Genomic DNA, 56010 nt, shown 5'->3' with positions numbered 1-56010 from the left:
TTTATATAAAATGCCAGTTAAGATTGTAAAGAGCAACAAAACAAATTTTATTAAAAGCTGAATTAAAGTAGTTTAGTTTATATAGGTTCACATTAGGTTCATATCAGGTTGATATTTAATTTTATAAACTGTCAAATATATTTCACTTAAAAGAGATACTCAATTTGTAGATTACACTAAATCTCAAAATTCTTTTTATATTAAATGTAAGTTACAATTGTAAAAATCAGCAAGACAAATTTTATTTAAAACTGAATTAAGATAGTTCAGTTTATATAGGTTCACATTAGGTTACTTTTTGGTTTAATAGAATGTCAAATACATTTCACTTAAAAAATATATTCAATTATGCTAAATCTCAAAATTATCTCTATATAAAATGTCATTTAATATTATAAAGAGCAGCAAAATAGATTTTATTAAAAACTGAATTAAGATAGTTCAGTTTATATAGGTTCACATCAAGTTCACATTAAGTTGATTTTCGGTTTTATAAACTGTCAAGTACATTTTAATAAAAAGAGATATTCAAATTGTATCTTACGCTAAATCTTAAAATAGAATCACAAATACAAACATATAATCAGTAAATAAAATGGACATCACAAATAATTTATTTTTAATTTACAATTGTAAAAATCAGCAAGACAAATTTTATTAAAAACGGAATTAAGATAGTTCAGTTTATATAGATTCACATTAGGTTAATTTCTTAATAGAATGTCAAATACATTTCACTTAAAAAATATATTCAACTACGATAGATTTTAAAATTATCTCTATATAAAATGTCAGTTAATATTATAAAGAGCAGCAAAATATATTTTATTAAAAACTGAATTAAGGTAGTTCAGTTTATATAGGTTCACATCAGGTTCACATCAAGTTGATTTTCAATTTTATAAACTGTCAAGTACATTTTACTAAAAAGAGATATTCAAATTGTATCTTACGCTAAATCTTAAAATAGAATCACAAATACAAACATATAATCAGTAAATAAAATGGACATCACAAATAATTTATTTTAAATTTACAATTGTAAAAATCAGCAAGACAAATTTTATTAAAAACGGAATTAAGATAGTTCAGTTTATATAGGTTCACATTAGGTTAATTTTTGGTTTAATAGAATGTCAAATACATTTCACTTAAAAAATATATTCAACTACGCTAGATCTCAAAATTATCTCTATATAAAATGTCAGTTAATATTATAATGAGCAGCAAAATATATTTTATTAAAAACTAAATTAAGGTACTTCAGTTAATATAGGTTCACATCAGGTTCACATCAAGTTGATTTTCGGTTTTATAAACTGTCAAGTACATTCTACTAAAAAGAGATACTCAAATTGTATCTTACGCTAAATCTTAAAATAGAATCACAAAGACGAACATAGTCAATAAATAAAATAGACATCACAAATAATTTATTTTTAATTTACAATTGTATTATTTATCAATTTAATAACAATTTACTTTGAATTATTTTATTTTAAATTTACACCGTTCAACATAGTCGGACAACTGACCATCATAAAAGTCTTAGATAGTTTTAAGTTCTTATAATATGCATTTCACATTTAATATCACTAAACAAAGCAAATAGTCATTATCACAAGTTGTTGGACCAATGTCCTTTCAAACTCCTTTGTTTTGACTTTGACAATCAACTATGAGGGTTCTAATCTTGTTTATTAGTGTATAGGAACTCATAGAAACAATCGGAAGTCGATTCGGAGTCTTCTAGCGAGAATCGAGTTTTTGGAATTCAAGTTTCCAGTAGGTTTTTCGCGGGTGCTACACTTGTGAGTAGCGGGCGCTACTGGTGAGTCGCGGGCGCGACTATTGGATTTAGCGGGCGCGACTATAGGATTTAGCGGGCGCGACTGTCACGACCCAAATTCATGGATCGCGACCGGCGCTAGGGTATGGGTATGGTTGTACCAAAACCCGTAGCAAGCCTTGCGGATAAAAATCAAACATACAAAGTAATATAACAACTGAAATATAATTACTTACATTAAATAATAAATAACCAGAGTTAAACAAATAAGTATGCAAAAGCATAAAATAAAGCCAATCAGACCAATCTGACAAACATCTAATATAATATGGACTTCTAGTTTACTACTGCGGTCTAAGAATAAAAATCAGTTTGACAATTTATTTAAAATAAAATAAACCTCCGAAGAATAAAAGGATCGGAGTGGACCAGCTTTCAAATCATAAACCTGGAAAATTTGGGAAAACAACGGGGTCAGATATACTGAGATGAGTTCGCAATACTATTTACATTTATTAAGTTTAAAACCCTTAAATCAAAACATTTTTATACTAATATAATATGATTATGGAATAACAGTATTGAAATGATCCCAGCGTAAGTATGACATAGCATACTGAAAACCCAAAGTGGACAGGAACAAATCCTCGTCAAATTACCAGCGTAAGCAAGACCTTAGTCTGCCGATCCCAGAGTACTTACCGGTGCACACAGTCTCGATACAAGCCTATCGAGTAGCTCGTTTCAATCCAGATCCATAATCGCTTAAAACAATTCGAAAACATTTATAATACTAAAATAAATTGCGGTACTTAATAAAGCGGTAAATAGCACTACAAACTCACTGCTTGCTTATCCACGTGATTTTTGGCAACCAGCTAACCCTGCGTAGACTCCGAAACACGAGCAGTGGACGGGTCTAAAATAATATATAAGTTAAAATCCATTCAACCCCTAACTCTAAGAATACTAGACACCACATAAGACTAGCACAATACTCAGTTAAGCATAAACGTAACCAGAATAGAATGAACAATTAATCACGTAATGACCCGAGTCAAAAATGAACCACAACGAGTAACACAATACTCAAATAAATAAATAAGCCAAGTCTATTGGGTTTCCGCTTTAAAATCCGTTCCGAAAAGTATTACTTAAATAATAAATAATTAATAACTTAAATCAATTTCCTCAAATATTGGGTTAGCCGAGTTATCAATAACTACCAAGCTACCTCATATGTCGGGTGACCCAAGTCTAACCCGACCCAAAATATTTTATCAAAATATAAACCAGAGTTTATAATTCCCAAAATCACTTTGATAAAATAAGTATAATCATACCCAATTATAAACCATAGTTTATAATTATAAAATCAACTTGATAAAATAATAAATCAATATTTAAAACGGAAGCCAATAGCTTTAACCTCAAGTAACCCAAGTTACAATCGAAAATTTAATCAAATAAGTTTTAAAAACGTTCAAGGGCTAAATTATAATTTAGTCAAAATGACATACCAAAAAGATATTTAAAATCAAATATAATTACCCAAGTAATTATATTAATTTAGATTATAAAATAATCATCGTTTTCAATTTGCCAATTTATAATACGAAACGAAAACCAAAAGTTAAAAATACAAATTTAATCACATTGGCACGTTGAGCCAAAAACCCAAAATTATAATTAATAATAATATCCAATTTCCATTGAGTAAAGTTTAAATAAATAATTTAAATCAAAAATATTTAAATTATAATAAGATTAATATAAATTCTCAATTTAAAATAATAATGCCCAAAGTAATCTAAAATCATAAATAATATTATTAATAAACCGCTAATTAATAAGTCGGAATCAAAATCGTAGGTTAATGACAAAATCAATATAAACAGTTAATAAATAAGTTAAGGAATCAATAGGTTTTAAGTAAATAATTTCAGTGACCTAAAAAAACCTTTAGCCAAGAATAATTCAAAACAACCAACACACATTTGACACCTCGTTGTCTTTTTCGTAAGAAGAAGCTCAACCTTCAACAACTCATTCTCAACAATAATACTAACAGAGACAACGAAATGGGCTTTCACAAAATCATTAATTCCTTAACATTAATTCATTAAACAAAACAAAATTTATTAACAAACCTAACATATTGATCATCACTTTCAATAAACAAAACACCATCCTTGTTTTGAACAAAACAGAGCCCGCAATACAGAACCAAGCAAGAACTCATCTCCAATAATTCAAAAAAATTCCAAAGTTACAGTGACCAAAACTCAAGCTTATAACAACCCTTAAAAATATTATATGGTTATCAAACAATTCAAAAACTTAGCAAGGACCCAAACTCTAAGGAAGAAAAGGATCAAATTCAGCGATTGACTTGAACCGCAACGTAACCGAGTAATCATTGCAAACAAAAGAATATTTGACGTGAATATGAATATCAAAACTTCAGCAAAGAACATATATTATTAATCAAGGCATGAATTAAGCTTTAGAAACATCACAATATCATAATCAGACTTAAACAAAATTCGGCAGCAACCTTAACACTAACAGAGAAAACGAACACGCAAAAACGAAGAAACGGCGGCGACTATAACGAAATTAATTACGTACCGTTTGGCGAGAACGAAGATGGGAATTGTAGAGGTGAGAGTCTAGTACAACTAGAACGAAACGGATCCAAAAACGACGCTGAAACGTACGAGATATAATCAAGAACGATAATTACGATATCGAAACGAATAATGAAAAGGATGACGTATCACTTACCGGCTTGAGACGATTTGGAATGGAATGATAAAGAGTATTATCTCATAATGATTAGGAAGAATGGCGGCTAAGTTTAGTTTCAAAGATATGAGAAAAATTAGGTTTAGTTGATAGAAGCGTGAAACAGATGTTTATATACTTAGGTTGGAAGAAGATGATTGCAGAATTAGCATAATTAAGTAAACAAATTGTATGGACTTTCTTTATGGCCTTTCATGTTACTAATAAAAGAAACGGGCCTAGTTACATGGATAATAAAGCATAGGGTTTTATTTTGCATGCATATTTATTTATATATATGTTTTGTTTTTGTTTTTGTTTTTATTTTATTAATACACACCAAACACGAATCGAACCACGACCAAATCAACGAACGATTCAATAAAATTAAATAAAAATATTTAATTATAAACAATAAATTACTTAAAACTTGACGGAATGTAAAAATTAAATTTAAATTTTTTTTTAAGAAAAATACGGGATATTACATTCTCCCCAACTTATAAAAAAATTCGTCCTCGAATTTAACGCGATAGCACAGATAGCCTAAGTAAACAAATAACAGACATACGAATACAAATCATATAAGACAATCTATCGTACCTTCAGAAAAAAAAAAAAAAGGATAGCGATTCCTCATATCAGACTCGGTCTCCCAAGTGCACTCTTCAACGGAACAAAAGAAAACAACTATGCATAACAATTCTAATTCCAAAAATCGCTCAACGACCGAGTGACGACTCAACGGAAACAAAACAAAAGCCGCATAACTCAATTTAAGCAAAACAAAACCACAATCTCAAAAGATTAACCAAAACTCTTACCAAAAGATAAATTCTATGACAAAGAAGGCTGAAGATAGTCAAAGCAAAACTAAACATTATTTAGCTGAAACACGCTGAAAGAATATGTGGTGTTACATTCTCCCCAATTTAAATAAATACGACCTCGAATTTGAAACTGATTGAAAACTCGAAAGATCATCACATGCATACGCTACAGATTTTGAGTTCAACAATTTGGTACCACAAATGACTTCTCAAACACCACAGGTGAACGAATTAAAAATTTATTTTCTACCCAGGAACAACCAACACGCTACACGGGAAAAAATTTCAAAATAATTAGATCAAGTCTCCAAGACCACCAAGCAACACCATAAGTGTAGGAACAATCCAAAAATAAATCGAAATTTTACTAAGCCAAACTCCAACGCTACAACCAAAACATACAGACACTCTCACTGGAATTAATCTTACATCACTCAACGCTTATGCACTACCAAACTTATAGTGGTCAATATACCAATTATCTCAAATGAGAAAGTTTATCAGCAATTCAAAATATCGTTCTGCTTATAATTTATTTTCTTACAAATACGGCTTAAAACTAAATACCACTAGGATCGTCATGGTTCAACTAACTAATATCAGTTCAACAATCTCATCAACCTTTCAAACCCATACGTAAGAAAACACACCAATTCTAAAGAATACATATCTTAAACTTCAGACAACAATATTTTTCATTCTCGACATTTATTTTGAATCACTAAGACCCTGAATTTTATCAAAGATCATTAAGATCAAATCGCAGTCAATCAGATTATTGGTTATGCTCAAAACAAAATTCATAAAAAAAAAAGCTTTCCGTAAACATAAATATACTAACCTAATCCACCTTTAATTTGAAATCACTGGCATCTCAAATTAAATTTTCACTTTCAACCGAAAATAATGAACCCGTTGGAAAAATCGTTTTGTTCGTAAACGTAATAACATAATAGAATACTCTCAATTTAAAATTATAACCGAACCTTACTTTCAAAATAATTCATGATTTTATAAACCGTTCATTTAGAAAAAAAAAAATCATAAAATTCATTTTTAAATCAAAACTGATAAAGTTTTATCACTTCTCAAAAGTTAAAATTTCATAAATAAGAATTTCTTTATTTACAAGAAATTTCCATATCGGTATCAAAACTTTTTGTACAGAAAACGAATCTGTAAAAACAAAATTTCTTTTTAATTTTTTTTTGCAGTGTAAATAGACATGCAGAGCATAACCAATTTCCTTAAATCAAAATCCTCAAATTATAAATTCTAAGTTGAGACAATTCTTTAATCCGAACTCAATATTTTTCCGCACTAACCACAATAAAACCTCGAATGTAACCTTATAACCATAGCTCCTATTACCAAACCCTGATACTCCAACAATATAGAATAAATCCTTACAATGCACCCTTTAAATCACCACCGTCATCACAGAGTATTTGTCTAGACACCAACCAGATTAAAATTTCAAAATAGTTTGAAATTTAACAACCTTTTAAACACCATTTTCATAACGTAACTCGCGAGTTTTTAACAAAACATTTTTCTTGAAAAAGCCTTACTGCTAAAATTTATTTTACATAATTGTGCGCCAGGGTGATGACAACTCTCATCCCCAAAGAGTTGCATTTAACCCTAATAATTTAATGTCGTGATGAATGTTCTAAATGCATGTATCAATTATTTATTTCTCTTTTAATTAGTGATCATACTCAATGTTTAATGCAATTTTCTATTTGTGGAATTTCAAATACATGTTCATGACATGTCTGGGCACAATTATGTGATAAAAAAAACATTTCAATTACTTTAACAAATTAACATTTGGAATCAATTTTCCTTCGAAACATTTTTCTAAACATTACACTCTGTGAGACGGGCACTCGTCCATCTTGACATATTTTCCCATCTCTATTCCATCAATTTGCATCATCATTAACGAAATAACCTAAAATCAACAACGAAACGAAAATTTACCTAACAACGAATTTCCCCTCAAATCGAATTGAAAATTTTCCAAAGGCATCAAATAACACGAACGCCTTCACAGCTCCACTATCAATTTTGGTATTTCACCGATCTACCTAATGAAAGATGCCAGTGTATTACTACACTGATCAACCTCGAACACAGTTTCCTCATTCTTTTCCAGAATGCCAAAAGCCGAAAGATTTAGATACACCAATTTATCACAAACGAGCCCGACGTAAAAATGCATAACGCTCGAAATTTCCACGCACGAGGAAAACACTCACGAGTAGAATTATTCCACCGGTGCTGAGTAATATAACTCAAATCACCTTCCTCTGACCAGGACAGATTCAGAACTCGAATCTGAAAACAGATCTTGAGAATCGCTCCTCAAATTTCTTGATAACAAAATTAATCACTTCGAATTATTAGAGTCCAAACGTTCGATCCAACTAAACCAATTAGAAGGTCTGAACTAATCGCAAGGTCAAAACAAAGGTTGGAAATGCACATCGACACCAATGCCAAAGTTAAGCCAAAGAAACAAGTGAGTAATGTCGTCACGTGATACTCCACACAATGAGGCAAATAAGAACGATAACTACTATAGTATAACTTAACCAAACATGAGAGACTTAACAAGAGCACAATAATATAGGTCACGAATTTTCACAAAACCAAAAAGCACTTAAGCATCTTGCAGTAAAACAATTACTCATTAGGGTAGGTAACCAATATAAATCCAAAAGAATTGAGCATGCAACATCTTATGTGATCAACAAATTCCTGCCGACATGGTAACAACTCAAACGATCCAACAACGATTAAAACGTTAAATCATAAAACGACATGCTCAAAACACCAAATCAGATCAAATAAATAAAGATACTGACAAAAAATATTTGTCAAAACCCATTCCAAAAGGTAAGATTTACAAAGTAGATTTCAAGTTAATGTCGAGCCCCTTCTGTTATAAAATTCATTTTACGGAAAAACCTCTTTACAAAATATTGATTAAAAATCTGTTTCCAAATGCCTCAATTTTAAATTATCGAGTTAGCCGAGTAATTACAACTCCCAACCTCAACTCCAAATTTGGGTGACCCAAGTCAAACCCGCAATTACCATTTGTAAATGTATACAAAACATTTTCAAATTCGGAAAAACGCATTTCAAAACAAATCTCAATATTTTCAAAAAAGTAAGAAGCTCAACGTCACCCAAATGACAACATCAACACATCACTCAAGTGAGAAAATAATTTTTCTTTGACAATCTTTTTCAAAACACATACTTCGGTCAATACTAGCAAATTGAGCATAAGACTAAGAACACCTAAGTGTTGACAAACCAAAATATGGTAAAATTACAAAAGTAATACTAAATTGCCGAAACTGTAACACCTTTCAAAATAACTTTTATTTCCAAACAATCATTTGAAAATACCCAGCTAGACGTAACATTCTAATTTTAAGAATTTGAGAAATTCATGTTATTTCAAAAGAACAAATCCTTTTTCAATCCTTAGTCAAATATCATTTTTTTTGAAATATATGAATTTCATTTTTATTGGCAAGATACTGAAAATAATATTTTAGGGTGTCGTGTCCAGACTATCCATTTGACTTTTTACGTCAAAACACTAGTTAAGCAAAATAATTTCCTTAAGGTAGTTTAAAACCAATACGTGGCCAACAATGAAATTTACAAACGTGAAAAAAAATTTCGGGCAAAAATCATTTAAACTCAAAAAAGTGTCAAATCCTGACAAATATCATTTTTTTAGAAAAAAATGAAGGCTCTCGGACAAAACCCGAAGTACTCACAAAATAATTCAACGTCAACAATTTTTTATTAAAGGCATAAAAGAGCCAAAAAGTTATCACCCAGTGAAACGCATGTACAACATGATAAGAAAATAACATCATGCCCAAAAATGAATTTAAGCAAATTACCAAAATATAATTTCCCGAGAAATCAAAAGCAATAAAATCACCCAAGCGAAAGAGCATCAACAACAGAAATATTAGCATCAAATCAAGACATAAAAATAACTGACTCGACACAATTCTATCGGTGTAGGAAGAAAATTTTAAAATCAAAAGATGACGTTTCAAAGACAAGACGTGAATCCTAATTCCACAGTAGTACCTATGACTCAATAACAAACTTAACAAAGTAAACACATAGCATGCAATGGCCTTGGTTTGAAACCAAAGCTCTGATACCAACTTTGTCACGACCCAAATTCATGGATCGCGACCGGCGCTAGGGTATGGGTATGGTTGTACCAAAACCCGTAGCAAGCCTTGCGGATAAAAATCAAACATACAAAGTAATATAACAACTGAAATATAATTACTTACATTAAATAATAAATAACCAGAGTTAAACAAATAAGTATGTAAAAGCATAAAATAAAGCCAATCAGACCAATCTGACAAACATCTAATATAATATGGACTTCTAGTTTACTACTGCGGTCTAAGAATAAAAATCAGTTTGACAATTTATTTAAAATAAAATAAACCTCCGAAGAATAAAAGGATCGGAGTGGACCAGCTTTCAAATCATAAACCTGGAAAATTTGGGAAAACAACGGGGTCAGATATACTGAGATGAGTTCGCAATACTATTTACATTTATTAAGTTTAAAACCCTTAAATCAAAACATTTTTATACTAATATAATATGATTATGGAATAACAGTATTGAAATGATCCCAGCGTAAGTATGACATAGCATACTGAAAACCCAAAGTGGACAGGAACAAATCCTCGTCAAATTACCAGCGTAAGCAAGACCTTAGTCTGCCGATCCCAGAGTACTTACCGGTGCACACAGTCTCGATACAAGCCTATCGAGTAGCTCGTTTCAATCCAGATCCATAATCGCTTAAAACAATTCGAAAACATTTATAATACTAAAATAATTGCGGTACTTAATAAAGCGGTAAATAGCACTACAAACTCACTGCTTGCTTATCCACGTGATTTTTGGCAACCAGCTAACCCTGCGTAGACTCCGAAACACGAGCAGTGGACGGGTCTAAAATAATATATAAGTTAAAATCCATTCAACCCCTAACTCTAAGAATACTAGACACCACATAAGACTAGCACAATACTCAGTTAAGCATAAACGTAACCAGAATAGAATGAACAATTAATCACGTAATGACCCGAGTCAAAAATGAACCACAACGAGTAACACAATACTCAAATAAATAAATAAGGCAAGTCTATTGGGTTTCCGCTTTAAAATCCGTTCCGAAAAGTATTACTTAAATAATAAATAATTAATAACTTAAATCAATTTCCTCAAATATTGGGTTAGCCGAGTTATCAATAACTACCAAGCTACCTCATATGTCGGGTGACCCAAGTCTAACCCGACCCAAAATATTTTATCAAAATATAAACCAGAGTTTATAATTCCCAAAATCACTTTGATAAAATAAGTATAATCATACCCAATTATAAACCATAGTTTATAATTATAAAATCAACTTGATAAAATAATAAATCAATATTTAAAACGGAAGCCAATAGCTTTAACCTCAAGTAACCCAAGTTACAATCGAAAATTTAATCAAATAAGTTTTAAAAACGTTCAAGGGCTAAATTATAATTTAGTCAAAATGACATACCAAAAAGATATTTAAAATCAAATATAATTACCCAAGTAATTATATTAATTTAGATTATAAAATAATCATCGTTTTCAATTTGCCAATTTATAATACGAAACGAAAACCAAAAGTTAAAAATACAAATTTAATCACATTGGCACGTTGAGCCAAAAACCCAAAATTATAATTAATAATAATATCCAATTTCCATTGAGTAAAGTTTAAATAAATAATTTAAATCAAAAATATTTAAATTATAATAAGATTAATATAAATTCTCAATTTAAAATAATAATGCCCAAAGTAATCTAAAATCATAAATAATATTATTAATAAACCGCTAATTAATAAGTCGGAATCAAAATCGTAGGTTAATGACAAAATCAATATAAACAGTTAATAAATAAGTTAAGGAATCAATAGGTTTTAAGTAAATAATTTCAGTGACCTAAAAAAACCTTTAGCCAAGAATAATTCAAAACAACCAACACACATTTGACACCTCGTTGTCTTTTTCGTAAGAAGAAGCTCAACCTTCAACAACTCATTCTCAACAATAATACTAACAGAGACAACGAAATGGGCTTTCACAAAATCATTAATTCCTTAACATTAATTCATTAAACAAAACAAAATTTATTAACAAACCTAACATATTGATCATCACTTTCAATAAACAAAACACCATCCTTGTTTTGAACAAAACAGAGCCCGCAATACAGAACCAAGCAAGAACTCATCTCCAATAATTCAAAAAAATTCCAAAGTTACAGTGACCAAAACTCAAGCTTATAACAACCCTTAAAAATATTATATGGTTATCAAACAATTCAAAAACTTAGCAAGGACCCAAACTCTAAGGAAGAAAAGGATCAAATTCAGCGATTGACTTGAACCGCAACGTAACCGAGTAATCATTGCAAACAAAAGAATATTTGACGTGAATATGAATATCAAAACTTCAGCAAAGAACATATATTATTAATCAAGGCATGAATTAAGCTTTAGAAACATCACAATATCATAATCAGACTTAAACAAAATTCGGCAGCAACCTTAACACTAACAGAGAAAACGAACACGCAAAAACGAAGAAACGGCGGCGACTATAACGAAATTAATTACGTACCGTTTGGCGAGAACGAAGATGGGAATTGTAGAGGTGAGAGTCTAGTACAACTAGAACGAAACGGATCCAAAAACGACGCTGAAACGTACGAGATATAATCAAGAACGATAATTACGATATCGAAACGAATAATGAAAAGGATGACGTATCACTTACCGGCTTGAGACGATTTGGAATGGAATGATAAAGAGTATTATCTCATAATGATTAGGAAGAATGGCGGCTAAGTTTAGTTTCAAAGATATGAGAAAAATTAGGTTTAGTTGATAGAAGCGTGAAACAGATGTTTATATACTTAGGTTGGAAGAAGATGATTGCAGAATTAGCATAATTAAGTAAACAAATTGTATGGACTTTCTTTATGGCCTTTCATGTTACTAATAAAAGAAACGGGCCTAGTTACATGGATAATAAAGCATAGGGTTTTATTTTGGGCTTCTTACTCAAATAACCAACATTCATGTTTGATTTACTTTTATACCAACACATATTTGACATTTTAAAACTACCATGCAAGGGAAAAATTATTACTTTTATACCATCCATATAAATAGAACCCTAATAACACAAATCTTCATAATTACAATTATTTTCTCTCTCCTCAAATTTCTCTCTCCTTTCTCTTTCAATTCACCTTTCACACAAATTTCAGATTTGTTCTTCGCATCAATCCGCCTCCGCCGTTCCGTTTTTGCTGTTCCATCTTCGTCGTTTCGCCTCCGTCGTTCCACCTTTATCTTGCCGCGCCATCTTTCTTTTCTCTTTTTGATTTTAGATCTGAAATTTGTTGTTCTTTTTTTTTCATTTTCAGATCTGTAATTTATTTATTTTTTACTGTTGTTTTCAACCATTAAACATGTATAAAGATTATCTTTAAAGAATATAATACTCATTTCATGTAATGTAGAATAATTTTGTGATTTTATGGAATAAAATTCTGTTATTTCTGCATTTTTCTTGTGTTTCTGCGTTTTTTTTAATTCTGCAGAACGATTTGTAGATGATGATTGATTGCTGAATTATTGTAATATTACAGTGTTGCTGACTTTATGTTGACTTTATGTTGATATCAACTGATTTTTTTAATTTTTACATTGACAACTAAGATAACATTGTCTGTGAAATAAACTAAAAAAATTAAATTAAATTAAATTGAGACTAGATAATTATATGGTAGTATCAGGGAATAAGACATATAATGATGTTGCATTATTGTAATGTTACAATGTTGATATGGTGTTGATTTTCGGTTGATATTTTGTTGATTTTAGCATCGGTGAAGAAGACAATAACGATGTTAAATTATTGTAATGTTACAATGTTGATCTTATGTTGATATAGTGTTGACATGGTGTTAATTTTGATATAGATAAAAAATATAAATAATGATTCTGAATTATTATTATATTACAAATTTGAATTTATGTTGATATTATGTTGATTTTGTGTTGGTATTTTAGATTGAAAAAATAATTTATTAATCTTTGATTAATTTAATGTTGATTTTATATTGATATATATAAAAAATAAAATATATGATAAATAATAAATTTTGATTAATTATTAGCAAAATAAAGGTAAATAAATATTAAAAATAAAAATTAGTGTTAAAAAGATTTATAAAATTAATACTATCTAGTTTATTAAATGTTGTTGATATTATGTTGATATTGTGTTGATATTAAAACTGACAAAAATGTCAACAATAAATAATGTACACATGTTGATTTTATATTGATTTTGTGTTGATTTTAAGTTGATATTTGATTAATTTTAATAACAAATAGTATACACATGTTGATTTTATGTTGATTTTGTGTTGATTTTCAATTAATTTTAGGGATATGTGCATGTTAATTTTAGGTTGATTTTAGGTTGACATCGAGTTGATTTTGCGTTGATTTTGATTAATATAGCTTAAATAATTGTACATCAATAAAATTCAACATTGATTTTATAATAAAGTTTGTACGTAGAACATAATATAAGGAGCAAAAAAACCAACCAAATTTCAAAAATGCCGAAATGAATTTAGTATATTCTAATAAAATAACACTCTAGAAAATGAAAGTTATATAAAAATGGCTGAATACTAATAACATATGTTTATGTAGGGAATTTCAGAACGTTTACCGAGAAAAAAATACAAAGAGATCAATCATTCAAACAAATATGTGCACTCCACATTCCATCCTGCTGCTTTTCAAATAAACATCTATTCCGCAAACTTACAGGAGGCATTTATTTCATAGACAATATTATCTTGTTTGTCAATGTTAAAAATAAAAAAAATTAGTTGATATCAACATAATATCAACATAAAGTCAACATAAAATCAACAAGACTGTAACATTACAGTAATTCAACAATCAATCATCATCTACAAATCGTTCTGCAGAATAAAAAAACGCAGAAATACAACAAAACACAAAAAAATGCAGAGTTAACAGAATTTTATTACATAAAATCACAAAATTATTCTACATATCATGAAATAAGTATGAAATTCTTTAAAAATACTCTTTATACATGTTTAATGGTGAATAAACAGTAAGAGATAAACAAATTACAGATCTGAAAATGAAAACATAAAGAACAAAAAATTTCAGATCTAAAATCAAAAAGAGAAAAGAAAGATGGCGCGGCGACAAAGGCGGAACGACGGAGGCGAAACGACGGAGATGGAACAGCAAAAACGGAACGGCGGAGGCGTAATGGCGGAGATAATGAAGAAGATAACTGAAATGTATGAGATAATGGAGATAAAAACTTAAACGAATGTGATAATGGAAGAAAGCGAGTAAGAACGTGGAGCACCAGAACTTTGATCGCAGAGATCGTGGAGGAGCAGAATGAGAATCACGGAGAAGAAGAAGAAGAAACCGCCAAAATCAAAGGGAAAAAGAAAAAACGGTAAGAAAGTTATAATTCAAAGCAATTAGGTTATAATTCTTATTTTGGGTGGTGTGAAAAGTAAACAATAAGTTGGGTCAGTATAAAAGTAAACCTGGCCCAAATTTAAGTATATTGGGTAATTAGCCCTTTTATTTTGCATGCATATTTATTTATATAAATGTTTTGTTTTTGTTTTTGTTTTTATTTTATTAATACACACCAAACACGAATCGAACCACGACCAAATCAACGAACGATTCAATAAAATTAAATAAAAATATTTAATTATAAACAATAAATTACTTAAAACTTGACGGAATGTAAAAATTAAATTTAAATTTTTTTTTAAGAAAAATACGGGATATTACAGCGACCTTCTGGTTTTCCAAACCCTAAGTGACCGTTGAAGCATAGCGGGCGCGACAAAGATAATAGCGTGCGCGACCAAGCCAACCGTTGGAGTCCCAACGGATCTATTTATGAAGCCCCCTATGAAGCGCTGGCACGTGGCACTAGCCGTTGAAGAAATGCCAAAATGGCATGAGTCGCGGGCGCGACACCCTGGGTAGCGGGCGCGACCCAGTGGAATTCTGCAAAAGTGTTTTTGTTTGTTTGTAGCTTTTGTAGGATTGCTTTGGGTATAAATAGGAACCCATTTGCATTGTTTCAAGGTTAATGATTTACACACCTTGAAACAACAAACACACAATCTTTAAATCAATTAGTTTGTTGTAGTTTTTGGAGTAATCTTGGAAACTCCTAAATCATTGTGAGTTAGAGTTTAGCTTTAGAAAAACTCAAGTTGTGGGTTTGTGATAATCCTTGAAAAATCACTTTGTGAGTTTGAGATAATCTCTAGAAAATCTCTTTGTGTGGGTTTGTGATTATCCTTGAAAAATCACCTATCCCTTTAGTGGATTCTAAAATTTCAATCTTTAATTGAGTAGTGGAGTAGGATCGAGTTGTGATCCGAACCACTCTAAATCTCTTGTGTCTTTCTTCTCTATCCCTAACTTGTTTGAAATTCTAATTCCGCTTTAAAAAAATTTTAAACTTCCGTTTTCGAAATCAAAACCGGTTTGCCTAACACCCCTTAGGGTCTTTCAATTGGTATCAGAGCAAGGTGCTCTTCTTTTCGCTTAATTGCTAGAGTTTTCGATTCAAAAATGGCAACCGAAATTTTTTTCATCACTCTCAAACCTTTTCTTGATGGTTCAAATTACAAAATTTGGAAGTATAGGATGGAAAATTACTTGGATATGCAAGGGGTTGATCTTTGGGAGTGTTTTCTTAAAGGTTGGAAGCATCCAATTGATGAAGATGGTGCTCCTTTGAAGAGGGAAGAATGGTCCAAGGATCAAGTGAGGGAGAATGGTCTTAATAGGAAAGCTATTGCAACTCTCCTCTCATCAATCTCAAAAGAAGAAATGAGTAGACTTCAACATTTGACTTGTGCCAAGCAAATGTGGAAAACACTAGAGAACTATCATGAAGGTTCTACTCAAGTGAAGGCAAAGAAGCTAGAATTGCTTCTTGGAGAATATGAGAACTTCAAGTTTCTCATACATGAAGATGTCTCCTTGATGACCACAAGGTTTCTTGGAATCATTGCAAGCCTTGAAGCTCTTGGGAAGTCCTACTCCCAAAAGGAAATTAATGGTAAAATTCTCCGATCCCTTCCTATGATCTTGTGGCAACCGAAGGTGACCGCAATCATGGAGTCTCGTGATCTATCTACCATAGGTTCGATTTTGGTATGTAGGTTTGATGATTAATAGTTTGATGCTTATAGTTGAATGAATTGTTGGTGAGTTTGAGAGTTATGAATGGTGTTTGTGTGGTGACCTTAGACCCCGGGTAGGCTCTGTCCATCCCTCTCATGCCCCCGGAATTGGCTTTCATTTAGTAATGTTAATAGGTATTAATTCAACGGAAACTAGTTAGACGTTTTTACTAAAACTGTGGCTGCAGAACAGCGATATTGCGTGAGCCATAGATCATGTTTTATAACTCCAAATCATATTCTGTTTGATTGTACAAAACTTGAATGTGTCTTTTACAATTGTCTAGCTTTAGGATATTTCTAATTCTGTCCCTAAGTTGCTCAAATTGGACAAAACAGTTTTGTGTGAAGTCTGAACTGTTGTTCTGGACAGTTCGAGGTGTTAACTTCCAAGCTTGTTTTTTACACCTTCGGGAGCGTTTCATGGTCCGAGACCTAAACAAAAGTTGTAGGCGACGTTCTAAACTTTAAGAATGTCGATTTCGTTTAGGGGTCGGACTATTTTGGATAAGCATTTTTAATGACCGAAATAAGTTGACTGAACCAGTTTTAGATGCGTAATCGTAATTAGATTTGTTATTAATTCGCAGCGTTATCAAATTTGCGTAGACTCGACGAAGCAGCTATCGATAAAGCTCGAGGCAAACGGGTTGAGATATCTTCATGTTTATTTGAAGAATTTGGATAGCAAGTGGTGAGTACACTTTAAATTACTCGTTAATATTTATAAAGCCGTGTATTTCAATAATATTTGAATATATTATATTATATTATTGAATTGAATTGTATTTGAAAAGTAATATGTATTGTATGATTTGAAAACGTTTGTTTATCGAATTATGTTATCTTGATAATAACATATTAAATGAAAAATATCCTAAATGCTTAAAATACTGGGGAAGGGTAAAGCAATATGAAATGCAACTGAATATCGAATGACACACAAGTGTCGTCAATATAAGAGTAAAGAAATATAGTACATTCCAATATGTACTATTAAATGAAATCAATACCCTTACGTGCGTGTGATATAGATGTATGCTTGTAGATTGTAATGTGCATGCCATGGTCCATAAAGGATCAATACAACAGAATGAAAAATACAAATCAACCAATAAACGTAAAATGAGAATTGTACTATGGTACACCCAATAATAAGAACTGAGATACAAGGTTGAACTCGGTAGAATTATCCCGGGACCTGTATCTCATCATTTTCGATAATAGCCCTCGGGACTCATATGAAAATAAAAATATAAGCATCGAGAATTAATACAAAATAAGATCGAGAATCATACGAAACAAGATTGAGAAATAATACGAAACAAACTTTCCTATTAAACGACAATAGGAATTATATGAATCGACAGTTAAGTTCAAAAGACCTGCAGGGTGCAGAGTCCGAATGCAGACACGAAGGTAACTCGGTTGAACTATCTCGGGACCCGTGTCTAAGGAGTAACTCGGTTGAATTATCTCGGGACTCCTATCGATCGTTTGGGATTGAGAAATGGTACGAGTAACTCGGTTGAATTATCTCGGGACTGTACCATATGGTTATGGGTAACTCGGTTGAACTATCTCGAGACCCAACCATAAGGATCAAGTTACAAGAGACTTGCCAATGATTTAATTCGACTTAGAATCATGATGATATAAACTAAGATTTAAGATTCGGTCGAAAACTGATGCAACAAAACGAGAAAGAAAAATATCAACACCATAATAAGAAATCAAAGATGTCAATATGTATAAACCATAAGTTTATGAAATAAATAAAGAGTTATAAAGGAAAATAAAGAAGGTACACAATATGATTTCAAAAGATTATTTTCTATATATAAAATGGTTTTTTTGACGATTTTAACCCTTTATGTGATATTGCGTGTAATTTGGTGAACTCACTCAGTTTTATACTGACCCCGTTGCTCCTCCCATTTTTCAGGGATAGTATGATGTGATTTGAAGAGTCAATCTTCCGAAGTTTAATTCTCGGAAGTGATTTGTACAAGAAGAAAAAAAAGGTTTTCATTCTAGCAGTCCGCAGTAGTCTAGATATTTTAACTAGAATTTTGTATAACGCGTTTTAACTCTGATATTGTTTGTAAATGGGGTCATATGTATTTTAATATATGAAATATGTTTTGATTTGCGAAAAATTTATACAGGTTTTTAGGCTTGCTACGGGATTTGGAGCTACCACTCCCATTCCCTAGCGCCGGTCGCGGCTCGAGAAATCGGGTCGTGACACCAACTTTTGCCATTTTGACATGAAAGTTAAATTTTGTTTTAATATATGAAATTGGTTGTGAAAAATTTAGAAGTAGAGTTTTAGAGGTGTTCTTTAAAAGATGAAGCTGAAAAGCGTTTTAATATTAACAAGTGTATAACTCATTTTTATTTTCACTAATTTGTTCTTTTTTTTTTATTAATGTAGGTTGTTGTTTTTTCTCGTTAGTTGCGTTTTGGTTGCTCTAGGGTTGCTCGGTGCTCGTTGGTTACTTTATGATTGCTCATTGGTTGTTTTATGATACCCCGTTGTATAAGTATTAGTTGCTATTACTAACTAACATTATAAGTCCATTTGAATGACAAATGAAAACATTAATTATATTTTTTTATTTAATAAAAGTATCTAAATAAATAAAATAGGTAATATTTAAAAATAAAAAATACTATATTATGGTAAGTGTAGAATTAATAACTTAATAAAATATGATAAATATTAAATAGTGAAAAATTAAAATTACAGGTGTTTGAATGTAAAAGACAAATATTTGAATGTAAGAGACAAGTTTTTAATATAAAAGACAAGTGTTCATATATAAAATAAATTAAATATTTAAAATAAACAAGTGTCATAATATAGTTATGGTGTATTTTTATAAAATAAATAATATAAAAAACATAAAAACGTTAATATAAAATTCAAATACAATACACTATCTACATTTAAATTATATATGAATAATTAATTACAGCAGTAAAATGATAATGTGTTAGTTGGTCAATATAAAAAGAGTAATTTTATAAGGTTAACAATACAAAAGGCGTATGCTTGCAATTATTTCTTTAACTAGTCGTAAACCCCGCGCATTTGCGCGAAATCTAATTAATGATTGTTTTTTAAAATCAAATTCATATAAATAATATTTCGTAGCTTATGAACTAATGAAACAATATAGAATAAATCTACTCAAAACATTAATTATTTCAAAATATTGAATATTTATATTTTATATTTTTATAATTTTTTTTTATGGATATTCTATCTTTACATTTCTAATCAAACCGAGTCGTTTTGCTTTTATAAGTAAAATTGATGTTTATTTTTATTATAGTTGATAACTACATAAGCAAAGGCCGCATGCTTATTTTTTCTTATAACATTTTTTTAATTACGTACTAATTATTTTGCAAAAATATATATTAATAATTTCAAAATAGAGTAATTGTTAAAGCATACATATTTTTAGCAATGATACATTTTTGTATCATATCATCATATTGACTTTTTTGTTGTCACATTTAAATATACAAAGAAATTCGAAAGTTAATTTTTTTATATATAATTTAATTTTAAAACGATGCTATTTAAACATGAATCAACTTGGAGGTTTGATATTGATTCTATATATGAAGAAAACTATACTCTTTAACCAATGATACCGATATTAATACTTTTAGAATTATTTTTTTTCACTTGATGTTTTAAATTTGAATTGACAATTGCAAATAAAAGTTGAGCTGCTGTTTTTATTTAAATTTATAAAAGTTAATAACTGAAGATGATCATTACTAAAAAAAAATCTCAATTAGTTCGTTTGAATATATTCATAAATTGTCTTTTAATATCTTTTTTGATGAAACTCAATATATTATTAAGAATTCATTAATTACCATATTTTAAGGATTAGTTCTTATTTTCCGATTTAACTGAGACCTATAAAGATAGGTCGCTCCATGTGATATAATTCCTAAACACTTTACAAAATCTTCAGTTATTCATAAAAAAAAACTCTTTAGTTGAATACATTCATCAATTTGATATCATAAACAATCATTCATTATATATCTAATGTAAGAAAAAAATCAATTCATAAGCAGCTTCTCCATTATTTCCACAATTTCTTTCTTCCATCATTATTACTATCAAAATATAAACACCAGTACAAAAGAGGCATACTTCTCATCAACGCATACTTCTCATCTGTTTACATGGTGATGTTCTTCTTAATCATGTAATTAACAACCAAATTATAGTAAATTTTATTAAGTATTCATTAATCACATCATGTAATCTAAATTTATCAATAAAATTGATTTATAATAATTAAAGAACCCACAATAAAAAAGAAACAATTAAAAAAAAGAAGCAACTCATGGGTCTTTATTTTAGTACAAACAATATATCTATGCATCATTTTCTTGAATCTTTAATTAAAGAAACATCAATACATACATAGCAATCAATAATAATTTAATATACATACACGAACTTTTAAGAAATCAGCTACAGTAAAAAAAAGCTGAGGAAAAAAAAAGATTTAACAATAATTGGTGATACAAATTGTTCAACGACAGTGGGGGGTTGGGCTAGCATAGGAGGCTTGGCAAGGTCTCTCTTCAACAGAAGCAGGTGAAACATTGCGGAAGCTTTTCAAAGAGAAGAGTTTGTAAACAATTTGTATATACTATTTCTATCATTGTATTTATTTGTATTTGTGTTTTACACAATGACTTAGACATATATTTAGAATTATTGATTAACTCATCTCAATTATATTATAAAGATAAAAAAACTAATTAAAAAAATTATGATTAAATATAATGTTTTAAAAAAAATGGGAACTGATAAAAAATTACATTTGTTGAGAATTAATAAAAAAATTCTATTTGGTGAGAATCAATAAGAGAGCTTCGTTGGTCCTCTCAATTATATAAATATATATAGATAGATAGAGATTTTTATAGTGTTGATGAGTTATCACAATAACAAATGAAAAATTATAAAATAATATAATTAGAAATAAAAATTGCCAAAGTGTGCATCTAAACAAAATAATTATTAGATTTTGTGTATCAAATGATTAAAATGTTTATTTAAATCATTTGCCTCTGATGTTTTACTTTTTCAACACTCGAACAAATATCTAGTACCAATTAATCTTATAGCAATAAATATGCAGACTGGAAAATGATCATATAACGTGTGAAATAAATATTAATACAAACAAAGAATCATATAGAAATTTGAAGCAATTTTACTCAAATAAACAATTCAAAATGGAACTTTTAAAATAAACTGTTATCAAAAGGAATAAAATATGGATCAAAGATGATACACACCGAATTAAATTGGACTCAACATATTCACCTTTTTGATAGTCTTGTGGTTTTTTTGGCTGAAAAGGTTGTAAAATAATAAATAAATTCTGCCGAATTTGCGCCAGTCACCTCTACAAACTCCAAATTCCAACTCTAGCTTCATGGTTAACGTGACAAAAATAATCAATTTATAACCTAATACATCCAACACATTGTCTTTTCTTCCCATATAAATCATATATTGCCGATAACCTTAAGCACAATTATATGTAAGTAGAAATAAGAGTTTCCATAGTGATAGGATTAGGTATTTGAGATGAATACAATCTCTAACTTATTAAATATAGAGATTATCTATTAAAATGAAAGATTAATAAAATATCTATTAATAATAATTTTAATATAATAAATAAATAAGTAGTTTATTTAAATGGGGAACTCGTGAGAATGCTCTATTTGCTCAGAATCAATGAGAGGGCTCCGTTGGTCCTCTCAATTATATAATATACTAGTCGTAAGCCCGCGCATTTGCGCGGAATCAAAGTTAATTATAATTTAAAATATAATTAAATTCAAAAAAGTAATATAAATAATTCATAAAATAAAATTTATAACATATAATTACATATAAATTTTAAATAAAAATATAGTTCAATAAGTTACATGTAATATTTATTCGCAATGCACCTTGTTTTCTTATCAAATGCTTTCCCTATCCGCTCTTGCTTTTCTTGCAAGTTCTTTATCTACAAACAATTGCACATATAAAAATCAACATAAAAAATGAAATCGACTAATTATAAATATCTGCAATCTTAAAAGTTCATGAGACGATATATGAATCCTTTTAAAGCTGATTTCCAAAATAAAAATTCAAATGCCATTAGCTTAATATTTTTTTGGCTAATTTCATTATTTGCTTATTAGCTTTCTATGGTTTATACATACTATTAATACTGCTCCCACCAAATTATCACATACGTAATAAGTTTTATTTTTTATTTATTTTATTGGTTCAACATAACCTTGTCGCTGTAATGAAGCAATTGAATACTTTAAAGGCGTCATAAATTGTATAATTACAAAGAACTCACTTATGTATTATGTTATAAATTGTATAATTAAAATTAATTAATTCTCATCTATATGCATTATGATTATTGCTATAATTTTTTTTATTGATGCCATATTAAAAGAATAGACCAGATTGGTACAAAAGTGATCGAAAATGTCCTAGATGTAACATAAAAAAATTAGAAAAGCTTAAAACTTTAAAGATCAGATTAAGTTACCTGATAATTATAATATAAGGTGGAAAGTAGAAAATGAAACTCCCATATTTGTGCATGAAGAAATCAAACTCAAAAGATGAAACACTTATAAGATCAAATTAGTTACCTAACAAATAAAGAGGTGTTCGTAAATGATTCGAATCCACATATTATGAAATGCTTAAACGTTTAGATCAGGTACCTGGAAATTTACAAAATGCCAGAGAATGTTTGGATGTAAACATAATAAAATTTCATAGAAAAAATAAAACTCAAAAAATAAAACGCTTAAAATATCAAATTAGTTACCTAAAGATTAAAGTATAAGATGGCCGTAAATGATCGAATTCCCAAAAAATGAAACGTTTAAACGTTTAGATTGGTACTTGGAAATCAAAGTATTAGGTGACTTCGAATTAGAATTATAAAGTACAACTAAAAAAAGCTACTTCCAAATATGATTTTATCAAATTAATTGTGAGTGAAGTTACGACTAATAAAAATTAAATTACAACTAATTAAAATAATATCTTCTTTGTAATTTTGTGAGACATAATCAACACTTTGGAGAAAATGCAAGAAGATTGTGAGATTTAATATGTTTCTGAATATCCAAAATAGTGTCTAAATGAGCAGGTTTGTCAAAACAATCTTGACATGAACATGGCTCAATAGAGTAGAGTCTAGCAGCAAAACAATCACGATAATTGTACCAAGTAACAAAATATGTACGGTAACAATATGGTCTTAACCATTCCGTTCTATGCAAGAATAGAAAATGAAACAAATATTAGCAGTTGATTTTCTTTATAAACACCAACTTGGTTTTCCCTAATTACAAACAACTAAATGATAAATAACAAATATATATGTAGTAATAAACAAACCCAGAAGATGAAACACTCACCACATATTAGGGAACCAATCAAACCTAGAAAAAAATATAGGAATCTCAACTGTGTTTTCTAATTTCAGTTAATTGTTCACAATATAGCGGTACAACTTCGAACTACCAATATGATATGATAATTTAATGTCATAATACGCACGTTTATGATTTAACCATTTTACATTTTAATGTAAACTTGAAAGTGAAAGGGTTTGAAACATAAAATTAACAATCCAATTTGCTTTCGCTAGTCATTATGATATGCATGCTCTATTACTTCTGCTGAAACACATCAAGCAACAAAATTAACCAACAAATATCAAAAAATTCAGTATTTGTTGGTTAATTCCAGAAAATTCCTCTCTTTTTGCAATATTTGTTCGAATATTGGCCACAAACCTCTAGATTGTAAAAGAGGACAGAAAAATAGCATTAATATGCAAGGAAAAATCATGTCAGTGAAGCAGGCACAGGCAGACAGATACACTATATCTCATTTGTTTAATTTGCTTTGCAGCAACTCATTTCTCTAGCTCAAAAAGAACTTGAAATTATATACCTCTCATGTTCTTAAAACTACTGGTATTTTGGTTTACAAAAATCATGTCTATAGTCTATGGTTTATAATTAATTTATGCATAAATGATTTGTCATTACAATGTTCAGTGATTAGTAAACTTGGTATTTAATTTTTTGGGAAATTAGAAACTTCTACCCTTGATCTTAGCGGCCTTATTTCAGTATTTTTTTTCTTTGTTTATTCTCATACTCTCCAGCAATCAAACAATTTTTTTTTGATGCCCTACTTACTTTCCGTTCAGCTTTCATGAAGAAATTCATAGTTATATGGGTTAATTACTATTTTAATCAAATTTAACTAAAAAAAATATTAAAAACACAACGATGAAAAAAGATAAGGTGAGAACACAATGATTTAATAAAGTAACCAACACCTGAATCCAAACTTAAAATTAGTTTTCTTGCCTTTAGTCTTCTTGCACACTTATCCCCAATGCATTATACAATGATACAAACAGCTCCATAATTTAGTCTTCTTGGTCTAGAATGTGTTTGATGTTTTTTTTGCTTTATGGTGGACTGACGTCACATAGAATTGTTTGTTCGTTTTGCTTGAAGATGAACATTGAATGAGGCAGAGAATTTGCCGTATGTTGGTAATAGAAGTTTACTCGCGTTAGAATGTTAATGTAAAGTGAAAGTGATCTATAAAATTAATTAAATACAAGAGTTTTTTAAAAAATGGGATTAAAAACTAATTAAATCAATTAAAGTAAAATAAGTAGTTCAAATAAATTGGAGACTATCAGAATGCTTTATTTGGTGAGAATCAATGAGAGGGCTCCGTTGGTCCTCTCAATTATATAATATATAGATAGATATAGATATAGATAGATGATGTATAAATGGTAATACTTTCACCAAATCAAGCATATCTGAATAAAGCCCTAATTCCTATTAGTATTTACATAACCCAAGAACAAAATTAAAAAAAAAATGAATGACTTAAAATTGCCCTCACGCAGGATCGAACTACAGACCTTCAATTTACAAGACTGACGCTCTACCAACGTCTTAAAACCCTCCCAGAACCTTGGAAAAAACACGAAAAATGGATCATTGTAATGTTGCTACCTTTTTTTATCAGGTGGAAGATTTTTGAGAGGGAAAAAGTTCTTAATAAACCCCAACGTCTTAAAACCCTCCAAGAACCTTGGAAAAAACACAAAAAATCAGAAATGGATCATTATAATGTTGCTACCGTTGTTTATCACGTGGAAGAATGAATGATGGCTATTCAAGATTGATGAACGATATGCTCGATGTGCGGAGCGGAATCTTTATCGGTTTATTGAAGAGGAATATTTCTGGGGTTATTCAAGATTATAAAGTTCTGAACTTGCAGTATTGTGTGAAAGAGTTAGTAGATGAAGGATTAGGTTTTAAAGTTTCTAAACCATTAAAACCGAAGGGTACTAGAAAGAAATGGAATGTGAAGAAGGAGGAAGAGGTGAAAAAGGAGGAAGATGCACCGTAATATTTCCAGATAATTCTCCAACGTAGAGATAAACCCAATTTTCGTGTCTCTTTGAAGATTTTGTGCTACAACTTATATCTGATCGGAATGCGGGTTTGTGATAACGGATTGTGGACTGAATGGTCTGAATTTCATAACTGGTGTACTCATCTGGATAAATGCAGGTACCCCGACACCCAGTGACGGACATAGGTTTTTTTTTCTTCAGGGGGGTCCAAATTTAAAAATAAAAAACTCTTTTGAATAGAAAATATAAAAATTAATTACATTTTATTATTAATATAGATAAATCAATGATATTTCTCTTTCAGTATTTAATATTATGAAATCACTACGTAATAGCTTTATTACTAATTTTTGCAAAACATATTTTTTCGATATAATTGATCATTAACATATTTAATTGTTTATTTCCGTCAGATTCCACAATATTTTTTTGAATGAATTTCATCGTTGGAAAAGAACATTCAACTACTATAGCAATTTATAACATTAATGAGTACTTAATTTATAAATAAACAAAAAAGTAATAATGTATTTTATCGTAGTTACCATCTTATGATCTTTAATTCCTTTTAATTCAGATAAAATTGTTATATTTGATCATATTTCTCGATTGTTGGATAAATTTTTGTATCAACTTCAGTTTTAGCATTTTTAGATAATATATGAGCAAGTTAAGCTAATAATGTTGGAACCTTTCTAACTTTTGTTATATTTAAAAAAAAATTCAATATCTAAAAATATTATTTAAATAAAATATAAGTAAAATAAATTAATGTTAAGACAAGGCAAAGAATTGATAAGATATAATAAAATTAAATTATTACTTTTAATGCTTGAATATTGATAGAGAAAAGGTGCAAAAATGACCTTCATGTATACCTCATGTATCTTATTGGCACTTCATGTATTTCGGATCTCAAATATGACCCTAACGTTGCGAAAAAGTATCAAAAAAACACAAAACATGGACGACGTTAAACATAAATGTGTACGGCCTTAAACGGAAATGTTAACGGAAGGGTCATTTTTGACATTTTTTCAAGACGTTAGGGTCCTTTTTGAGATCCGAAATACATGAGGTGCCAACATGAGACACGGGCTATACATTAGGGTCATTTTTGCACCTTTTCCCATATTGATATTTTATAATAATATTTAAAGACAATTTAATAAAATCAGCTAATTTTATTAATATTTTTAATAAAATTTCTCAGTGAGCTAATTTAATTTTGACACATTAGATACATTAGAGTTAAGTGGTATTTAATTTTCTTTTGGAACTTCAGGGGGTCTAGTGACCCCCTTGGACCTAACATGGGTTCGTCACTACCGACACCCTTTTACAACCGATAGCGCATTTTCGATCCGCAAGTTATATCCATCTGCTCCACGGACGCCCTCTAGATTTTTGTTGTTGATATAAATTGTCTAAAACAAGTGTTTTTTTGATGTTATTGACTATATCACGACTGGCAAACAGCTTGATGGCATTTTGATGGTCAAGCTGATAGTTATCATGTGTGAAGGGATGCGCTTCAATTCGATTCGAAGGGATTTAATTGATAATGGTATTTATCAAATTAACAAGAAACTATTGCATGAATGGTCTAAGTGTTCCAACCATTTAATACAGAATAACCTGCAAATCCCTGTTCATATGGAAACTTACAGGGATATTTCCACCCTGGTTGTTAAAACAGGTTACGCATTTGAGAAGGATACAACACATCCGGGTTACCTTCGTCTGAAGACTAAGTAAATCTATATTGACCATGTCTTGCTTGAGAACATCTGAGGTAAACCAGTGACATCATCTTTCAATTTGAATATAATTTGAATAACTTATATCTTGTTTACTTCTCATGTATTTTTGTAGCTCTGGCATTGAGATTTGACGTTTCTAGGGGAAAAGGAAGCCAATATTTTAAGAGTGCTTTTCTGGAATACACATTTAGTTTAGTCCTTATAATTGTTGTTATGAACTTGTTCCTGCACAGGTTAGTTTTTTTTTTAAAAGGAAACATGTTAGTTTAAATGTTCCTTTTCTATCTTTTTGTTCCCTTGAATGCACGTCAAAGATGCCATTCTCATATTGCCAAATAGTTTTTAGTATTCAGTTCCTTAAAAATAGCATTAACTTGCCATGACTTACTGAATAAATAACGCAAGATGCGCTTTACAACACTCCAATGAGCTGTGGTCGGAGAATGCATAGACTGACTAACCTAATTTATTGAAAAAGCCACATCCGGTCGGGTTAGAGTAAGATACTGTAACCCTCAAAGACTTGGATCACGAAACGGCTCGCCGGAGGTCAATGTTAGGCGATCACTAGGACTTGCAGGTGTGGAAACGCCATTACATCCATCCATGTGAGCTTTATGAAAAAGCTCAATAATATATTTCCGTTGCGAAAGGAGTAAACCACTGCGCTGCCAGAGAGCTTCAATACCCAAGAAGAAGTGCAAACGCCCCAGATTTTTTTATAGCAAACCGAGATTGAAGCTTAATAATATATTTCTTTTAATTTTTAAACCTTTCTTAAACGTACAATTATCTCTACTCTCTAATCCATTATTGTCCTCAACTTTTCATTGTCCTTAGCCATTCCTTTAACCCAAAAACATTCAAATTTCAACTGGACTGTTATTTTAAAACCGCCAACCTTTAGCTCTACGTCTTCCTTTTATTTCTCCTTCCATAATTTCTATCCATGCACATCTCCAATTCCACAATCTATATATAAGTGGCATGACATGTATACCTTACTGCTTGATAGAGGATTATCCTCTTTACTCTTAATTTGTAAGAAATATGTGATTGATGCAAAACCTTTTGTCATTTGCCTGATTTGTTGTTTGACTTGCTTAATACGACCTCTAGATGGTTTGGCATAAGTGTTTGCAAGTGTTGTCCAGGCTTCCTTTAAAGTTTTGGCATTTGCCATAGATGGTGGGTGATATCGAGCCAACAATGGCATTTAAAATGAGTTGATCTTGGCGTGTCCACATTGTGTAATCTGGATTTGGAACAACAATATTGTTTGCTGTTATGGTTTGTGCATGGCAAGGTTTGGAACCATCGATATAGCCTAGAAGATCGTAACCTATGAAGAGAGTATGAAATTGTAGCCTCCATGAAAGATAATTGGTGGTGGTTACATTAATGGTGATAAGTGTATGATTAGGATCATTGGTGTTTCTGAAGGTTGTATTGCTCTGAGGTTAAGAGAGTTTTGGAAAAGCTTAATTGATTCATTGATGATTAAACATATTTATATAGAGAAGTGATACAACTGAAAATATATTAAGATAAAGATAAGATATCTATTCCACTCCTCACTTATTCATAACCGGATATGTATGTTTACGAAGAGACAAATTCAGAAGAATCCCTAACATATATGATAACGATATAATTAATTACTCAAGTTAATAGGAAAGTACCGTAAAGTATATTAAAAAGTACAAGATTACATTAATAAACATAATTTATGCTTATTCAATTCCTTCAAATAGTGCAGTAGATAAGGTATATAAGTGTTCTTTTCATATGCATGCATGTTTATAATTAAGTAATTTAAAATTAGGACGTGAATATAATTATATTTAAGGATTTTAGTAATCAAGATTAAAAAGGCAAAGTTGTGTGGAAATAACTAAAAAAATCCTTCATACCCTTCTCTCTATTCATCCTCTCCATCTCTTGGACTTCATATGCATTTGTTCCCTAAAGCATTTATGATTGATTTTTAATACAATTTAAAAAGAAATATTTATAATTAGATAAAACGAATTAATAATTCACAACTATAATAAAATTCATTCATAAAAAAATCTATAATAAAATTAACAAACATATCCTAAGCAATAAATTGCATAAGTTTGGTCCAGTAATTCTATTGTTCGAATCAATTATATCTAAACCAACAAACAAAAAGATAAAGGGTCTAATTGATAAAAAAATATTATAATTTAAATTTTAATTTATTTTTATGATAAAATAAATTTTTTGGTGGAGAAAAATTCATAATTTGATTGATAATAGTACAAATGTCTTGATAAAATTGGATAGATTATCTGTTAAATTCTTATTAATTTGCTCTTATTATACTAATATGTTATAAAAATAAATTAAAAAAATAAGATATATTTCATTTTTATTGGCTAGATCCTTTATCAATTTTATTCGCTGTCCGAATACAATTAACACAAATCACAAAATTGGTGCACCAAATGGACACAATTTTTTATTTGGGATATATTTATCAATTTCGTCATACTTTTTGGCTATACTAATTCATTTCGCCATCTAATCAACATTTTCAAAGAATAGTTTGCTGTAATTAATTTTACTATATCAAAAATAAGGAAATAAAAACATTCAATTAAGCACTTAAATACCTGCATTGTTTCAAGGCCTAATTACTTAAAAAATCCCCACCTTATAATATTTTTTCGTTTATACCATGACCTAGGAAAAAGTTCATTTGTACCTTTTTTTTTATTTTTCATTTTCAACTCTACCCTAAAGCACTAAATTGAACTTTTTTTATTTAGAAAAAGCTTAAAATAATCGTTCATTTTTTTAACTTATTTGTATTTTTTCAAATAAAAAAGGATGATATAACCCTTCTATTTAATTATTTTTAATGTTTTCATCCTTTAATTAATTAAATTGTCAAAAAATAAAATTTTGGGTACAATTGAAAACGAAAAATAAAAAAAAGGGTACAAATAAACTTTTTCCTAGGTCAGGGTATAAACGAAAAATTGTTTCAAGGTGGGTTTTTTTTAAGTAATTAGGCCTTGTTTCAATATTAATTGTCCCATTCCATGTTGAAGTCATGGTTCATACTAGCTGCTGAAAGCTTCATAGACAGAAACTAGAAAAGTGTAGAAAGAAGAGATGAAAAAAAATAAAACAAGTCAAGTATTTTAACAAATAAATAATATTTATGGAATGAAATATTAATATATTCTCACTTCAATTTGATTCTCAAGAGACTGAACATAATTGATTATCACATCCAACATTACAGCCATTCCCATTGTCTGCAACAATCAAAGATACACTATCATTTATTGTCCTAAGCTAGAAAAAGCGTAAAAGGCATAATACGAGAAATTCGTATATAAACCTAATTCGCCGTATAGGATCATAAATCATTCATTTATCACGTGACACGTCAATCAACACATATACGTACCTTATAGCATCCTGGAACAAGGTCCTGTAAGAACCTAAGCTTCTCATTGATTTTCTCTCTTCTTACCTATAACAACTAACACAGAACCATATATATATATATGCATTTACATACATACACTAATTGATTTATTATATAGTTTGAAATATATAAGATCATAATATTACTCTTTCAGCCAAACTGTGACTATCTGTAGCTTGGCCTCTCTTTGCTCTAACATGAATAATTTCACTAGGTTTTTCCATATCATTTTTTCTTTTTCTTTTTCTTCCTCCATAGTTCAGCAACATTAATCATAACTAGTAATTACTAATCAATACAATACACTAATGTGTTATTTTGACAATTTTAATAATTAACATTGCTTTAAAATATAGTTATAAAAAATGTGTAATTGTTTTTTTATTTATATTACATTATCAATACTAGACTTTAAAAATTAATTTTTGATATTATAAAAAATATTTAATAGAATTTATTAGTCTATATGTAAACAAAAATTAATAATCCATGTTTGAACATTATTGTAAAAAAATAACATTATTTCTGAGGTATATTTGAACATTTTCTCGAGGAACACATCGCAGAAGACGGCCAGAAAAAAAATTCGGCCGTTGAGGCAGTGGGATGGTGGCCGGAAACCGGTGGCGGTGTGGCGGGCAGTTAGTAGTGGAGTGATTGAGTTGGATTTAATTGGATTTTTTTTAGTTTTTTTAATTGAATTTTGGGATATTTGGGCTTGTGGTGAGGTGTCAGCTGACATCTGACATGTGAGCAGATTTTTGTTGGCTCTGACATGAAAAAATAGTTGCCACGTCATCAATTTTAATAAAAATCATCGATTTTAGGGGGAGGATATTGAGCGCCGCCACAAAGATAAAGGAGTTTAGTGATTGTTTTTAAAGATCAGTGGGTTTAGTGATCACATACCCAAAAATCAAGAGCCATAAGTGATTATTAACCAGAGTTTTTATATACTTAAACTCAAAAAGTTATAAAAAAACTATCTGTTTCAATTTGCTTGCAACACACTGTTTTTTTGAGTAAACATAAGATGTATTATTTGTCTATAAGTACACACTAAAACTTGAGGTTTTAATTATGTGTTTTCGAAATCAAATATAAAACACTCACGAAATATTGACCACTTAGTTTGAATTGTTTTGAGAAATAAAAAGTGCTAGCACACAAGCACTAATTTTGAGAAGAAATTGTTCGTGTGGATACTCATAGAGAACGCGTTCTTTTAGAGGCGTTTTTTATTTGAGACAATGTATTACTAAAGTGAAACATTTCTCTTTTCTCCTACATTTTTGTGTGTTTGACATTTGGTTAGTTTTAATTCTATCTATTTATCTATCTATTACATGGATCTTGCTTTCAATTTTGTTAAAAATTTCAAGTTCCGCTTACGCCTCCTCAAGCATCTACTTGTTTAACTAAGATATTTATCAAATCAGACCCTAGTTGCCTCGTAAGCCAAGAAAGGACCACTAAAAAAAATTAACACTTGAGGTGTCCTCTACGCCGCCCGCGCCTGACGCACATCCCCTAAAAGATTATTAGATAGCTTAAAAAATTAGCATGGCGATTAGATAAAAATAGAGAAGAAACATTCACCACTCGGTTGAGCTTCTATATAAATCGCTTTACGGTTAAACTTAAAGATATTGTTTTTCGTATTCTCCGGTAAAGATTAGTTAATCTATTTATCTTCTCTCTTCTTCCTTTATCAAACTGACTTGAATGTCGGAGTGGATGACTGGAAAAAGATTGATTTTCTTTTTTGCAATCAGTGTTCTTAAATTTCAGGTTATCATCTGATTGCAAAAGTATCTCGTAGCCTTGATGATTCATCAATTAGATTTAAAATCATCATTATAACAATAAAACAAGTAGTTAAGAGATTAACAAAATTAGGATTAGTTGAGATATGGGTAATGCGAACTGATAGTGCTCCATTTCCCTTCTTGATTCTCCCTATTTTAATGACTAGCAGAACTATAGCTTAACCTTAAATGATATTTATACACTTTTGACTCAAAACCTTCTTCATTTAGAACATTGTTCCTAATTTGTATATTTAATTTTTCTCATTCAAAACCCCAGTATAGGTTAGTTGACATCTTTACCTCTATAAACACTCAACAAGAAGACAAACTAACTCTTTTAATAAAATTGATGTGAGGTTGTTTAATGCTTAGAATTGAGGGTGTGAAATTGGTTATTTGATTCTGTTCGGTAGTGCAAATGTCTGAATCGATACGTTTCCAATAAATTAAGACGATAAAGTTCGGTTTGTTTTGTTCACATTCAAATCAATTCATTTTAACCAAACTAAATTTGCTTCAAATTCTTGCTCATCTCCACTCAGAATGATTGATGAAGCAAATAAATTTATGAAGAGAATCATGATAGCTAGTAATGGGGCTGTGATTTTCATGCTTGTAACTCTTGGCATGTTTTCTAATTGTTGCAAGTACTTCAACTTTTAAAAATTAGATTCCTCTTTTTTATCAAAAATTTACTAAAATTGTGCCAACAAAAAGTTTGTTATTGATTAGTAAATTGATGGCACCATCCTAATTTATAAAAAGTGCTCAATCATGCATTATCTTGATCCAAACTAACATTTGTTTAGGTTTGCCACTTCATTTAATACTTACCAAATTCTCCATGTTCTAATTATAACCTTAATCTCAAATTTTCTGTTAAATTATCAAATCACGGTAAGATCAAACAATATAAGGAGTAATTGTTTAATGAAGGATAAGGTTAAGGTGAGTATAAGAGGCAAATTACCAACTTGTACCAATAGATTATTAATTAACTTTAATTTTTATATAATGCTTTGCATGATGTAATTCCAACATTACCCTCAAATTTAGCTAGTCTAGTGATGGAAATAATTTTTTTAAAATTTATAAGTTTTAAATTTATTTTTTATTTTCTATTGTAAATAAAAAATTATAATATTTTCTATCATTGTTTTTGGAAAAAAAAAAGATTTGAAGAATTTTTTATATTCCACTAATCCATACTAATTGAATTGTCTTTGGAAACAAGGATGTCTGGTCCATCTTTAGATTTTTCTTTTAGAAAAAAAATAGATACCTCCGGTTCTATAAGAACTCAAATACATCTGGTACATATAATTAAAAATTTATATTTTTTGTGATATACACTTAGATTATTCATGTTAGACCATGTATGATTTTATTATTTTTGTTATTAATTAGTTGGAACTTTTATTATCATTTTATATTATGATTAAATGCTTGAATGATTAATTTTTCTTATTATCATCAAATATGTGACATGATAGTAGAACCCTTAGAACTAATAAAGAATTATTCAATATATCTTTAATTTTAGTAGTTCATTAACACTAGTATGATGTTAATTAAGAATATTATATTCTACTAATCATGTATATAAGCTATTAAGTCAAATTATATGTGTCATTTATGAAATAAAGCTCTGGACGACTCATCATGAGAATATTACATAGATTACTGACATAAGTACTTCTCATTATAGTAATACTAAACTGATTCTTTAATCTTAAAATCACGATGACTTTCTGTCACGACCCATTTTCATGAATCGCGACCGGCGCTAGGGTATGGGTAATGTAGTACCGAAACCCGTAGCTAGCCTATCATTTAACACATCAATACATAAACCTGCAGAAAACCAATGCTCGGGGGCAACCGAGACTTCAGCCTAAACTAGCAGTTATAATAATCAACAGTTAATATAACATAATTAATCCGAAATCAATACATAACATGCCAGAGCAATATAACCAGTCAGACCAATCCGACAAAATATATAATAATAACAAAGACGTCTAGTTACTACTGCGGTCTAAGAATAAAACAGTTTTACAGTTTTATTAAAATAAAAGGAACCTCCGAGGAAAAGTAAATGCGGAGATCACCAGACTCTCTCAGATCATAACCCTGGGAAAAATTGGGAAAACAACGGGGTCAGATATACTGAGATGAGTTCATACCACTATTTACATTTATTAAGTGGAAAACCTTTAAAACGTTTAAAACATTTAATAACGATATTACAGATAATAGTTGGAACCCTAATCCACAATTCTAAATAATAATCATAATCCAATAGGTCTGGTCCCGAGAGCTGAGCTACACCGAGTTACCACTGACCACACTTATACCAGAGTCCCGAGAGCTGAGCTACACCGAGTTACTCTACCTGGTCCCGAGAGCTATGCTCACACCGAGTTACCACTTTTCCATATATACCTTACCCAGATCAATACCGGTGCGCACGCAGTCCTAATGATGCCCATTAGGTAGCACGTTCCAACTAAGAGCCATAATATAAAACAGTTCGAAATATACGTACAGTATATATATTTAATATTAAAATAACAATTTACTTAATAAAGCGGTAAATAGTAAATATAAACTCACTGCTTGCTAATCCGCGTGAAATACCGGCAAGCAACTAACTCTGGTTCGCCTCTGAAGCACGAACAGTAGACGAGTCTAGACAAATAAAATAATTATTAAAAACAGACCCTAACTCTAGAGAGTACTAGACACCACATAGGACTAGCACAAATAACATGTCGGAATAAACAATCCAAAGCACACACAAATAATACCCATTAGATAATAAAGCCCAGATAATATAAGCATATTGAGTTCCCGCTTAAAATCCAATTTATAAATATTATTAAATAACTTTAAATAATAAATAGTTTCCAAATAGTGGGTTAGCCGAGTTATCACAACTACCAAGCTAACCTCACTTGCCGGATGACCCAAGTCTAATCCGACTCAAAACGTTTATCAAATATAAACCCAAGTTTATATTTATAAAATAAATTAGCAAATAACAATCCATTTTAAAAGCGGAACTCAATAGCTTCAATTCAAAGCAACCCAAGTTACAAATCAAAACTTAATTAAATAAGTCAAATAAAAGTTTAGGGACTAAATTGCACTTTAGCCAATTAGGGACTAAACTGTACTTTTGCCATTTAGGGACTAAATTGTAATTTAGCTAATTCGATATCCAAATACAATCTAATAGCTCTTGTTTTATAATTAAAACAAAATATGAAGTTATCAACCAAAAACTTATTTAAATAAGTTATAAAACTCGTTTAGGGACTAAATTGAAATTTAACCATTTTCGTGTTAAATTGACATACGAATATAATACAATTACCCGAGTAATTATGTTTAACTTAGATTATAAAAATATCGTTTACAAGTATCACTTATAAATTATAACAAAATCCAAAGTATTATCAAATCAATAGGTAAAGTTTAACTTAAGGAATTTATTTGATTTAGGCAAAACAATTGAGTGATCAAAGGAGTCTTTTCACCATCTTCCTCCTTTCAAACAAAAGGAACCCGCCAAAACCGATTCACCATTTTTATGCTTCTGAACTAAGACCATTTTTCAATCCTCATCAAACCAAAACAACCTAATAGCCATAAATCAATCCAAATCAACATAACACAATCTCTACACACCCATAATCATTTAACAAGGAGAATCAAACATCAATGTTAACTGCCGAACCCAACCCTTAACACAAAAATGGAAAACAGAGTGGTAACTCCATGAAATCATAAACTAACAATTACCCAAGAGATCTATAACTTCCAAACAATCAAAATCATGGCAACAAGAAGGAAACCCATCGGCAGTAAGCATCAAAAATGAAACAGAAAATACACAAACAAAAGCGGTAAACCGAACGGCAATAGAACGAGATCAACAGCGTACCGTTAAGCGAAGCGAATGAGTAGAATCGAAGGTATACGAGTCTAGAACGCCTGAGATTTAACGGTTTCAGTTTCGATCTAGAAACGAAAACGAACGGATCAGAAAACCAAAGTATGTTCAAAGCTGAATTCTGAAATGAAAAATGGTCAAGAACACTTACCACGGGGCTGAGTTTGGAGCAGAATTTGGAGGTGAAAATTATGGAGAAAAACGAAGAGAATGGAAGCAAGAGTTTTCTGAATTTGTAGGAAAGGAAAATGAGGAATCAAATCAGCTAAAAAGGGAAGGAAATCAAAACAGTAATGGCAGAAATCAAGCCTCCCAAACTGCCGTTACAAGTCTCGAACGAGACTCAGCAAAAATGCTGAGTTCTCGTTCGGGACAGCCTGGTCTCGTACGAGACCAGTGCAAAATTTGCACAGTCCCGTACGGGACAGGCACAGTCCCGTACGAGACTGTGCGGGAATTCATCAGGTCTCTTACGAGACCTGGTTTATTCCTTGGTTCAACCATTTGGTTGAACCAAGACCCAAGGGAACCGAGAACCAAACTCAAAATCGAACCAAAGATGAATCGAACCACCAATAATTTACGAAACTTCAAATACTCTTCAAAACACATCCGGAACCACGTCGGAAAATAACAAAATAAATTCAAAATTTTACGGGATATTACATTCTCCCCAACTAATTAAAAAATTCGTCCTCGAATTTAACACGATAAGCAATTACCATTAGAACAACACGTAACACAAGTAAAAATCATAAAAGTCACAGAAATCAAGATATTGTACCTCACGGAAATAGAAAAGGATAGCGATTCCGCATATCCAACTCGGTCTCCCAAGTACACTCCTCTACAGAATGATTGCGCCAGAGAACTTTAACCATCGGAATCTCCTTGTTCCGCAATTTACGCACTTGCGTATCAACAATCTCAACTGGCTGTTCCTCATAGGACAGCTCCTGGTCAATCTCAACACTCTGAGGCACAATCACGTGTGAAGGATCAGAAATGCACTTTCTCAACATAGAAACGTGAAACACAGGATGTACTAACGACATGTCTGGCGGTAGAACCAGACGATAAGCCACAACTCCAATCCTTTCCAAAATCTCATAAGGACCAATATACCTCGGTGCCAACTTTCCCTTGACACCAAAACGAACCACGCCTTTCATAGGCGAAACCCGAAGAAATACGAAATCACCAACCTGGAACTCAATGTCTTTCCTCTTCGGATCAGCATAACTCTTATGACGACTAAAAGCAGTCTCTAACCTCCGCTTAATCAACGGTACCTTCTCTGAGGTAATCTGAATAATCTCAGCTCCCGAGAGTTTACGCTCTCCGACCTCCTCCCAACAGATAGGAGATCTACACTTGCGCCCGTACAAAGCCTCATACGGCGCCATCTCGATACTCGCGTGGTAACTGTTGTTATAGGAAAACTCAATCAACGGCAAATGAGTATCCCAGCTACCCTGAAAATCGAGAACACACATCCTGAGCATATCCTCCAACGTCTGAATAGTCCTCTCAGACTGACCGTCAGTCTGAGGATGAAAAGCTGTACTGAAATCCAACCGAGAACCCAAGGATTCCTGTAACGCCTTCCAAAACCTCGAAGTAAACACAGAACCTCTGTCTGAAACAATAGAAACCGGTACACCATGCAAACTGACAATCCTGTCGATGTACAACTGAGCCAACCTCGAAGCAGTATACGAAACCTTAATCGGAAGGAAATGAGCTGACTTGGTCATACGGTCAACTATCACCCAGATGGAATCGTATCCCTGTCGAGTACGTGGTAACCCAACCACAAAATCCATAGCAATCCGCTCCCATTTCCACTCTGGAATAGGTAGTGGCTGCAGATAGCCAAAAGGTCTCTGATGCTCCAGCTTCACCTGCTGGCACGTCAGACACTTAGAAACATACTCAGCGACATCCTTCTTCATCCCGCTCCACCAGTAGGTACCCTTAAGATCATGGTACATCTTAGTAGAACCCGGATGAACACTATAAGCAGACTTGTGCGCTTCTTCCAGAATCTGGTCCCTCAAACCATCTGAATCCGGAACACACAATCTCGAACCATGTCTCAGAACACCATCCACAAATGTAAATTCAGAATTACTGTCCTGCTGGATCTCCTCAATAATTCGTTTCAACTGTGGATCCTCAGCTTGTAAAGCTTTGATCCGATCAATCAAAACGGGTTGCACTTGCAACTGTACTAACAAACAACCAGTCTGAGAAATCTGAAAACCATAGCCCGAAGCTATCAAACTGTGCCACTCTCTAACCATGGGTCTACGCCCAATCTCAGAAATATGAGCCAAGCTGCCCGAAGACTTGCGACTCAACGCATCGGCTACCACATTAGTCTTACCAGGATGGTACTGAATAGTACAGTCGTAGTCTTTCAGCAACTCTAACCACCTCCTCTGTCTCAAGTTCAATTCTCTCTGATCAAAGATATACTTCAGACTCTTATGATCAGTGAAAATCTCACAAGTAGCACCATACAAATAATGCCTCCAGATTTTCAGCGCAAAAACCACAGCTGCCAGCTCTAAATCATACGTAGGGTAATTCACCTCATGCTTCTTCAACTGTCTGGAAGCATAGGCAATCACCTGTCCATGTTGCATCAGAACGCAACCCAAACCAATCCGAGACGCATCACAATACACTGTGAAACCGTCAATGCCAGAAGGCAATGCCAAAACCGGAGCTGTAGTCAAAATCTCCTTGAGCTTCTCAAAGCTCGCCTCGCACTTGTCAGTCCACTCAAACTTGACACCCTTCTGTGTCAGTTTAGTCAAAGGTGCAGATATTCTGGAGAAATCTTGCACGAACCGACGATAGTAGCCAGCTAAACCCAGAAAACTTCTGATCTCGGTAACTGACCTTGGCCTTTGCCAATCCATGACCGCCTCAATCTTCTTCGGATCAACCTTGATCCCATCTTTCGACACCACGTGTCCTAGAAAGGTAACCTGATCCAACCAGAACTCACATTTTGAGAACTTAGCATACAACTGATGCTCACGCAACGTCTGTAGTATAGTCCTCAAATGATAAGCATGCTCCTCCTCACTCCGAGAATAGATCAAAATGTCATCAATGAATACGATAACAAACTGATCCAAAAACAGCTTGAACACTCTGTTCATCATATCCATAAACGCTGCTGGTGCGTTCGTCAGACCAAAGGACATAACCAGAAACTCAAAATGTCCGTAACGAGTCCGAAAAGCAGTCTTAGGCACATCTGCATCACGGATCCGTAGCTGATGATACCCAGACCTCAAATCAATATTGGAAAAACACTTCGCACCCTGCAACTGGTCAAACAAATCATCGATGCGAGGAAGAGGATATCTGTTCTTGACAGTAGCCTTATTCAACTGTCTGTAGTCGATACACAGTCGAAAGGAACCATCTTTCTTCTTTACAAACAGAACTGGAGCACCCCACGGAGAAGTACTCGGTCTGATGAACCCGCTATCCAACAACTCTTGTAACTGGTCCTTTAACTCCTTCAGCTCTGCAGGAGCCATCCGATACGGCGGTATCGAAATCGGAGCTGTACCAGAAACCACATCAATGCAAAACTCAATATCACGATCAGGTGGTAATCCAGGCAATTCCTCTGGAAACACATCAGTGAACTCATTCACTATCGGAACACTATGCATATCACCGCTACTAGTCTCCAAATCACGAACCACAGCAAGAAAACCCTGGCAACCCTTGCCTAACATCCGCTTCGCCTTGATGGCGGAAATCAGATTCTTAGGTGTCTCTGCCTTTTCTCCATGAAAGGAAAAAGGTAGATCACCTGGAATCCTGAACTCGACTGACTTCCCTCGACAGTCAATAGAAGCATAATGGCGTGACAACCAGTCCATCCCCAAGATAACATCAAAACAAAGAACGTCAAGTACAATCAAATCAGCACATAATTCTCTACCCTGAATAACCACTGGACACGAAGGATAGACGACGTCCACTACTACACCTTCAGACATAGGTGTAGACACAGCTAGAGGTTCACTCAAAACAGATGGTGCTCTACCCAATTTCCCAGCAAAACAAGTAGAAACAAACGAATGGGTCGCACCCGCATCAAATAATACCAAAGCATCAGTAAAAGAAATCGGGATGGTACCTTGCACCACAGCGTTTGATGCACGCGCATCCTGAGGAGTAAGTGCGAACACTCTGGCCTGACCCTGCGGCTGCTGCTGCGAACTCTGTCCAGTACCATAACCGTTGGAACCTCTACCGCCGTTACCACGGCCACCAAAACCTCTGCCACCAGAACCACGGCCCCGCTGGCCACCAAAAGATGCTGCAGGTTGAGAGTATCCTACAGACTGTGAAAACGCAGGTCTCTGCTGCTGATAAGAAGACTGCGCCACACTGGAGTTAGACATCTGCTGCCCAGATGTCGGACACTCCCTAGAAAAATGACCCGGCTGGCCACAAGTGAAACAACCTCCAGGAGCTAACTGGCACTGACCATAATGCCTGCGTCTGTAATTCTGGCAGAACGGAATGTTCGATCCACCATTGTACCCGCGTCCTGAACCACGGTTGCTCCCACTGCTACTGGAACTGTACGGAGCACTCCTGGCACTATGCCTCCCTTTGTTGTGAGTCCGTCGACTCCCCCTGTTGGCCTGAGAAGAGCCACTGTAGAAATTCCCACTACTATGCTGCACTGGGGCCTGTTGCCCCCCACTAGGAACGTCACTCTTTCCCTTCTGATTCTGGAAAGGGTCAGAGATCGTCCCAAACTGAACCATCGAATTCTCCATCCGCCGCGCACTATCCACTAACCGGGCAAACTCCATGTTTGTCCCTATCAGCAAAGGGAGAAACTCCGAGCCTAAACCCCTAATATAACGGTCGTTCACTCGCTCTTGATCACCCTGTAGATCTGTAGCAAACCGCCCCAAACGTACAAACTCAGTAGTGTAGTCTGTCACCGATCTATCCCCCTTCTTCAAATTTAGCAGCTTTTCTCTGAAACTCTCAGTAACAGAGAAGGGTAGATAGTAACCTCTGAACCTTATCACAAAATCAGTCCAAGACAAAGTATCCATAACTGGTCTGATGTTATCGCGATACCAGTCCTTAGCTGGACCCTTCAGCGACATCTCCACAAGCATCACTGATTGACGATCAGAAGCTTGAATCCTCTGACTGTTGTACTCAAATTCCTCCAAAAAGTCAAGAGCATCCCCAGTACTATCAAAAGAAGTCGGATTCAACTTCAAGTAGATCATCACCAACTCTCTGTCCGTCGGAACATGACCGACACCAGCAAGTCCACCAATACCAGCTACAGCACCAACCTGAGGTTGCTGTTGCTGCGCTAACTGACCCAGTATATTACACTGATTCTGCAGTAGAGCCTGATTGTTCTGCATCTCGACAACGCCAGCCAAGAAAGTAGTGAAGTCGAACGCTTGCATATTTGGTGCCTGCTGCACCCCTGGTGCTTGCTGCACGTTCGGTGCCTGCTGCACATCCGGTGCCTGAACGCCTGCCGCACCACGTCCTCCAGCTCCACCTCTACCAGCACCAGCTCCTCTGCCTCTACCTCTACCTCTGCCAGCACCTCTACCTCTACCACGTCCAGCATTGGCCGGAACTGGTGGTACGTTCTGATCGACTTCCATGGAAATCGCATCATCAGCCTCAGCTGCCTGCTCTGCCGCAGCACGACCACGAGTACGAATAAGGTTGTCCATATCCTAAGGATTGAACAAAAGCAATTTAAATAACACGTAATTCATACCCAAGTATGAAACAAAACAAGTATAGTTAGGATTTCCCGAGAAATCAACAGCAAATAAAACATTCACCCAAGTGAAATAAAATTAACATTTAATAGCGTCAAATCAACATACAATGACTGACTCGACTCAATCCTATTGGTGTAGGCAGAATATTTTGAAAAATCAAAAGATGACATTTAAAAAGACATGACAGAAACCTATATCCGCAGTAGTTTCCTAAGACACAACAATACTTAACAGAGTAAACACATAGCAAGCAATGGCCTTGGTTTGAAACCAAAGCTCTGATACCAAGTTTGTCACGACCCATTTTCATGAATCGCGACCGGCGCTAGGGTATGGGTAATGTAGTACCGAAACCCGTAGCTAGCCTATCATTTAACACATCAATACATAAACCTGCAGAAAACCAATGCTCGGGGGCAACCGAGACTTCAGCCTAAACTAGCAGTTATAATAATCAACAGTTAATATAACATAATTAATCCGAAATCAATACATAACATGCCAGAGCAATATAACCAGTCAGACCAATCCGACAAAATATATAATAATAACAAAGACGTCTAGTTACTACTGCGGTCTAAGAATAAAACAGTTTTACAGTTTTATTAAAATAAAAGGAACCTCCGAGGAAAAGTAAATGCGGAGATCACCAGACTCTCTCAGATCATAACCCTGGGAAAAATTGGGAAAACAACGGGGTCAGATATACTGAGATGAGTTCATACCACTATTTACATTTATTAAGTGGAAAACCTTTAAAACGTTTAAAACATTTAATAACGATATTACAGATAATAGTTGGAACCCTAATCCACAATTCTAAATAATAATCATAATCCAATAGGTCTGGTCCCGAGAGCTGAGCTACACCGAGTTACCACTGACCACACTTATACCAGAGTCCCGAGAGCTGAGCTACACCGAGTTACTCTACCTGGTCCCGAGAGCTATGCTCACACCGAGTTACCACTTTTCCATATATACCTTACCCAGATCAATACCGGTGCGCACGCAGTCCTAATGATGCCCATTAGGTAGCACGTTCCAACTAAGAGCCATAATATAAAATAGTTCGAAATATACGTACAGTATATATATTTAATATTAAAATAACAATTTACTTAATAAAGCGGTAAATAGTAAATATAAACTCACTGCTTGCTAATCCGCGTGAAATACCGGCAAGCAACTAACTCTGGTTCGCCTCTGAAGCACGAACAGTAGACGAGTCTAGACAAATAAAATAATTATTAAAAACAGACCCTAACTCTAGAGAGTACTAGACACCACATAGGACTAGCACAAATAACATGTCGGAATAAACAATCCAAAGCACACACAAATAATACCCATTAGATAATAAAGCCCAGATAATATAAGCATATTGAGTTCCCGCTTAAAATCCAATTTATAAATATTATTAAATAACTTTAAATAATAAATAGTTTCCAAATAGTGGGTTAGCCGAGTTATCACAACTACCAAGCTAACCTCACTTGCCGGATGACCCAAGTCTAATCCGACTCAAAACGTTTATCAAATATAAACCCAAGTTTATATTTATAAAATAAATTAGCAAATAACAATCCATTTTAAAAGCGGAACTCAATAGCTTCAATTCAAAGCAACCCAAGTTACAAATCAAAACTTAATTAAATAAGTCAAATAAAAGTTTAGGGACTAAATTGCACTTTAGCCAATTAGGGACTAAACTGTACTTTTGCCATTTAGGGACTAAATTGTAATTTAGCTAATTCGATATCCAAATACAATCTAATAGCTCTTGTTTTATAATTAAAACAAAATATGAAGTTATCAACCAAAAACTTATTTAAATAAGTTATAAAACTCGTTTAGGGACTAAATTGAAATTTAACCATTTTCGTGTTAAATTGACATACGAATATAATACAATTACCCGAGTAATTATGTTTAACTTAGATTATAAAAATATCGTTTACAAGTATCACTTATAAATTATAACAAAATCCAAAGTATTATCAAATCAATAGGTAAAGTTTAACTTAAGGAATTTATTTGATTTAGGCAAAACAATTGAGTGATCAAAGGAGTCTTTTCACCATCTTCCTCCTTTCAAACAAAAGGAACCCGCCAAAACCGATTCACCATTTTTATGCTTCTGAACTAAGACCATTTTTCAATCCTCATCAAACCAAAACAACCTAATAGCCATAAATCAATCCAAATCAACATAACACAATTTCTACACACCCATAATCATTTAACAAGGAGAATCAAACATCAATGTTAACTGCCGAACCCAACCCTTAACACAAAAATGGAAAACAGAGTGGTAACTCCATGAAATCATAAACTAACAATTACCCAAGAGATCTATAACTTCCAAACAATCAAAATCATGGCAACAAGAAGGAAACCCATCGGCAGTAAGCATCAAAAATGAAACAGAAAATACACAAACAAAAGCGGTAAACCGAACGGCAATAGAACGAGATCAACGGCGTACCGTTAAGCGAAGCGAATGAGTAGAATCGAAGGTATACGAGTCTAGAACGCCTGAGATTTAACGGTTTCAGTTTTGATCTAGAAACGAAAACGAACGGATCAGAAAACCAAAGTATGTTCAAAGCTGAATTCTGAAATGAAAAATGGTCAAGAACACTTACCACGGGGCTGAGTTTGGAGCAGAATTTGGAGGTGAAAATTATGGAGAAAAACGAAGAGAATGGAAGCAAGAGTTTTCTGAATTTGTAGGAAAGGAAAATGAGGAATCAAATCAGCTAAAAAGGGAAGGAAATCAAAACAGTAATGGCAGAAATCAAGCCTCCCAAACTGCCGTTACAAGTCTCGAACGAGACTCAGCAAAAATGCTGAGTTCTCGTTCGGGACAGCCTGGTCTCGTACGAGACCAGTGCAAAATTTGCACAGTCCCGTACGGGACAGGCACAGTCCCGTACGAGACTGTACGGGAATTCATCAGGTCTCTTACGAGACCTGGTTTATTCCTTGGTTCAACCATTTGGTTGAACCAAGACCCAAGGGAACCGAGAACCAAACTCAAAATCGAACCAAAGATGAATCGAACCACCAATAATTTACGAAACTTCAAATACTCTTCAAAACACATCCGGAACCACGTCGGAAAATAACAAAATAAATTCAAAATTTTACGGGATATTACACTTTCTACATAACTATTTTATTTCGATGCATTTTTACATTATCTTTAAGAGGATAATGGAATAGATTGTTATTGGATATGAAAGTAAATATGTGAGAAACGGACCGCAATGGGGGAATGATAGGAGTAGAAATTCTCCTATTTTTATGTGTATTTCGATCTCTCTATTGCACTTTTATCGTTAGAATTCAACTATTTTGGTTTTTTATTATTGTGTTTGAGTATTTCAGGTTAAATTCGTGAAAATCGATGAATTTGGGGCTTAATGTGAGCGCTTCGGAGGTTACCGAAGAAAAGAGACGCCGAAAGGCGATAACGCATTTGTGTACATGCAATTTTGACCCTACTGCATTGATTGAAAGTTTTTGAGCATTTAGATTTTATATCGATACTTGTTCAAGGTATAAAAAGCTAACAACGACTAATTATGTATTTTATCGAACAAAGGGTTAATTCGGCCTTCAAATTTATATCTCAAAATTGAAATAGTGTATATTTTTTTGAATTAGTTAGATTTGTAAACTTGTATGTTGGGGTCAAATAGATCAGTTTAGTCATTAAATTTTTCAAATTTATATATCAAGGTCAAATAAATTTTTGTTTGAGGTATACAATTTGCGGGTTAATTGACCTAATTAATTGGGAGAGTTTGGAGATCTAATTAACTAATAAAATAAAAAATAAATTATTTAATTTATTTGATCTCGAAAACACAAGTTTTAATATATAATTGATCCAAAAAAGTTAAAATATACTTGTATGACTCTGAAATGTGAGTTAAGATTGAGTTAACTAAGCCCGCACAGATTTGTTCTAACGGTCAAAGTTTCAGCTATCTGGGCGTCAAAGGTTTCGGGTACGAACTTCAGCTACGCCATTTTTTAATATGGAGTGGTTGAGGTTGGATTGCTGGCCATTATAGCCCGAAATTACCAGGTATGTGGGCTTGCGGGCGGTTCACATCTCGAGATTTGACAATAATATTAAATTTCGGCTCAATAGAGTGAGTCCTCGGCACTAAAAAAAAGAATTGAGTTGACTGTTTTTTCATATTTTTATCAAACACTTAGATATTGAAATGGCCACGTTTCACGATTTCTATAGAAATGGAATCAGCTCTAAACTGCCACTTGTCTGGTTTATGAGTTCGATTCTGATTTATAATTTTAGTTTCATACGATTTTAAAAAAACTTAAGTAATACTTTAAAACAAGGTAATTTGAAAAAACAAAATAAAAAAGCTTGAATTTAATTTTTAATCAAAAGTTAAATCTCCTACATATTCTTTTGGTGTTTAGAAAAACTGAAGTATATAAATTCTCTTATCTATTATTTATCATTTTTTTAACATTTAAAACAACAATAAAGATTATTAATGGGCAAACCTAATAGAGTTTCAACCCGAAAAGATTGAAAATGTGGTTTGTGGGGGATGATAAGCCCTTTGGGTCAAGCCCAAACTATATTCCCTATACATGATTGGGTGGTGAATGGAATAATTCCAACTCAATCTTTTTTCTTATTTTTCAGTGTGAGAATAGTAACATTCCACTCCCAAAATAGCCAATAATTTTAAAGCCTAATTACTTAAAAACCACTTACCTTATAACTTTTTTTCATTTATACCATGAATTAGGAAAATTTTCAATTGTACCCTATTTTCGATTTTTATGTTTCGTTTGTACCCCAAAAATAAATTTTTTGATAATTTAATCAATTTAAAGATGAAAATATTAAAAACAAGATATATAAATAATTAACATTAACGTTTAATTAGAACATAGGTTAAAAATGAAGGACAAATTTATACTCTTTTTTAAAATAAAATAGGTTAATTCAACTCATTAGGGTAGAGATGAAACATAAAAATCAAAAATAGGGTACAATTGAAAATTTTCCTAAGTCATGGTATAAATGAAAAGAAATTACAAGATAAGTGGTTTTTAAGTAATTAGGCCTAATTTTAATCTTTCTCAAGTTTTATGCACACTAAGCTAATCCACGAATTCATATTAGATTTTAAATAGCCCAAGAACAAAATAAAAAAAAAGATGAATGACTTAAAAATGCCCTCACGCAGGATCGAACTACGGACCTTCAGTTTACAAGACTGACGCTCTACCACTGAGCTATAAGGGCAGATGTTCCATGATTTACCAATTATAATATAGATATAATCACTTTTGAAACCAGCCGAGGATTTAGATTTTAAAACTTGGTTATTAAATTCTTATTACGTTCAACTTGGACTCGAGTTTTAAAAGAATTTTAACTTCGAAATTCCAATTCAAAATTAAAAAAAAAAGAAAATTGAACTTAGTTAACTGGAATTGAGAATTAGGATAAACGAGTAAAATTCTAGCTGAACTGTACAAGCTGGATTTTTTAGTCAAATAAATATAACTTTATAATTATATAGAAAAAATTAATATTTAAACTGTTTCTAAATTATTTAATTTATCATTTCAAAAATTATTTTTACTTGAATCAAATATATAAAAAATTGTATTATAAAAATAAAATAAAAACAAATACAGTGAATGTAGATGGATATAGAAATTACTGTGTTTGATTTTCTATAGGCTAAACGCATATTTGGATCCCTGCACTATCACTTTTTTCTAGACTGGGTCCCTACATTAAAAAAGTGTAGTTTTCTTCCCTACACTATCAGGAATGTTTAATGCAAGTCCCTCTGACACTGCGAGTTAACGGAAGGCAAACGGAACGTAACGTAGGGACTTACATTAAACTTTCTTGATAATGTAGGGAAGCATTTTATAATTTTGAGTGTAGGGACTCAATTTTAAAAAAATTATAATGTAAGGGCTCAAATATGTGTTTGGCCAATATTTTATTTTGAAATTTAATAATTTTTTTATTTGTACGGTGCCATTATTAATAATCATTATTGTGGGTATGAATTTATATATATTATGAATTTATATATATTAGGCTTAAATTTTAAAAAAATTATTAAATAATTTAAATTAATAGAAAGGTAATAAAAAATTATTTGATAAAATAAATTATTAAATTCACAACTATGGAACAAGTTTGGTTGCTATAAAATTATTAGAAATAAATGACGATTTTCATTTTATTTTTTAAATTTATTTTATTATTAAAAATGTATTCAAAGTTATTTAGTATGTTGTTTATTTATACTTGGGTTAATGTCAAAAAAAATCACAAATTTTTACATGTTTTTTCATTTTAATCACACAATTTAAATTTTGTCATTTTCATGCACAAACTAACATTTTTTTGGAAATTCATACGCAGTGCTGAGATGACAGCCATTCATTGGTGTAAAATGACATCCACCTCAACGAATTACACCAATAGAGCCGTGACATCTCAACACCGTGTATGAATTTGAAAAAAATGGTAGTTTGTGCATGAAAATGAACTATATGATTAAAATGAAAAAAATATGTAAAGTTCGTGATTTTTTTTACATTATCCTTTTGTAACTTGCTAAAAATTTATTATTTTTTATTAATATAATTTTTATTTCATTACACTAAAATAATAAGCATTCATTTAGAATAATTTTATAATAATTAAAATAAACATATTCAATTAAAATAATTTTTTAAGTTAGACTCATTTTAAATTATAAATGGTTAAATATTCGAATTTTGGATCACGTGGACTTATCCAAACTTTTTAAAAATAAAATAAAATTTTTAACGCAGTGTTTGGCCATATGCGTAAGACACAAGCCAATGAAATATAATATAGGGATTTAAAATAAAAATTCCTGATAATGTAGGGAAGAATTTTAAGTTTTTGAGTGTATGAACCCAATCTGGAAAAAAATTGTAATGCAGGGACTCAATCTGAAAAAAAATTATAGTGTAGGGACTCAAATATGTATTTGGCTGAGTTAACATGTCCTAGTCATCACCTGCTTTTTATTTCCTTTCTCACCAAACTATGCGTGTAACACACGAGCTAACGATATTTAACGGAGGGACTTGCATTAAACATTTCTGATAGTGTAGGGAAGAATATTACACTTTTTTAGTGTAGGGACTCAATCTGAAAAAAAGTGATAATGCAGGGACTTAAATATGCGTTTGGCCTTTTCTATATTCATCTACATTCACTGTGTTTGATTTTAAAATTAGGAACATGCCAGTTAAAATGATCCTTTGACAATTAATGGCCAACTCAAAATAAGAAGTTTCATATTTACACTTCATGCATGTCGCCAGTTTATTTTTAGTTAGGATGCATATATAGTTAGGGGATTATTTTTAAAATACCTCGTTTTGATATATTTTTACAACTAGTTTCGCATTACGTGCTATACACGTGGCTCGTAACGTAACTCGTCAATCTATGTATAAATTAAATTTATTATTATTAGTAATTTATTTTATTTATGATCAATATTAAATTAATTAGTATTTCTATTAGAATTAAATATAATATTTTAAATTTTTTTTTTTAAATCAATTCACATGAATAATATTTATTTAATTTAGTTATAATTATAATCTATGTATATAATATATATTCGGTTATTAAATTTTTTTCATACTGAATTTATTCTTCTTTTGGTTTTATAATAACCATAATTAAATAATTAACTTAATTTTATTAATAATATTTTTAAAAATAATAAGATAGAAATTTAAATAATAATATATTAACTAAATGCAGTATTTTAATTTTGTAGTTCAATCAAACTAAAAAATAGGTATTCCTACTAATTTGGAGATAATTTAGTTATTTTTTACATACTAAAAATTAAATTGGAGATAATTTAGCTACCTATTCTAATTAGGACTTTAATTACAATAGTGATTAATTAAATAACTAATTTGTTAATGACTATAAAACCTTTATTTAATAGTAAACTGAAAAGGAATATTCAATAAATTTGCCTGTTCCCCCCCCCCCCTCCCCCCCCTCATCCGTGCTTTTATATATAGTATAGATAAATTTGTCTATTTTTTCATAATTTTTCACTCTACAATAATAACAAACATATTTATAAAAATATCTATTATATATAAAAGTTTTTTATCTTATTTTAATTTATATAGTCATACTTTCTTTTCTCTCTCATCTCTCTTTCTCTCAAAGTTTCCTCTTTTTTCTTGATGTCCGGGCGTCTCGACGGCGTTAATCCTGTAAAACAGTGTAGATGGTTAATCAGACAGTTTGTACGATTAGCTCTCCAATGCTTAAATCAGTTTAAACTTAAAAGAGAATAATTGTATTTATTGTGAATTGTGTTTTAGGCATACTTCAAACTCCTTATATAGTGGTCGTGAGGAAATACTTTATAGATTTTAAATAGGAAAGGGACTCCTGTTTAATATAATAATTCGAATAGGAAAAGGATTCCTATTTGACGTGTAAATCTATTTAGAAATGTGATTTCTGATAAGAATGTGTTTCTTATTATTCTAGAAAATGGTCTTCTAGAATCTCCTTTATTTTCGGTGTTAAATCATATTCAGATTCTTCAACAAGTTTCGAGATTCGTCTCGGTGAGGAATCCCACAGGACTCGGCCATAATATTTCGGTCTCCATCATTAGCCCCCGCAAGTGACCTAATGTCTAGGTATCTATTCCTTGTTTGATTTTTAGCTTTTTCTTGTTGATTTCAGTTTCGCCTTGGCGAGTCCTCTTTTTTTAGCGACACTCTTGATGAATCTCTTTGATTTATTTTGATATCTTATCTCTAGATATTCCGTTGTTCATGCATTGATTTCTTTGTGTTCTTTAAATTTCTTCAATTGTCTTTTCATTTCCAATCAATTTTGTGATTCGATTCATCGGTCTTTTGAAATTATTGATTTTTGTTTATTTTCTCTTTTTCTTTGTCGAGATCCTCCTTGGCGATTCCCTTTCGCGAAGCTCATTCTCTTGGCGAGACTTATTGTCTTTTTTTTATTGTTTTAATAGACAAAATTTATATGGCGACTCCTCATCGTTTGGTCAAACTTTATACTAGATGAATCTTTATCAATAGGCGAAGCCCTTGTACTGGCGAGCCCTTACTTTGGGTGTTCGCTCATCTTTGGCAGAAGCTTCATATTTCTTTTGGGTGGAATCTTTTATAGGGCGAATCTTCTTTGATTAGGACTTGGTCGAGTCTTTTCTTTTTTTTTCTGGATTTTGAACCTTTCTTGTTTAGGATTCGGTTGAGTCTTTTCTTTATACCTTACTCCTTATTTTCCATTTGATTTTTTATGTTTTGTCTTCAAGTACTTGATCTTCGTTGATAGTGATTTTATGTTTCTTGTTTATTCCTCTTCGTTCTTGTTGTTCATTCTTTTTAGACATATATGAGTCCTTCGAGCCCCTCCGTAAATACACTGATCTCAAAGGGTATTTATGCCTATTTTGAGTTCATGTCATTCAATTTATTTTGTTGATATTTCTTGATTTTGATTTTTTTTTACAGATTGCCTTCCTTTTTAAGATTTGCTCCTTTTGAGCGAGTTTTCCTTTATTATTGAGTGTTTCGTCTTCATTTTGTTTTCAAGCGTTTTTCACATTCCTTTTGTTCTTTAGGCGTTTCGCCTTTTTTTTTGCATTCCTTTTATTATTATTTTTGTCTCCTTTCTTTCGCATTTCTCTTCTTTTTGTGGCGTTTTGCCTTTTTTCGCATTTCTTTTATTTTTTACGCGTTAAATCATATTCATTTTACTTATTATAAAAAAATCATATTCAGATTCTTCAACGAGTCTCGAGATTCGTCTCGATGGGCCAATCCCACAGGACTCGGCTCATAACATTCCGGTCTCCATCATTTCTCTTTCTTTTCCGTTTGATTTTCCGTTTATCTTTTCCGATTGTTTTTCCATTCGTCTTTTATGTTCACTTTTCCGTTCGCGCTTCCGTTCGTCTACTTTCGATGGGTTTTTCGTCTCTTCTGATCGCTTTGCTTGTTCGTCTTTTTTGTTCGCGTTTTTTCGTTTGTCTCTTCCGTTCGCGCTATGGATTTCTTGACATCATTTTAATTTTTTTTAAGTTTTTAGGTTTTTTGTGATGATCTAAACATTTTGTAAATAAATTATTGTACATTTATGATTTTTTTGTTTATAAAAATGTTTAATTATTTTTTTAATTATCTCGTCTTTCTCTTATTCATATATTTGTTTATTTATTTTAATGTTACTGATTTTGTAAAGAACGAATTGATTTATGGTGTATTTGCAGTGTTTTTATAATGTAATTACGTTATAGTGTATTTTTGGTGTTTTGGGTATATCTATGTTTTTTGGTGTATTTCTGCTATTTTTCTAGTATATCTATGGTGCATTTGCAATGCTTATAGTGTTTTTGCAGTGTTTTATTGGTATATATCATAAAAACAATATAAAAACACCACAGATATACTATTGTTACATTATAAAAATATTATAGTTACACTAAAAAATACAATAATTACACTATAATACAATATAGTTATACTAAAAAAAACACCGGAAAAATCTATAAAAAAGAGAATAAATCATTAAAAAGTGAAAAAAAGTATTCGTGAATTTAAATAGAAAAAGAAGGTATTTTTCGTAATAAAAATTTAGAAAAATAAAAATAAAAAAATAATATAAAGTTGTAAATAAAATAAAAGTTAGTGTAGTATAAGAAATTTCCTCTTTAATTAGTTGCTTTAATTTTCTTTCATTTTATTTTGACATATATACTGTCCTATTAATCATAAAAAAAGTGTCAATTTCTTTTCAGAAAAAATAAAGAGAAGTTAGAAAATTAAGGAATTTTTATATAAATATCTATATTTCATTAAAATATTTTCAATCATATTACAAATTAATTTTTTAAATTAAAAAATATTGTTTGACTTAAAAAATTACAAATCTAACTTTTTTTATTGGCATACTCCATTTTCAGGTCATGCATTCATTATAAAAAATAAAACATAAGAGCATCTCCGATGCAGTGCTATTTTTTATGCTAAATTTAGCATGAAAGAGCGATAAATGTATAGATAGCATAGCATTCTAACTTTTTGTCCTATGCAAAAAGTTGAAAAAACGTGTTATACTTAATTACTATGATAATTACCTCTTAATTTTATTAATTTTTAATTTTTTGATAATTTTTTTAATTAGATATTCTAAATAAAAATGAATGAACTATATAAAATAAATTATTTATGCTTTTTTTATTATATTGACATATACTATTAAAAGTCAAATCGAAATTATAAAATTAAAAAAAACAAAATATAAAATGAAGAAAAAGAAAAAAATATATTAAAATAATAAATGTAAAAAAATAATTGTGGTAAAAGTATGATTTATAATGAATCGCTATTGAGTGTTGTAGTTTTGATAATCTGTGTTAAATTTAACACATGATATAGGAGATGCTAAATTTAGTACAAACTATAGCATTGTATTGGAATTGCATTTTTAATATTAATGCTAAAAAAACCAATCATATATTTTATAATTTTTATTAATATGAATTTTTATTTTTATTTGATATAATGATGAGTTTTTTAAAAAATAATTGTTTAAGGAATCAATGAATTATATAAAAATAAATTATTTTAACACATAGGTGTATAGTCTATTAAAAAACATTTAATCAGCCGAGATTGTTAAAATAAAAAAATAGTATAAAATTTAAAATGAAAAAAATGAAACAAAATTAAAATGAATAATGTAAAAAAATAGTAAAAAGTAGTAATTAATTATTTGATTGGTTGTCAATTTATCATATGATCCGATATAATTTTTCCAATAATAAATAGTATAGACAGGAGTCGGTTAATGTAGCCTTAGCATTTACATTCAGAAAAGGATAAGTGACAAGGACCTGCTAGCAGCATCTCCACTATAATACTGAGTTTGTGCGCTCAATATAGAAAAACTCTTACATATTATATTATTAATTCATGAACTCACTCTTTTAAACAAAGTACAATAACTCCCTTTTATCTTCTTTCTCTTTTTTCAATTTCAATCCAGCATCATTAAACTTTAGGCCCACACCACACTCTCTTGTTCAATTATTATCCTATTTTTTCTTCAATTTTAATATTTTTTCTATCTCACCTATTGTTTTGTTTACCATAATTAAAATAAGGTCTAATTACTTAAAAAAAACCCCACCTTTAAACATTTTTTTGTTTATACCCTGACCTAGGAAAAAGTTCATTTGTACCCTTTTTTTGATTTTTTGTTTTCAATTGTACTCCAAACTTTTATTTTTTGACAATTTAATTAATTAAAGGATGAAAACATTAAAAATAATTAAATAGAAGGGTTATATCATCTTTTTTCTATTTAAAAAAATACAAATAAGTTAAAAAAATGAAGGATTATTTTAAGCTTTTTTCTAAATAAAAACAGTTCAATTTAGTGCTTTAGGGTAGAGTTGAAAACGAAAAATCAAAAAAAGGGTACAAATGAAATTTTTCCTAGGTCATGGTATAAACGAAAAAATATTATAAGGTGGGGGTTTTCTAAGTAATTAGGCCTTAAAATAACTATATAATGATACCCGATAAATTATTTAGGATCCAAAAACCTAGATGACAGAACTTGAAAATGGAAGCAAACTCGTCAAAATAACGCCGAAAACGTGAATGTTAAGTCCAACTGATAAATCACCTCCGAACAGCTCTTTGATTCACCTGAGGATAAAAAGCAAACA

The 56010-nt window shown here is 31.4% G+C and overlaps 5 long non-coding RNA genes and 1 other non-coding gene across 6 annotated transcripts; all 6 read right to left on the bottom strand.

Annotated features, from left to right (window-relative positions):
- Positions 1–1998: 1998 nt before the first annotated feature.
- LOC130014643 (uncharacterized) lies at positions 1999–6373 on the bottom strand. Its single transcript, XR_007639455.2, has 4 exons — positions 4577–6373; positions 4421–4498; positions 2635–2708; positions 1999–2237 (listed from the first exon to the last, which is right to left on the bottom strand). It is a non-coding gene; the product is annotated as an uncharacterized LOC130014643 (long non-coding RNA).
- Positions 6374–9814: 3441 nt separating this feature from the next.
- LOC126674149 (uncharacterized) lies at positions 9815–12512 on the bottom strand. Its single transcript, XR_007639453.2, has 4 exons — positions 12303–12512; positions 12147–12224; positions 10361–10434; positions 9815–9964 (listed from the first exon to the last, which is right to left on the bottom strand). It is a non-coding gene; the product is annotated as an uncharacterized LOC126674149 (long non-coding RNA).
- An 18847-nt stretch (positions 12513–31359) lies between these two features.
- LOC126672787 (uncharacterized) lies at positions 31360–31834 on the bottom strand. The gene is made up of 3 exons (XR_008790312.1): positions 31751–31834; positions 31584–31649; positions 31360–31428 (listed from the first exon to the last, which is right to left on the bottom strand). It is a non-coding gene; the product is annotated as an uncharacterized LOC126672787 (long non-coding RNA).
- Positions 31835–35321: 3487 nt separating this feature from the next.
- On the bottom strand, positions 35322–36126 carry LOC126674805 (uncharacterized). Its single transcript, XR_007639625.2, has 2 exons — positions 36032–36126; positions 35322–35548 (listed from the first exon to the last, which is right to left on the bottom strand). It is a non-coding gene; the product is annotated as an uncharacterized LOC126674805 (long non-coding RNA).
- Positions 36127–43637: 7511 nt separating this feature from the next.
- LOC126674804 (uncharacterized) lies at positions 43638–44442 on the bottom strand. The gene is made up of 2 exons (XR_007639624.1): positions 44348–44442; positions 43638–43864 (listed from the first exon to the last, which is right to left on the bottom strand). It is a non-coding gene; the product is annotated as an uncharacterized LOC126674804 (long non-coding RNA).
- Positions 44443–48422: 3980 nt separating this feature from the next.
- TRNAT-UGU (transfer RNA threonine (anticodon UGU)) lies at positions 48423–48494 on the bottom strand. The gene has a single exon. It is a non-coding gene; the product is annotated as a tRNA-Thr (tRNA).
- Between the last annotated feature and the right edge of the window lie 7516 nt (positions 48495–56010).

This window comes from Mercurialis annua, linkage group LG3 (genome assembly GCF_937616625.2).
Source record: "Mercurialis annua linkage group LG3, ddMerAnnu1.2, whole genome shotgun sequence".
Classification (NCBI taxonomy): Eukaryota; Viridiplantae; Streptophyta; class Magnoliopsida; order Malpighiales; family Euphorbiaceae; genus Mercurialis; species Mercurialis annua.
This window is presented reverse-complemented; position numbering and strand designations above follow the sequence as displayed.